The sequence below is a fragment of the Saccostrea cucullata genome, unplaced genomic scaffold, assembly GCF_032062105.1.
Source record: "Saccostrea cucullata isolate Sc308-1 unplaced genomic scaffold, CSIRO_AGI_Scuc_v1 ctg454, whole genome shotgun sequence".
NCBI classification, from domain to species: Eukaryota; Metazoa; Mollusca; class Bivalvia; order Ostreida; family Ostreidae; genus Saccostrea; species Saccostrea cuccullata.
Genome location: NW_026933264.1, coordinates 422063 through 481382, shown reverse-complemented (window position 1 = coordinate 481382; position 59320 = coordinate 422063). Strand labels below are relative to the sequence as shown.

The window sequence follows — 59320 nt, the reverse complement described above, 5'->3', positions numbered from 1 at the left end:
TGAAATTCATAATAAAGCTTTAAATTGCCAGAGTATACATTTAAATCAATAAAACAAATATATAAATTAACATCAACACAATATATAGCGCAATTAAATAAAATTTTAATTTCAACAAGGTTGTAGATTTTAACTCGAATTTCCTCCATACATACATGTCAGTGATTGATAGAGTTCACTGCATGCATGGCTATGAAATTGACATTACTTGTTTGGCGAAGATCTGACTGTTGCTTTCTTTTGTTTCTGTCTAAAAGCAATTCTTCTTGGTTTATGCATAATGAATCCGTTACTTTGTTTTCACTGTTTACAACACCGCATGTTTCATCTATTTTTAAAGCGTTTTAAAGGTCAGGGTCATATTATAGAGGTACCTACACTACTCGTTCCCTGAGCAAACCGGTCGACACAATGGAGGTTTATTTTTTTGTGTAGTACGTCATCAAAAAGTGGTGTAATGAGCCTCCTTAAATTCCTCTCATCTTAAGCTTAGTATATAGGAGATATAAGCAAATATACTTTGAATATTTTATCTAGTTATAAATCAGACAAAAATCCCTCCTTGATATAAAAAAACAGTCCGATTTGTACAAAACTATGAGAAGAATGTTTTAGTTGCTCACAGAAACCAATTACACGATCTACAACACGGTCATTTATGGCAAGTCTTTTTGACACTTAGATACACAGGTAATTTGATTTATTTCATATTTGATCTTGTGTCATTTTATAACTATAATGTAGAAGATTAATCAGATAAAAATAAAGATTTATGAATGTTTCAAAATCGAATCATGTGTCTATATGTATATACCCCCTTGTCGATTGGTCACATCTGCACTCATAAGTAAAACAGAGTAATCTGTTGTCAAAACCGGCATAGGAATGATATGGAAGCTGGATTCAACGGTATATGTAATATTTGCAACAAAAGATTATGATAACAGCCACAAAACTTGCAAAATAGTTATTTTACATAGACACGATTGAAAGTCTAGTAACAGACACCTAATCCCTACCTCTGAAGTAGAATTCGAGCGATAATTTAGATGTAAAGCTAAAATGAATACATTGAAGCAAGTACAAATGTACATCCAAATATCCAAACCTGCATGTAACTTTCATAGATCCATAAGACCCTTTTGTGTTTCAAATACTGCATTTGACCTTAATTGTGAGAATGAGGTTTTTTTTCGTTATAGGGTAAGTAGAAACAACTTTCAGTCCCAGTTTAAATCTGCACTATGAAAGAACCCATTAACAAGCAAAGAAATTTTGAATTATCAATCCTTGAGTCAAATAGTGGGGTGTGAATGCTATTAATTTTTCTTGCATTACCATCGAGTTGCTATGTATGCTAAACAATTCTATTCTAAATTAAAATCAGCATGTTAAATGAAATATCAATATGAAACGATATTAAGAATATTTGTCCTGGGAGCAGAATCAGAAATAAATAACCAAAGTAATTAATTGTCTATTATATGAAAGATACATTCGTTGGTCTCATAACGCGTTCTGGTCCACAGAATTTCATCATTCAATAAGGGAAGATAATATTCTGAAAACATTTTTTTAGTGTGAAAAAAAAAAACAATCGAGGAAAGAAGAGTGTCTTGACGATATACGTATGCATCTGTTCTATTCTTAATTGTTTCAAAATAATGTTTAATTAACATCTATATGTTTATTGACAAATATCGAAGAAAGCACACAATTTATTTCTTGTATCTCAATTGATAAGATACGCAAGAGCATGCTCTATGTATGAACAGTTTCCACAACGAGGTAAATTATTGACAAACAAGTTGAGGAAACAAGGATTTCAGCAGTCTCGTTTAAAGTAATCATTTCGTAATTTCTATGGTCGATACAATGACCTTTTCAGCAAATGTAATTTATCATTGAGTCAAATGCTTTCATACTAATTGTTATTGAATTATTTATACACTGAATTCACGACGGATTTTCCCGTTATTTCCCGATCATGACGAGGAGCACTCGGCAGATGTGACGGGTCAGCAGGGGATGCTCACTCCTCCATGGCACCTGATCCCACCTCTGATGATTTGAAGGTGCGTGTTTGCTCTGCTCCTATTTTGTATTGTTCTATGGAAATTTGATCTAGAATACTGTTCATTATTAGCTATCTAACAAGTCATTACTGAAATCCATGTCGCCCTGCGCTTGTATATGTTTTCATACTTTTCGTTGTAGTGTGAAGCCTGCTCTACTGCCATTTGAAAACCTTTGGAGAATCACTTAATAATGCAAGATCAACTAATAATGTAAAGTCATTTAATTTGATAAATTACATCCATAAGTGATATATCATATCTTTTTATCATTAGTGGGGTTGTTCGTCCTTTTTAAAGGACTTAAAATACTAATAGAAAGGTTAAAGATTTTTTTAACTATCTGTAGTACAGTTATCCCTAATAATATATTCCTTATGTTTGCACTCAAACCAAAATCATATTCCAGTGCTTTTAAGTGTTGAAATTCATTGCAAAATATATATTTAAAAAATGAACCCTCTCAAAATAGTGATATTAATTTGTGTTCACAGAGAGAGAGAGAGAGAGCGTATCATATTGATTGACGAATTGATTTTAACATTGATGACACCTCATTCCAGAGAATATCTTGCCTAATTTGCTGAAAGAATTCTGGTAGTGTTCGGACATGCAGGAATAAACATCAATGTTCAATAACAGCTAGGAATTGTAACTTAAGATTAGACACTACTTTCATCACTCACATTCTGTTATCCTTACAAAACTTCTCACGTTGTACTCGCAACCGATTATTCGTGTGGAACGAAACTAAATACACTGTAAATTTATACTTTTGAATATATGTCAGTAGTGAAATTGGTAAAACAAAATCAGATGGAAAATTCCATCCATTATAAATGACTTAAGTGTCCAAAAATGTCCTTCGTCCAACAGCGTATGTTTGTTCCTGCAACATCTGTCCTGATATATATTGATCACCATTCACTTCGTGTTTCAGTCGTCTAAAATGTATACAGGAGCATGTGAGGATTATGCTATTTCCGATTTCATAAGGTAATATTTTCACTTTTTTATATAAGTATATGGATATTTTTTTCTCGGTAAGGTCACATAATTTAATTTTAAGAAAAAAGACATTGTATTTTCAAGAATTTGAATGCATAAAAGTATGCACATAAATCATGATTTAAGTATTTCTAAACTCAAAATAAACAAATTATGTGATAGCCATGAAAAAGGGAACTTAGTGAAGCAAGTAAAAATGTTATTAGTTTTCCTTAGATCACATTAAGAATATTACGCAAATACAGAACCTGTAACAAGAAAAGTTAATGCACAGGAATTCTTCATTATGATTTTGTTAAAAAAAAGTAGACAAAAATTTAATATTTGTATTTCTTTATAAGGAAGTTCTTTATATAGTTTTAGCTGGGGTTTATTTTGTCCTTTCTCATTGGAAAAATCGATTAACAAAAATAAAGCGTAATTAAAATCGTCAAGGTTTACTGGTTTCTTCCTGGAACTCAAAAAGCTATAACTATCGATATAATCATCACTGCTAACCGGTCAAGTAAAATAAAATTGATATCATTCGGTCTTTATTTAAGTATATTTTTTCAAAGATCGAAAAAAAATCATATCTCAAGATTGAAGCATAGATAAAATGAGAGTTGTTTGTATTTATCCAACTCTGTAATACGATGCGAATGTAAGCTTACAAACTTTAAATTAATATCAAGCACATGTTAGCTAATTAACAATAGTTTTTCTTGTTTCTTCTTTGATATGTGCTTACCAACCGTGTAATGAATCTAATCATTCTAGAGATTGCGGCTTCATAACGATATTTTGAAAAGAGAAATAGTATTTTTCATTAGATACTTATTAGAATGGATCACTGAATTTCTTGTATGGTAAAATCAATAACTAGCTTATATCTTGTAAAAATAATGTAAACTGAATTATAAACATTGCTCTTTAAATATTGTCCGGGAGCAGATTAAAAGAAATAAAATTTGAGCACACATGACTCTCTATCAATGAAGCAAAAATTGTGTCCCGCTGATTCTAATGAAATACTTCTAAAAGACATTTAAAATACCCTATATTTTGGACTTAAAATTCGATTTTATCGATATTATTTTTAACTTGTCAAAAGCGGGTAATTTTGTTAATTTATAAATATGTTTTTACTATCAAGAAATAGTTCGAATATTATTATATCAAATGGTTCATTTGTGTGTTGCAAGAAAAAGTGTTATATATATTAGAAGGAAATTTAAATAATTAATAGAATTTTGATTCAGCAAAAAATATTTTAATTTATATTAAGGTTTCCAAATTTTTGCCGTAGATTTATATATCAAGTATATACATTTTTGATATAGTTACATGGATTTTTATAATTTAACAAGGTACTTGTCGCATGATTCACATAAATGGATATTTTTTTTAATATATTTATTTAACTTATTCATCATGTGTACAATAACAAAAAAATGTAAAATTTTCATATTATACGTTTTTACAATTTTTTATTTACAATTTTTATAATGATATGCCACTCCAGTCTGTTCGTTGTACCCCCTCTGGTATTATATAATTTTTTTGTTTTAACTTTAAATGTTTAATTAACACTGCAGGCCAAAGTCACTAATTTTTATATGGGGGGGGGGGGGGTGTATTTTTCAAACCAGAGGGGTTGAATGCAAAACAGTTAAAACGTTACATTGTACACATATATATAGTTAAATAACTCATAGAATACGTACAGGGTGGAGAATGGTTTTTGAAAGTGGGACGTTGATCAAGGAAAAAGTACTTGTATACATTACCAGAAAGTTTTTGAAAAAGAAAGGGAAATATATCTCCGAACCTGAAAATCCTATTTTGTAAAGGGGGGGGGGTTATTTTGTTTTTACAACCGAATTTCTTTATATAATACAACATTAGCCTTTCACCTTACATTTCCTATAGTAAAAACACAATCTTAATTCAAAATTTAAATTAAATGTAACTTTTGTGAAATAACAGTAAAATGAAATATTAAGAATTTAAAGGTGCATATACACAGAGTTGAAGTTAATATTTTCTGTATAATATTACGACTTATATATCTTAATAGCATTTCACACAAAGATATATTAAAAATCTAATTTCATTGTAAAGTTTTTAATAAATTGTGTTTTTTTTGTTTTGGTTTGGGTTTTTTTTTTTTGGTTGACATTATTCGTGCACTTTCAAACCAATTAATTAATTTTATTCTTAATAAATCCGCCAAGTACATTTCTTCTTTTGTATAAATAAAAAATATTAAAACATTGTAAAACGTGCATTATCCTCGTCTGCTAAGGGCCAAATCTTACATTCTGTAGCCTGCTAAGTCTTTTAATGAATTAACATTTAACCATATTTTTCAAAATGTTTATATATATACATATGTACACGTCATTTTAAAATAAATACGTACAACAAATCCCGTTTAAATAGAGAAAATAAAATTTAAGACTACGCCCAACACATGACTTAATTTTCCCGCACCTCAAACATGTCTAAGTTTCTAAATCAGTATTGGATGAAATATTTACTTCATTCTTCATAAGAATTTTTAATTTTATGTTTATGGTGCGTTCTTCTTTAACCTTCAGACGCTCTTTTTAATATACTACTATATTGATGTTAAATATGTTTTATATAAATTGTTTTAACTCCGCAAAAACACACAGCGACTTCAAACTTTCATATCATAGAGCCGACCGCCCCCTGGCCGGAAATTAGTTGATGATACAAAAATATATATTCTCCTGATATATGTAATATATATAATGTTTAAGAAACTATAATATAAATATATATTTTTTGCTGATCAAAAATCCATTAATTATTTAAATTTACGTCTAATATATATAACACTTTTTCTTGCATTGTAATTTAATCAAATGACCCATTTGATATAATTATATTGAACTATTTCTTATAAAAAACATAATAAAGGGGAGTAATCAAATGTTGAATCTTTGTTTTGTTTATATTGAATAATTGTAAATAATTTTGTATATATATTTCGAATTTTGAATAATTTCGAATCTGTATTTGGAAACTTTCCATAAAGCCTTCTGATTTCCTACACATATCTCTATCAATGAAGCAAAAATTGTGTCCCGCTGATTCTAATGAAATACTTCTAAAAGACATTTAGTACCCTATATTTTGGACTTAATTTAATTTAATTTTATCGATATTATTTTTAACTTGTCAAAAGATAATTTTGTTAATTTATAAATATTCCATTTTGATAACAAGCCAAATCGAACTCAAAATGCAGATCGTATTTGTGTGTTGTAAGAAAAGTTAGGTTTACAATTATTAGGAACATGATTTGGGTATGAATGGAGGTTCAGTTGAAGATATTTTGGCTTTAAAGGTTTCCAATGAGGTTTTTGCCGTAGTGTATATATAAAAGAGCTTTGATATAGTTACATGGATTTATCATAATTTAACAAGTTCATCGCATGAACATAAATGGATATTGTTTTTAATTCCTTTTAAGTTAAACAAAAAAGTAGCACGATTTTCTTATTATATGTTTTTACAATTATTTATTTACAATTTTTATAATATTCTATGGTTCTATTACTATTCTGTTGTTATATAATTTTTTGAAGTTTTTCTATGTTTAATAAACATACCAAAGTAACTATTATTATTTATATGCCCAGATGTATCAAACCGGAAAAAAGTCGCTGTTAGTTAACATGAATATTACGACAGTTGTTCACCTTGAATTCCTAGAAAAATTTCCTACTAGGGATTGTTTGTGGGTAGACTTGAATTGTTTTTATTTCAAAATAACATTCCTAATTACCAATGGCAAGGTATGTCAATTAAAGTGTTCCATTTTTATTGAAAACGCAACTGGTTATGCAATAAAATAGCCTTGGCTTTAGTTTAATTTTTAAAAGGGTTAAAAATCGTACGCTTTGATGTAATTGAAATTAAATAAAATTTAATTATGTGTTTGCATTGGAATTTTATACAAACCAACAAGGGTGAAACATATTTGGTAAAAAGTTAATAATATTCAGTATTTATATTTGACTAAAGTCTCTTCTCAATTCTGCGTGTAAGTACTTTTCTCTTCATTTGAACCCTTAGTAAGCTTTATAAAGAACAAAACACGAAGTCACTAAAACATTGTTTTGAACATATATAAGCAAATATTTATTTTATGTAATTAAAATATACAAATTTATGTTCTAAAAAATGAGTCTTTTTGAGATTAAATTAAAAAAAACACCTTCTACTGCAATTGCAGCAATGAATTACATGTATGCACAATACAGAAATATTTGACAATGCAAGACAAAAAAAATCAACAGAAACAATATGGATATCAAATAATATTGTAAAACAGGTCTTGTGTTGTCGATCCATTTTTTTTTTATTACAAAATAAAAAAAAGTTTCCAAGTACACTTTAAAAAAGAAATGCCAGGAAATATCAATCTTCAAAAATAAACAAAAATCATATATTCTATTCTATTATTTTTCTTTATTTCCTACTTTTCCTTTCTTTTTGCTGTGTGTTACTGCTTCTTTTTATGACCAAACAAAACAACACCAAACCGACTACTCAAAGACTGATAATAATTGGCTCTCTATCTTCAGTCCAATGTTCCTGACATTTGACACATATGTACACTACAAATCCTCTTTAAATTTACATCCTTCCATCCAATCTGCTTACTCCAGCTTACCATAGAGGCCATCTTCCAGCTATGGAGTCTAGACTAATGATTCTCCTGTCTTTCATCAATCACCCAAACATTCAATAACTATCATCTGTGTGGTGGTTACGAATAATCACAAAAGACGATCTTACAATCATTCTGTTACCTCTCACAATAAAACGATGCAGTTGACGGTAGTTAAAATAGGCATAAAAAATTTACACCATAGATAATCAAGGTGTCAGATTTATACCATAGTAAAGCAATAAAATAAAAATGTGTTTTAGTTATATGTATGGGGAATACATCTGCAACATGGTAGTATAATATTGTAATGATGAATATAACAAGATTTTACCAAAATCAACAGCTTAAAAACGTATGACTTTACAACTTTATACACAACCATTCCCCACGATAAATTAAAGTCCAGGCTTTTTGATATCATTGACAGCTGCTTTTTTAAATAAAAATGGAACTCGTCAATTTACTTATCTGATCATTGGTCATTTGCAAAATTATTTTGTTCAAACACATTCTGATTGCACTCAATTACTCTGAAGTTGACATCAAATATATGCTTGAGTTTCTGGTTGACAATATCTATGTGGTTTTTGGAAACCAGGTATTCCAACAATGGGAGAGGACTATCTAACTTTTTGGAACTTGTGTCCAATCCCTTTGATACTTTGTCTATAAAATATGTTCAAAACAAACAAAACACAATATAGTGGAATCCCCTTGGGTACCAATTGCGCTCCGTTATTAGCAGACCTATTTTTATATTCATATGAAGCAGAATTTGTGCAAAATCTTATGCGTGAAAAGAAGAAAACATTTGCTGTGGCCTTCAACTCGACTTTTAGATATATCGACGAACGTATTGTCAGTTAACAATCATTGTTATTTCTATTCCCACGTCGATACGATATATCCTAATGAGCTTGAGATTAAAGATACCACAGAGTCTGAAACATCTGTTTCATACTTGGATATTTTACTTGAAAAAGACGTTAATGGTAATCAAACAACCAAGCTATATGATAAACGTGATGTCTTTAACTTTTCTATCGTCAACTTCCCTTACTTATGCAGCAATATACCTTCATCACCTGCATACGGAGTATATATATATCTCAGTTGATTCGATTCGCAAGAGCATGATCTACGTGGACAATTTCTAAAACGATGTAAATTTTTGACAATAAATTGAGGAAACAAGAATATCAGCAGACTCGTTTAAAGTCATCATTTTGTAAGTTCTTTGGTCGATACAATGACCTTGTCAGCAAATACAATTTATCATTGAGTCAAATGCTGACTGACAATTTTCATACTAATTGTTAGTCCATCATTTACACACTGAATTGACGACGGATTTTTCCGTTATTACCTGACCAGACAAGGAGCACACGGCGGGTGTGACAAGTCAGCAGGGGATGCTCACTCCTCCATGGCACCTGATCCCACCTCTGATGTTTCGAAGGTCCGTGTTTGCTCTGCTCCTATTTTGTATTGTTTTATTGACTTCGAGATACTGTTCGTTATCTCCATATCCTTCCATCAACAATACAATCATAAAAATCAATTATGCTTAAAATCATTCTGATTCTTTACACAAGTACTCTAATGTTGATCATAACGGTATACAAAATTTGTGTATTCCATCGTGTGTGCTAACACGATTTTACATTTCTAAGACACTCTTCAAAACCTTCTACATAGTTGCCACATCTGATTTTATCATATTTGTCATTTCCATTATATATCTACTCGTTTTACCACATCTGGTTCATATTTGGATGCTTTACATACTAAAGACAGTGAGGGACAGCTAACAAATAAATTGTGTTACAAACGAGATGATCTCAGGTTTTTCCTTTTATTTGACTCCCAGATTAATAGAATTATTCCGCTATCACTTGTTTTAGTGTTAATTTTTCTCAACTTATTCTGTATTTGAGAGAATACTCAATTTTGAAATCAAAGTAGATAAATCAAAGATTAGTTCTTATCGCATTGCTTTCAACAACCGCATTTAAAATCAGCATACCCTTGATTCTTTGGTAAGAATAATGACCTTGTTTTTAATATACTCTATCAATGGAATGTAAACGATAGTTAAATATCATTTTTTAAAATATCATTTGTTCACAATTTTTTTGATAATGGATCAATACAGTCATCCCTTATTTTCTTAATTATAATTATCCTATGTATGCTGTGCCGAACTAAAATACATCTTGATCATACAAGAACATCTATACGGTATTCATTAAAAAGTGAATTTTTTTTAAAAACTGTTTATTGTTTGTACATGATTTTTTTTTTTTAAACACTAAATGTAAATTAAAAAAAATATTAAACATTGGGAAACTTTTTTTTTATTTTCCGGGTATTTTTAGTGAATACAAGGTACTCTAGGTAAAATTTGACAAGCAGTTTCAGTAAAATTAATTTCCATATATCTTGTAAATACAGCATCGACCATTTCTCACACAAGCATTTGTAATATAAAAAAAATTATAGGATCTTTATTGGTATTACTGTATCAAAGATTTAAGCATGTATAGATTTCATCAGTAAAATTGTTCTCACACATGTATCTGACATTATTAAGATATAAAGGACAGAATTTTTATCAATCCGATCCTATCTGGCAAATCAAATAACATGATAAAAATCTTCAAAAGTAGTTTCTTCTATAGAGCTGAAACATCAGTAAAGGTTTAAATCAATATTAAGCATGTCTTTTCAGATCTTCTCGATCTTTCTCTAATTAAGTTCATTTGCAAACTCTCACGTCTTTAACGTCAAAGAATTTATCAGAATGTGCCTCTCTTCTAAAAAAAAAGTCTCTAACGAAAAATGACAGCTTCAGAGAAAATGCTTCCCTTTTTCGTCTTTCTTGTTTCCTCAGTTTGCAGATATGCCATCCGGCTATATCAATTACACTGACGGTATTTACAGCAAAAATGATAAAAGATCGTATTTCACTGGTAATGTTTGATGACATGAGCCAGAAAAATGTAAATAATGGTAGGGTATGGAAATCGTTACAGTGTACCTTCATGATATCACTATGTAACATAAAATGACCACTTGGGTTAATAATATAAAAGATAATGATGATGATGATGATGAACAATGAACGATATAATAAAAATTGATTTAAAAAATGCAACTCATGCGTACAGCAAATCCCATGCACCTAGAATTACCAGAGATGAAATCAAGAAATTAGAAATAAGCACTCAACCGGACATGACTATAGTGAGCCCTCTTTTGTCAAGGAAACGGAAAAATCAAAAAGTTTACTAGTGACTGCTTACAAAATGGAATCAAAATGTGTATTAAAAAAAAAAAAAAGATAGGTTGTAAAGGTTTTCACATCAAAGATCATTATAACGACCATAGAATTTAAGAAATTTGACTTGGAACTGTTTTTTTTTTTTTTTTTTTTTTGAAAGCCTTGTAATAATTATTGTTGCATCAGTAGCTTGCCTTCGTCAGAAAGTGGTCAGAATGTCTTTTATATACTTTCTTTTTAACAAAAAAGGTCGTTTTCAAAATGTTAGAAACATCATTTCATGTAGAAATTGAACATTACTGCATGAATAAGTGAAGTTTATGACTGTTAATTTGAAACATCCGCCTTTTTGCTTGTTGCCCATAGACGTCTACAGAGAATGAAACAGTCATAAAAGAAACTTTGTCTCTTATTTTGAGTTCATGTGTTTATACTGACTCGAGATGTGAATAGAATATGTATTAGTAACTGAATAAACATATACATTTATATTTTACGTTAAAAGAAAAAGTTTTCTTCCAATTGATATGTTTAATTTTCATTCTGCTTCATAAAATTATAAAACAGTTGGAATAACAACGACGCGGAAATAGGGTCCATTGGAATTCCGAGAGATTGGTGTAAAATGTTGATGAAGAACAGCATTTTTTAAAAGCAATTTCAGAGTACTTGTGTAAAGAATCAATGATTTTAAACAACGTTATTTTTTGAACGATACTCGATACGAAACTTGTGTAAATCCAATTTAATTTTAAAACGTTGACTTCATATTATCTTAAACTTATCACTTCTAGAATATGTGACAATATTTCTGTGATTTATTTACTTATCTATTTTCTTTCAGACAGGAACATGAGGCTGTGTTAGGACTAAGAATATGAAGTGCACCAAATATTGGAATGATTCTTTTTCCACTCTAGTTGTTAATGCAAGCCAAACCTACCACTGCGACGAAGAAAGTACCGAAACTGCTAAAAGATGGACGCCGGAGTTGATCATTCGTGTAGCCTCAGTAATGGCGGTGATGATATTTACCCTCATTGGAAACTTTCTTTTGATTGCTTTGCTTACATATAAAAAATCTCGTCGAAGAAAACGAGTCAATATTTTTATCATCAATTTGGCCATTGGAGATTTAGCCGTTGCTTTTTTAACTATGTCTACCGAGATTATATTCCTAGCCTTCAATGAATGGGTTCTTGGACCTTTTTTGTGTAAATTTGCTGTGTATTTGCAGTGTGTTACCCTGTCCAGTGCCACTTTTTTATTGACAGGGATGAGTGTTGATCGATATCAGGTTATAGTCAGACCAATGCAGTCCCTTGCCAAAAGACCGAAAATATGGACAAAAGTCGTCAGTGCTTGGGTTTTTGCTTTTCTATTTGCTCTACCACAATTGGCCATTTTTGTCGAAGAGAAACTAATAAAAAATGGAAAATCAGTGAAAATGTGCTTGAGTCATGGCTACACTGCACAATGGCAGCGTAAAGTGTACTTTTCTTTTCTCATGACTTATGTTTTAATTGTTCCCTCGATGGTCATGCTATACTGCTACTACAAAATCGCAAAAGTCGTATGGGCACGAGCGAGTTCTCATCAGCACTCCATTGAGGGTCCTTATGAGGAGTTAAAGGCTTCTCCGAGAGTATCAGTGCGAACAAACCTTGTGTCTGCTTCCAAACAGAAAGTCATCAAGATGACGCTTACTGTGATCGTGGGATTTCTAGTGTGTCTAACTCCTTACTTCATCATATCGTTCCTAAGGATTTACAGTGATTATAAATTGAAACTGGAGTATGCATTGTCAGTATCGGAAATAATTTTTATGGTTCATAGTGCTCTTAATCCTGTTTTATACGGAATCTTTGCATTACGTTGGGAACACATTAAAAGCTTTCATTCTAGATTTAAGTACCGCAAATCAATCCGAGATGAAATTGCAAAACAACGAGCCACCGACAGAAGGAGATTCTATAAGCTACAATTTGGACTGACCATTTTTAAAAGGCGAGAGCTTTATCATGATACCAGTTTTATTATCACTAATCATCCTGCCACAAACGATAATAAATTACAGACCAAGACAGAAAGCCTTACTATTAAAAATAACTTCACGACATCTGACCATCGAACGGTAAATCATGAAGATGCAGGAAATCTAATCGAACAAGATGATTCCATTGATTTTACAATGCTTTCTATAAAAACTTCTAGAAACAGAGGATTCAAATTGGACGATGAAAGTCCTTTATGATACCATTATTTCGTCATTATATATATCCTTGACATTTAAATTGATGAATAAAAAATGATCGAATGCTTTTGTGAAAAAAAATGCTCAATAACTATATGGTCAAATATTTTTTTCAGGCAAAATAGACATGATTAAATGCATGACGTTATCATGTGGATTAGTGCTTGTAACATGAAGGTTATTTTATTTAAACCCGTGATTAATTATACTTGATATCCCAGTACTATATTTATAACTATAATTAGAACTTGCAAAAAACTATATCCTAAATTATGACTTATGAGGGCAATATACGCGGGTTCATCCAAAATTAATGTCACAACTGCGATAAAACCGATAATTGGCCTCAAATATCTGATTACATGAATATATAACGTACAATTATGGTAGTCGCCTCAGCTTAATAACGTCATTGGCGAATATTCAAATAATTATGTGAACGTTAATTTATTCAAACAACCTATCATTAAGTCAAATGCTGACTGAGGTTTTCATGTTGATTAAAAAACCTTTAATTACACATTGTTTTGTCTTCATTTTTCCGATGATCCCGAACATGATAAGGAACTCAAGGCGGGTGTGAACGGTCTACAGGGGATGCTCACTCCTCCATGGCAACTGATCTCATTTCTAAATTTTAGTGGTCCATGTTTGCTCTGCTCCTGATTAGGGAAATATATGGAGATAATGCACAGTAATCAAGCTCAAATTTCCTAACACAATATAGATTTGGAGCTACATGGACCTCCAAAACATCAGAGGTGGGATCGGGCGCCTTTTGCATCTTCTCGTGATCGAGAAGTAACGGAAAAATCATGTTTTGTTTGAATAAGAATAAAATTTTACATACATTTATATGCTACAAACAATTTAGTAGTTCTATTATTCGTTGTGAAGCACTGAACAAATATCTACCCAATTTAGACTTTTCTTTGACATTTTGAACACTTTTTGATACACAGGACATTTAAATATAAAATAATGTGACTATAATATACACTGAATATATATATATTTAGACAGTCTAAAGCTTGTGATACGTTTTAAGTATGCATGTTTAAGAGGTAAATAATTTTGTAAACAAAAATGGTCTATAATATATTGATGCAATTTCCCTTAGTAGACATCTTAATCTGTGAAGAATTTCTTGGCTATACACATAAAAGAATCTTTGCATAACTATAACAAATTCTCTAAGAGTATCAAAGCTCTCTCTTTTCGGAAATAATGCAGGAAAAATGCTGTCTATTGATAATTTAAACTTTCAAATCTACAAAGAAGGATATGGAGATAACGAACAGTATTCAATTTCAAAGTCAATAATACAATTACAAAATAGGAGCAGAGCAAATACGGACCTCCGAAACATCAGAGGTGGGATCTGGTGCAATGGAAGAGTGAGCATAGAAAAATAACGGAAAAATCTAGCAATAATGGACTAACAGTACAATTAGTATGAAAAACGAAGCTCTGTTCTAGGTAAGTTATTTGTACTTATTCTACCTACAAAAAAAACCTCCATTGCATCATATAATATTTCTTGTAATAATTTAATTTTTTTTGGACTATTTTACTTTCAAAAATGCTTTTATTGCTTACTTTTTAGGAATAATTGAAATAATTTACTTTGGCAATATTTGGTGATTCAATAATTGAATTATTGGTGACATTTAAACTTTACGTTAGCAAGACCATTGCTAATAATGCCAAAATTATCGCTAAATATTCGCATTGAACATCAGAATTCAAATGTTTAAAGTCTTGGCTTTTTGTTAAACGATAAGTTTGGTTTTATGAAGACAGAACTTGTTCCCTCTTTTCATTCAAGATTGAAACTGGCACACACGTCCCTTTGTAATTATATTACAATAAAATATGTTCAAACCAAGGAACTTTTAGTTGATAAATCACTTTTCGAGGCAATTTCCTATATCCGGAATACAAATGAAAAAAAAGTAAGGACCATCAATATTATACGTGTTTTATGAAAATGAATATAAATTTTGCACTGAAAGATGAATGTTGATAGATGGTTATGGTGCATGCAACTCATTGCAACATTCAATTTGATGCATCACGCAACCTTTAGGATTCAATTTGAATCCTAAAAATGTACTTTATGAGCAATAACTATTCTGTCGCTCATTCAAAGTTCCAATTCTTCTTCAAGAATAATGTTTTTAAAAGTTTTTAAAATCATTTTTACTTCTAATACATTTTTCTTATGATTTACTCTTGGAGTAAGAGATTTTAAAAATTGAATTTGTCATTATGATTCATTATCAATTCAAATTCAGGATTTTAAATTGCATTTTGCCATCTCTTCTAATAACTTGATTATTCAAAAAAGCAGAGATATTATCTAGTGACAATTGCCCAAAGTCTAGCTTCTTTAATGAAGAATTATTTGATAACCTGCCAAAGGACTTCATCATTGTTTCGACCAATTCCTAGAAATCCTTCTGCAACAGCGTATTAATAAAAAAAAAATCATCGGTGATTTTCTAATTAAAAGGAGATTGTTCCCTTTAATAAGGGTTATTTCTTTGATCATTTGGTTTTCAATTGATACGAATTCACAAAAGAGTATAGCATGCCAATTATTCTTTTAAGACGTTCTTAAAAAACTAGTACTGTTCTCTGTTAAGGAATGTCTTTTTAAAATTCAAGTACATTGCTTTGATTTCTTTCTTCTGACAAAATCAAAATTTCTGAAAAAGGAGAGTGAGAGATACAAAAAGGAAGACCTTCATTGAGGAATGCATAGAAATAGTACACTTTATCTAATTTAGAAAATAATAATAATTTCAGTCATAAAAAATTGTAACTGCCGCGTTTAACACTTGCACATTGCTTTAAAGGGGAATGGACACAGTTTCAACTGTTTTTTTAAAACCAATTATAATGAAAATAATAATTTCTAATGGTCATTTGTTTAATACAAATTGTAATGTTCTGCAAGGCCCGTGCCTTGTTTAACACACAATTAATTCAGTAAATCACATTTTAATCTTTAATTCTTCAAAATTATCTGAACGAACATATATTAATATATTAACCTATGTAAACAAAAACATTCAATTTAAGCGCCGCTGTTGGTTTCTTATGTTTTTGATATGTTATAAATATTTGTAAAAACTAAATTTGAAAATTTTGAGCTGTGAAATCACAAATTTTCAATTTACGCCGTTGATGTTTCTTATATGATATGTTACAACTACTATGAAATCACTAATTTTCATGGGGGTGATTTTCAAGGTATGAAAAGACCCATGAATTTATGTCCACCACGTTATGCAATTTTTCACATATATTTCTACTGAACAATTCTTCAACCACGAAATCAAATCCCCATGAACCAACATATTTTCCTCAAACCACGAAAATTTGACCCCTCGAAAATATGTGATTTTAAAGTACTTGAATATTTGATTTATCGTTTAATTAAGCAAAGTTGCTCTGTCAAGGCAAAAAAATTTATTCTTCAGATGTAGTAATAGAGTAACACACTGTTAATCATCTAGTAAAAAAATTTAAGGAAATAATTTAAATGCTTTCGGTATAATTAAGTGAAAAATGAAACATCACAAAATTAAAAAGAAATCGATGATTTAAGAAAATTACAATATCATGCAATATATGTCACTAATTTAGTGAAACTTTTCTTCTTACGTTAATCAGTCCTGATACAAAAAAATTGATCATTAAGGGCAAAACCTATAATTTGCTTGCTTTCACTTGTTCCATGAGCATATTCCCATCCCTTCACTTGTATATAATGACGATTCAATTTGATTGAAAAATTCTCCAATGGAAAGTAAAGTAATATTTAATCAATCAGTCGTAACTTTTTGTGTCTCTTGAATTTAAAAAATTAAAGTATCTATTATTTTTACGTAAAATTATTTATGCCCATCCCAGCTAGATAATTACAAAATGAATTGTTTTCTTACTTGTAGAGATTCTAATGTGAAAATGTTTGGGAAACTGACCTTTATGGTGCATTTCTAGAGGGAAAAACATAACACATGTTAAGTTGATGATTTGCATATTTTGAATTAAAGGAGCCATTTGTATTGCCCGAAGTTTAAAATGAGAGCATGTGTTTTCTTCTTCAATCGTTTGTTAGATAATATCAGTTACAGTTTTTAAAACGGCCAAGATTTAAATAAGATTTCTTAAAAAATGTATAAATTTGTGATTAAACACTACAGAAAAGAAAACATATTTTCAAGTAAATAGGATTGTCTGTGTTTTGTCCATAAAATTTCACAAAACCTATTCTTAGATATAACATCAGGATTAAAATTTATTGTAAGAAACAAACACTTCGTCAAAATGTGGTACGGTAAATTTTGGTGGACCCTCAGTGGTTTACGTAAGTATAATTATTCCATGTAATTAACGCGGTATACTTTTACAAACCAAGAAATATTGTATTTTTAGATGGAAAATCTATTTCATAATGTATTAAAACGAATTATTCATTTCTTATTTCATTTTCAACTGGATAAGCTCACATTCTAACAACATACGTGTAGTAATATTCAAATTTTATCAGCGTCAGTGAACGAAATTTTTAACTTAAATACAAGCATAGATATTAGATATGTGTCAAAATTTTGATTTGTGCGTTGGGGGGTGGGGGATGGGGGTGTTAAATTATATTCAAGAATAATTTAAAATTCATCTTTTGAAACAGGTCTTATTTTCCCAGATGTGTGTTATAAAAACGACAAAATAGGATGTTACGATAAAGAAGAACCGTTTGAACACTTTGATATCCTGCCGAATTCCCCTGGACCACATGGAATGGATGTCAAATTCAAATTGTACTCGCGATTCAATGACAAAATGCCGGAACTGTTGAACGACATTCTTTTGAATAAGGAAAAGACTTCCATTCGTTATGATCCTGGAAAGAAAGTTGTTTTCCTCATCCATGGGTTTAATGACAATGGAGAAAACCCATGGATTTTAAAGATGAAGGAAAGCATCTTGAGAAAGGTCAGTTTTAACACTATGCAATGGCTTACACATCTGCAGACTTAAACATCGAAAGCATTCTAACTTCTATTAATGAAAAACATGCTGTGCGAAGACTCTTTTTAGAACATTTGTTAGAAAATTATCACGCTCCATGCAGTTTATGATTTCTTCAAATCTATTTTTCTTTTCACACAGGATGACATAAATGTAGTGATCGTGGATTGGGGTAAAGGAGCCAAACATATGAACTACATGATAGCTGCCTCCAACACAAGAACCGTAGGGGCCTACTTAGGTCGCCTGATATCCACAATGGTGCCTGATCTATCACTGGTACACATCATAGGACACAGTCTGGGTGCACAGATAGCAGGATTTGCTGGAGCTTGGACAGAAGGAAAGATAGGACGCATAACAGGTTACGTAATTTTTCACTGCCCATGTTAGCAATTGTATTTTCTTACTAAAAGCGTATATGTTTGGTAAGAATATGAAACTGCATTTTCCCTCAATAATTAATATTTGTAAATTTGTGCGCTCTTTCAATTTAACGGACTTATAATTGGACACTTTTTTCACCTCTTGTCCCGATTTCTCTATGGTTTTTTCTAGTGCCTTAATAGCTTCATTGGGGACACGTAAAATGGTTTTCCTGCATATAACAAAATAATTCCAATAACTGGAATCTGTTATGGCAATATGGCAATTTTCAGTGATGTATACTAGAAGTATCACTTTAGTAATTCTATGGAATAATTTTTTTATTGAAGATTGTGTATCATCCGAGTATCTTAATGCTCAAAGATAAATTTAAACACTTTCCACATAATTTATCTAATATGGGTGGGTTTGTGCAAAAAAAGTAATAGATTATTGAATAATAAAACTTGATAAGATATAGATTTAAAAAATGTAGCTATTTTTTTAGGTGCAGGAAAACTTCTATTACATTCTCCATTTCTTTTTCATTAAACTACCAAGTCCCCCATTTACGCTCATAAAAAACATTGAAAGAAAATTGTATTAAATTTTCAAACTCTATTTCAAATAGAATTATCAATCAAGTTTAATAGAGCATATTTTTTTCTTTTCATTGGTATATGTTTTCTACAGGACTTGACCCAGCAGGACCTCTGTTTAATAAGTACCACCCTATGGCTCGTCTTGACGCCTCTGATGCTAGTTTTGTGGACGTCATTCATACCGATACGGAGGGAACGTTTAATTTCGGCAAGTATTGAAAGGAAAGCTCAGCCATTTCGCCATATGATTTTTTGTTGTAGTCTAACGGTCTTTGAGGTTGGCAATCATTTTTTTTTTAATTCAGACTTGGGATCAATAGTGTTCGTAAAATGAGAGTCACAACCGGTCATGATTATAGATAGACATATACTTTGATTTACTTTTCCAATACAAATTACTGAGATTGCGTGTTATCGAGGTATGGAGAATATAGTTTATCGTTTGGTTTTTCCAATCAGGCAACTGTCAGTTTTATGGGTTACTTTTATTAATATTTGTTTGCTCCTTTGGAAAAGTCAGACATTGCCCTAGAGGAATGATCTTTAATGTAGTCCACAAAAACTTTAAAAAATAGGCCTATATCCGTAAATCCACTTCTTTAGAAATATATTTCAAAGAACACAGAATGAAGTGATATAATTATTTAACAAATAGCTAAAATTTTAGTTATTTAGCTTTTGTCAGCTGAAGATCTACATAAAATTCCAGTCATTTTGCGGAATTTCTAAGTTTGAAGAGTTTTACAAAGCATTTTCAAACTATTTTCCAGATTAAAAGCTTGTATTTTTAAATTACAATTTCTCACTATTAAACACATAGGTCTTGGAATGAATAACATCTGTGGGGATATTGATTTTTTCCCAAATGGAGGAGAGATGCAACCCGGATGTAACAAGTCTGCCTTGAGAATCGCCGACACTTTGGTCAGGTTTAAAGTCGAAGGTATGTAGTAACTACCAAGGGAGCAATCTTAGATTTACATAATTATGAAATAAGAAGAATTCGAACTATTATTCAAGCTCATATTGGACAATAAAAACTTGAAGCAGAGCAAACACAAGCCTCTTAAATATCAGACATGAAATCAAGGGAGAAAGCATATATCCTGTCGACCAGTCACACTGGACGTGTGCTCTTTGTCATATGCAGGCAAACAGAAGGTTTGTTGGTATTTTAAAAAATACAAAACTTTAATTACGTTAATATTAAGTAGAACCTAACATTTTTTGTTTTCTATTTCGAGACAAATAGGCCTAGGATCTATCGAAACAGCGTCCTAATTAATATCGTTAATTGTCCAAAAGTCGTACACAGTTAATTCTCGATAAACCGCCACCTTTTGTAATTTAGAAATCATGGCGGTATAACGAATTTGGCGATGAATTGAATTTCCGAACTTCTGGAAAACAAAACTATATGGATATCGTTTTTCAGAAATACCATTTAGCGTTTTATTCTTTTATTACATGTATATAAAAACATATTTCTGATTGAATATACTTCAAGTAATCTTTTTAATGTACAAATTCGCTAAAAAGCAATCTGTTTTTATGAAATAGACAAGTATTATGGGTGTGCATTTAAATCTACAGTTCTGCTATTGATTTTGAAAAAAAAATATGCTGATCACCACAATTTGTCATATATTCCGTATATTATTCCTAAAATTTTCCCTTCATTCTTGATTAAATGTATTTTTATGGCAACATTGTAATTAAATAATCACAATTTATACCTTATAATTATTTTTTCAGCAAACCTTGCATTGTTTAAAGCAAAACATCTAAATAATATAGTTATCGTGTGTACTTTTCTCCTTCAAGGCATCTTTACTTGATAATTTAGCCGATTGATTACTGTAAATGAATCTTTATTTATATTAATGAAATTTTACAAATATATATTGATAACAAGCCATGTCCAAAAACCTTATTCTTTATTTGTAAGTTCTTGTTTAATATTCTTACCATTGCATCAGATACCTTGCCTGCCTTTGTTATGCCATTATTTACACACGGAGTTGTATATAGATATTTTTTTGTTTACCCAATCATGGCAAGCGCTTCACTGTGTGTCCTGTGGCGGTATTATCGACCCTGATAATCTGACACTTAAAAATGTTCGACGTTTGTTTTTTCAAAAAATGTTTCTGGCGGAAATTTCGGTATGCAAATTTGGCGTTATAAATTAGAATTTTATTTAGCAAATTTACTTGGAAAAACGTTCTTGGGAAATTTTGTTCATGGTATCGGTATTTCGTGTGTTGTCAAAATGGCGATGAATCGAATGGCGATAATTCGAGAATTGACTGTATACCTACCGCTACATATTGAATTTTGAATTGAAAGCCATAACAAGAGATTTTCTTTCATGTACAATTTTTTGTATAAAATCTTTCTCAAATACAAAAATAGATCTGCTTTTAATAGGGCGCAGTTAATTCTCATGGGAATTCTAACAAATTGTTGGAAGACCTGGTGAACTCCAAAACTATATGGATATCGTTTTTCAGAAAGCATCAATTTATTTTTTAAAATTCTTCTTGCTCCTGGGTATTAAATAAACTAACTAAGTACATAGTTATGATGAGCAATCAAAAATGTTATTTACGAAACAGTTTATAGTTTCGATGCTATTGATTTTGGTATATTAAGTTATAAATTTATATTTGATCACCACAATTTGTCAAATGCATTCCTGTATATTATTCCTGAAAATTTTCCCTTCATTGCTGTGATTATTGACTTTTTATACGTACTTTAAATTGAATTACTTAACAAATATTCTAGAGTTCCTTACTGACAATTTGTAACTGTTGGAAACCAGACATATGTCTGTCAACAAATTTTTACTCTGAGTGATTCACGCACGTGTGTAGGATGGTTTCTCCTTCAAGGCATCTAAATTACTTGATATATTTATTAGATTGATTACTGTAAATCGTTATCTTTCTCTTATATTAATGAAATTTTACAGTAATATATTAATTGATGGAACAAGCATACCAAAAACCTCTTTAATTCTTTCAATTTGTAAGACCTTCGTCAGCAAATATATCCACATGTACCATTGAATCAGATACTGATGGACTCTTTCCGTACTAATTGTTAGGCCATTATTTACACACGGAGTTGTATATAGATATTTTTTTGTTTACCCAATCATGGCAAGGAGTACATAACGTGTGTGTCCAATCGACAGGAGATATATACTCCTTCATGGAACCTGATCAAATCTCTGACTTTTTAAAATGTTCGTTACAAATATGTTTACTTTTTTCAAATAAATGTTTCTGGCTTAAATTTCGACTTAACAAATTTCCTGAGAATCATTCAATTACGCTATTTTTTTTTCAAGCTAAATTTACTTGGTAATAAACAGCGGCTGCTCATTTCTTCTTGACTCTTAATTTTGTTCTTTCATGGTATCCGTATTTCAGTGTGTTGTCATTTGTACATTATTTGTATGATTTATCGAATTGATAACGGTACGTTATTTATATAGAGGAAAATAAAACAAACATGATTTTATACACGTTTATTTTGATATTGGCGATTGTTGGTCGTGGTATATTTAAAAGCAGCAAGGGGTGCCAAGCAGGGCGACCCAAAATTACAACAAGCAGTAGCAGCAGCAGCAGCAGCAAACAACATGAAAGGATAATATTACATGTACATGTACTTATAATAAGCATAATAATGGCCGTTCCGGATATACCGCAAACGGTAATTAACCTTACAATTAAATTTTATGTACATGTATTTTTTTTAAATAAACTTTACAAGTTTACATGTATGTAGTTATCGTTCCGGGTTTTCAAACCGCGAACGTTACTCGAGATATTTTAGCAAGCAAAGCACTGTGCATGAAATTTGTTGAAAGCATTTCACATTTTGCACAGCATCTGAGTTTGTTTCAAGCAAGCAAACCAGACCAATTCATGAATTTGTTGAAAGCAGCACACATTTTCACAGTGAATGAGTTAGTTTTAAGCAGCAGCAGCACAATGAATTATAGCATCAGTTGAATGGCTCGGCGCAAACGCCACATGGCCGAAACCTTTGGAATCCACAGGTTTCGGTCACTCCATAAAATGGGGAAGCCGCAATCAACTGACCCACGACCAACCGCCCTAAATTTACCCTATTTACTGGGAAAACTGAAATAACCCCCCTGCAAATAAATCTAGACCGCCCTCCTCCTGAATTGAATACTTCCTTATAATAAGTAGACTGAAAATATGCAATTTGCTTCAGTTGATGTTTTAAATATGTAAAGTCATGAGAAATTCAGCAAAAGCTTTGATATTAGCTTACAAAGGATTATTTTTTAGCAAAATGATATTTATTAAACCTGAAGAATTCCATGTACCAAGATGGTAAGAAGCATTTATATGGAGACAAAATATTGTCCCACCATAAATATGGCTGATCCTGATGTACCCTTCTCATTTCAACAGCAGCATGTATTAATTTATTCTCTCTGGTTTCGAGCAACGCTGTTCTAGACAAAACCTATTTTACTTACCATGTAAAATTATCTTTGGGAATAAATCATGTTAATTGCATAATAATAGGTAAGCTTTTTAGAGAATTAACTCTTCAGGCTTATAGTGCTCACATGTATGTAACACAAGGTGTTACAGCATTCAAAGTTTTCCTACCAACTATGACTCCGAATGCTATCTTTGAAATTATACATGATAATAGTACTTGATATGCCATCTTTTTAATGTTAAAATAAAAACAAAAAACTAACCTTTTCATCATATTTTAATTCTATTTTCATGAATTCTCAACTCTATCCTAACTATTGCTTTTTCAACCAAACTAATCTGTAGAATTGAGCAGCCTACATGTATTTCCCATAAACTGAATCTTTCCAGCTAATTAATTATATGTACCAGGAATATAGCACTACTTTCAGTTGACTTCTTATGAAAATTACAGATCTATGCCTATTAAAATAATAGTGTAACTTCACTACCTAAATCTATGATAGGAGCAGGACAAATGTTACTAATAAATGGCTCATAAACAGAGCAAAACCCCTTTCCTCTATCAAACTGGCTTGCTAGAATACATGATTACATGTGTATTTTAATTATCCCCATAATTAAAAAGAATACGAAATATGGTGTTGACCTTGCCTGACAGTGTATTATTTCTTAATTACAAACATTATTGTACGCCACTTTCCTAAAGGTATGGAGAATAAAACAAATATTTTCTTAATTAACCAAAATTAAAAATGTGATCAGAAGGAAGCATTTTCTTCTTAATAAAGGTTTAATTCATACACTGAACAATAACCACCTAAAAGTACTGTTCGATTAATGTGAATCAGTTTAACTTTTGTCATACATTAAAGCCTCTGACTGACAAATAGAATTTTGCTTTTGATTGTGCATGAATGATATGTTTAAATGGCATGAATCTGATATAATTAGTGGAAAAATTTGACAAAAGCTTTAATTTCTAATCCATTGATAACAATAGTTTTGTATTTTCCTACAATTATTCCCTGACTGAGGCTGTTGGTGAAATTCCAATGGGTTGGATTTAAAAATGTTTCTACCCCTGGATCGTGGAGCTAGGGTTTTCCACTGTTTTGTTGAATATAGGAGAAGCAACAAAATTAAATTTACTCTATGAATTATGTATCTTCATTGAAATCCATTTGCTTATATGCATGCTTATTAAGTTTATAGATGTCTGCATGGTCACCAAACTTAAGACCAAAGAAAATTGCCCTTGTGAAATACATCACCTTAATTTTCCAGATCATTGTATATAAACAGGTGGAGCTAATGAAATCAATTCCAAAATTAAAATCCTTTAACTAATTGCCTTCTGGTTTATCAATGATTGCCTACTTCTAAAAATATTGAAACAAAAATTATGCCTCTAGTCATTAAAATACCCATACTACTTGTAAGATCAGTTTATATTTATGTGTACTTGACTAGATAATCTTCATACACTGGATCTTGTAAATAATAAATCTTACTGAATAGATACTCCCAGATATGTAATATTCCTATTTCATGATGGCCTTGTATGCAGCTCTCCCTAGTCAGTGCATAATACACTCTTCTACTGAAAACCCTATCCCATTTATACTTTTCCCAAAGAATTTACTATTTCCCCCTTAAGAGTCAGACACTAATTGTCTAACAATAAAATTCCCTTTTATTCCCCCAAAATGAATGAATTGCATGTTTCTCCCCTATTTATGTGTTATGAATTTGTATGTCCAAAGTTATTTCAGTAATATTTTCAATCCTGGTATTATAGTATTCCCATCTGATGTACATATTTCATTATCTTTAAGCTCGAACCAATAAAATAAAAGTGTCAAGAATAGCTTATAAGAATATGATTTATTTTAAGTAATATTGTAAAGAAATGTTTTAGCTGAGAACAGGTAATCCATTGATAAACTTAAAATTCACATATGTGTAAAAAGGCACACAAAATTTTGAGTAAACACAAGTATTAAGTCAGAATATTTTTAATCAGTATACTTTGTTCATTGTCATTAAATCCTTTTATTTAAAGCCTTATTTAGTTAACCTTTTCAGTAGTTGAGAATTAGAATAATCGTTATTACATGATTCAGTTACTATTTCTGGGTCACACAGAAAACCTACAAACTTTGAATACTTACCATAGCTAAAAGAAGAGAATATCTAATTTAAGCAACTGGTTACAGAATAAGGAAAGATTATGGTCTTTGACATGAATTGAGGAATGAGTCGTCATTTTCCTTAATGTACAAGTTTAATTCCCTAATTTCCCCAAACACCAGATAAATAAAATTATCAATACCTTAATTCCTAACAGTATATAGCCTTAGAATTGAAGAATGCATGAGCGAGAACAAAATGAGGTGAATCAATCACAGGGGATAAATATATGTCCCTAAAATGCTAAGGCGAATGCCCTTGAGTCAGATTGTACTGTCAAATTGATTGTATGACTAATTGCAATTGCCAAAAAGAACCATGGGGTGACATACTTGAGAAGCTCTGAATTTAATTTCAAGAGTACATTTGAAGTTTGAAATAAAGCATTGGCTTGTCCTAGCTGTTGTTTAACATGGAGGGCATTATTTCAGCCAAATATGAACAAAGCTCCTATTGCATGAAAACAACTTACAATATTTGAATTTTCCCTGTTATTGATACATGTAAATCATCAAAGCTGGAACTGGTATAACTCTGCTTCCGAGCCCCCCCCCCCTTTTTTTTTTTAAACGAATAAAAATTAATAGTCTATTGTAAAATGCATTTTTTAAAATGTCCTTGTTATATGAATTAAGAATGTTCAAAGGAATAAATGCTGCGAAAATTGATAGACACACAATTATAATGTTTTGATTAGTTTCACTGCTATTAAGCCCCTCCCCCTTTATCTCTCAATTAATGCAAGATTTATCAATTTTAAAAACACAATTACATAAGTATTCCTCAATCTAATATGTTTTTTGCTTGTAATACTAAAACGTAAACAAGTTTTATTACAAATTACGCCAATGTATGCCGACATGTCAAATTTCAATCCAAGCCAATCTCGTCTTTTTCCGAAAAAGAACAATCCATCCATGCATCTAATCATGAAATCAGATATTTGTCGATAACATTTTATGAAACTATTCAAAAACAATTGTGATTAAAAGCACATTTTTAAAAATTCTGTCTGCTACAAAATTCGTGTACCTTTCGTTTTAGGATCCAGGGCAAAGAGGGGGAATTTGAGATATCCCGATCCCGATCTAATTTATATTCTAGCTAACCCAACTCAAATAGTAACAACAAAGTTTTCCTCATAAAATAACTGCATCTATTCTTTAATTAATAGATGCTATTAAAAACTTATCTAAATTTTTTTAAAACAGTAGTCAATAGAAAATATGAAAGTCATTTCGACAGTATTTCCAAGAAGACTTTTTACTGTTTATAATTCTCACAAAATTATCAACTCATTGACAATTTGAAATAATCCTGATTCTAGGCAAACAAGCCCTTAAAATACATAGCATTAAAAGTCAAACATGGAAAGCTAAAACCAATCATTTTATATTTTTCAGCTGCACAGCGACTTTTCCCTTGCAGTCATGAGCGTTCCATCGAACTCTTTACAGAATCCATTTTATCCGATTGCAAATTTCTATTCTGTTCCTGCACAAAGGAAGCGTTCTTAAATGAACTTTGTATCCAAGAAAATTGTACACACATGGGATATGACGTCGACCAAAGGGCTCGAGGAGAGTTCTACGGATACACCCAGGCGCATGCTCCTTTCTGCATTACAACAACGACGGTACCAGCTAATACAGAAGATCAGGGATTCAATGCAACAGCAACACCAAATGAAGTGAAAACTCCAGAAGCACCTGTAAATAAGACGCTGTCCCTTAATGGAAATATCAATATGACTGAAAACTTTGAACCTGAACACGGCGGAACAATTCAAAGTACTCTGACCATTGTAGATGATTAAGTTGGGAAAATTATTGAAACCATTGTAATCATATTCATTAAAGTTATTCGTAAAAGATGCATCTAATTAATGCCTTTTTAAAAGTTGTCTTTCTTTGTATGCGCCACTACATCTCTGATAGATGATCTGTAACTTTACCAATATATCAAAAATACGCTTCCCTCTTTGTTGAAGTTATAAGGATTCTGATCAAGGTATTTCACTTTTCGGAATTCTTAAAAAGGTACATATTTTAGTTAATTAATTTTTTTTAATCTTTTGGTCTAAAATTTTCTTGTTATCTTATGCAAGGAGTCGTCAGTTATAAACTCGAAATTTAAATATAAAATTATGCTAAAGAGATACTTTACCAGACTTTGCCAATAATTTTTTGCAATAATATTAAAAAGGTCTCAAACTTAATTTTGAGTCAGAAATTTCTGTACCAAAAAATGAGCTCTTGTCCCAACGTTTTACTATTTCTAAATAACTCAAAATTTCTTACTTCTCAGCAGGTCATTAAAAATTTGATATAACAAAATATACTGAGTGTTTAGATTTTGAAAACTCAAAATAATATAATTTATACGTGTATTACCGATATTACATGCCAAATTTATGCACTTTCATTAAAAAATTTCCATATTTTCGGGGTTATTTCTTATTGTACTCTTTATTAATCTATTGTTTATTCTGCTCTCTTTGTCAAATTGTCTACATATAATTGTTTTTAATAAATTCATTTCCAAAAGAATCACTCTTCAAGTTCACTTTTTTGATCCAGCAGAATTCATATAAATTCTTTGATTTAGATATATCCATTATCAGTTAATGAGTGTTATTTCCATTCATATATCGACTCGAATGAACTTGAAATAAAAGCTACACCACAGTCTGACACAGGTTTCATATTTGGACATTGTACTGAAAAAGACTTTAAGGAAAGACGAGACGTTCCTAAATAATATATAATTTTTTCCAAGATTTTGTCATTGAAGAATTAATACTTTAACATGTTTACTCACAAAAAATTGAGGTACCTTACCAGGCATTTGTGCGAGATACCACAGGGTGGCATTTCTTATATAATCCTTTAGGGAAAAAACTTAGTTTGTTAAAATCAAATTTTAAGTGTTTCAAATTTTTAAAATCAATTAAAAACCGGTTTAGAAATCAGAAAGTAATGAAAATTTTGTATATTTTTCATATATCATGAAGATATACAAAACAGATATTTGGGGAACGTGTCGTCTGACCTTAATGGTAACCTAACAGTAAAGAATCATGATAAATTAACGTGAAGCCTTTAATCGTGAACTTCTCTTGCTTATGTACCCTTATCACATGCAGAGAAGGTTTATATGGGTTTATCTCTCAGCTGGGAATGCTCTATGTACAAATTTCAAAATGAGGTAATCTATAGACAACAAATACAATCAATCTTGAAGCCGATTGCTGAATTTTTAAATTTTAATTGTTAAGACTGTATTACTTAGTCACAATTTGCAATATTTCTTCAAATAACACTTTCACCTTCGTAAAATTAGCAATATCTACAAACTTAACAGATGGGCTAGAATTCTATGTCTGAAAATCTTTCAAACTGATTGTTTGTCTAAAATCTTTAACCTTGCCCTCATTTTTGAACGATAGGAACTAGGGCATTTATATTTTACTTAATATGCATTGCATGAGACAAACCTTCCTTTAAGTACCAAGTCAATATTTTTGAAATTTTTATCTAAATTTTGGAAATTGATCACTGTTAACCGTGGCTGCCATTGGGAAAATTAATATTTCACAGACATATCTTGCTTTTTTGGTATGCAAACATTTGTATTCATATGTTTTACTGAATAAAGAAAATGATCGCTAAAAACAATAAACTTGATGTTAAACATGACAACGCCAATTTCTTTATAATTTAAATACGCCCTCCTTTAAAGTCAACATTTCTATAATTCTTCAATTTCATTGCAAATTCGATCTGTCATTAGGAAGACTGTATTTGTATAATTATGTTAGTAAGTGTCTGTGAGTTACATTAAGTGATCATAATGTAAAAAAGAGCTCACAGGTTGTTTTATTTTTACACATATTGTGATATTGGGCAATGTAAATAAAAATAATTCAACCCTTAAAAATTTATAATTTTGGCTGACATTTTAAATACAAATAGTTTCCAACAGGCTATTGATATTTTCATACTGACTTGTCAATAGATGAGTTTGATCATTCGATGAGGACAAAGGTCTCAAAGTGGATGTGATCGATTCACAGGGAATGTTTTTACCTCGTTGACACCTGACTTCCTCTCTGATGTTTTCATGATCTGGTTTTTTTTCTGCTCTCAATTGTAATGTTTTAATTTGAAAAGCTTTATCATGAAACATATAGAGATAACGAACAAGCATGGTCATCCTTCGTCATCTTTGGTCATTCATTTCACAGCATTTCTACCAATTAGAAAATTCAAGGCTTAAACCTTCTGAATTCTTCAAAATTGATATAAACTTTTAAAAAGGATAAAATAAACAGTATGTGAGGACATTTATGCTAAAAGATCTCTTCTGATATTGTAAGCGCTCGTGTTTATGTTTAAAACATGTATCCTTATGAATATGAGTCGTATAATAAATAAAAAAAGGAAGCTTGAGATTTACTCACGGGAACTCGTAAAGATATTTGACCGAAAAAGACTTGTCATTGGAATATAAATGAGGGTTTTATGCGAGTTTATCAATGAAAAGTCTTTTAAATATTTTTTAAAACTAATTAATCATAATCAATATTTAATTTGAGTGTAGTCTTACCTTACCGTTAAGATAGGCCTGGGCTATCACAACTTTTATCAAAACTAATATTTTTTTCATTTAAATAATCAAAATAACTCTTAAGAAATGTCTTTGCATGCTTAGTTTCAAACAATCTCCCTATTAAAATATGAAATATATGGAGATAACGAACCGTATTCAAGTTCAAAAGTCAAAAAAAAAAAAAAAAGAAATAGGAGCAGAACAAACACGGATCTCCAAAACATCGGAGGTGAGAACAGGTGTCGTAAGGGAGTGGGCAACCCTTGCCGAGCGGTCATATCCGCCGTATGCTCCTTGTAATGATCGGGAAATAACGGAAAAATCCGTCGTCAATTCAGTATAAAATAATTGACTATCAATTAGTATGAAAAACGACAGTCAGCATTTGACTCAGTGGTAAATTTTATTTGCGGACAAGGTCATTGTAGCGACCATTAAACTTACGATATGATGAACTAAAACTTTGATACGTCTAAAAATTCAACAACCAAAACTTAACAAAGAGAAAAGTGAGTTCATATTTTATACCCCTAAGAATGACATATTTAGAATAAACTTTTAGAGAAGTTCTGAAAACTTTTGCTGAAAAGTACAACAAATTGATGTTCTATCTGCCCAAGTCCTTCAGGACAAAATCACAAAGTACCTAAATTTCAGTTGAAATCTTTACTGTTTACATGCCATTTATTCTCTAAAATTGTTTAAAATTTTATTTGATAAGATTCATAGAAATACACATTTATTATGATTGACTGCGTACTGTCCTTTCTGACATAATTTATTTTATCAAATAAACTCTGCAATATGACTATTTCATATTACAGCGCACCCAAACCTACATTGGACCTGGTGGCTGGAAAGCAAAACCATATCTTAGGGTCTTTCACTACGCCAGCGAGTTATTTAATTAAATTCCCAAATTAAGTGCGGTCACCCAAAAGGGCGACACGACAGTACATTTAACAAAAGAAAATGTTTCAACATGTATACATTTACTTGTTTTTTTTGGGGGGGGGGATATAAAGTATAACAATCATTCTTTGCATAATTTGGAAAATGTAATATATATATTTAAAGAATTAGAACACTTAAAATCAATAAATATGTATCTCGAGTTGCATTGATTTGTTAAATAATATCCATTATATCCAGAATGGTCCATACAAGCAATTAAAAACAGTGTGCCTTTGTGAGTATATAACCACTTTAAGATCTAACAGGCAGAGTGTTAATTTACAAAAAATACATTTCATATGTCTTGTGTGGACAATGACTTTATAAGAAACAGTTACATATTTGCTGTATAATTAATCATCATCTTAAAAATCATTCCCATAAAAAAGTTATGATAACCAGGATTTTAAGATTTGTGAATAAAAGTATAACTTATAAGCGGAGCCGTAAAACTGTGGACTTTCCCTAAAATATATTTTTAGTCCATAAATTGTGAGCATATTTGATTTTTAATCTTGGTTCCATTATGTACAATAATGATGAATTAAAATGTTAATAACCAACAAAACAAAGACATTATATAAATTTAAACATTAACACACGTCAGTCAAAATCAATACAGAAAAATATTTTCCTTGTTCTTTTTAAAAAACTGTCGAGGAAACTATTGAAATCTAAGGCATGAAAATATAATATAATTTATTTCCCTACCAGGAAAATGATTGTAACTTTAAATATTTCAAAACTATTTAGGACTCCTTAAACAGTGAAAGGAGTGACAAGTCATTTTCCTTCATTTCAATCTACTTTGGCGTGTAGGAAGTCCGTGATTTTCCCCTGACAAGCTGGGCATGTTATCAGAGCTGGAGCACAGTCAGAACAACAGACAAAGTGCCCACACGGTAGTAATACACAGGATATGCTGGCGTCCAGACAAACCTTACAAAGTGTAAGCTCCTGTAACCTCCTTCTCTCTTCCTGTAAGACTGCATATAAAAATTCATTCATTCAAATTGATACTTCAATGTATTTAAAAATTTACCTTTTTCTATTTGTTTAATAATTTAATATATCCTTTAGACGCATTTTGTGGGTAATGTCAAAATATAGAATTGATTTATTATTATCTTATTTTTATTTATTTTATTTTTTATTTATTATCATTTTAAAATTGTCAAAACCTTGTTAGGCTATATCTGACGGCATGGAAAAAAATATATCTGACCTAGTGAACAGTGTTGCAAAACCGAAACTAAAGATAAATTGAATAAGATTTAATATCTACCAGAGTTAAATTTATCTAATTCAAGTTACCTTCCATAACTAGTGTAGCCATCTTACTCGTGAAAATACAGAATTTATCCAGAAAAGCAGAAATGAAAATGTTTCAAATATGGAAACTATAAGCCTGAATCGGATTTTAAAGGGAATTCCAGCAATTATAAATAGCGACACATCACTCTATGCATCGTGACGTGTTTGTAGCTTTGTAGGAAGTTGAGGACTATTTAGCGTGTAGAGCTGAAGGTTTGGAAAATTAATGCTTTTAAATGTTTTTTTTTTAATCATTGCTTTATATCCCGCAATTAGAATAAAGTCCAGATGTAATTATCAGTTTGTTGATGTACTGGTTGTATTATTATTATAATAACAGGAAAAATATTTTACTTTCTTTTTGCAGACTACACATTTATCACTCACGGGATTCTCTTACTCAGCATAATAAATTATCGGTAAGGCAAAAAAAAATTCTTACATATTTTTTTTTCTATTCTTTAATGCGACATGTTTTTAGCAGCGGCATTTTTTAAAATTTTAAATATTTTTTCACACGATCTAATAAAATTGTGCATGATATTAGGTTACCAGTGTCATCCGAATGACTTATTACTTTCGTGTTACATTTCACTTAACTTAATCGGATATGTAAGCAAATATTCACTTCTTCATTTAGTTTTATTTTATTTTATTATATTACTTGAACTGATAGAAGATATGGCTGAACATTTGCAAAGTGAAGCTGCACAAGAGGTTCTCCAGGAGGGGTTCAAACCACGTATCATAGCAAAAGCGATTGAGAAAATTCTTCAAAAGACGGGTTAGTAACTTGAAGGAAAAGAATATTGTTTCCACTAAAGGTTTGTCCTTTATGACTGCTTATTTAGATTCTAAGAATTTATGCTTTGGAGATAGGAAGTCTAACGAGAGGGTAAGTGTTTTGATATTATGTTGGTTCCTTCTGTTTGTTTCTCGAACTTAATCTTTTAAGACTATAAGGGTACTGAAAGAGGGGCTTTTTTATTTTGTTGTTTATGCATGTACACTTTTAATAGAGATAATACAAAGGGCAAAATGTGCGAATGAGCCTTGGATATTTAACAATGTTATCATCATAGAGATTAAAATAACAACACAACAAGTAGGCAACTTGCGTTTTTTAAAATATTATTTCATATAACATTGATGCTTCCAAGCTAATTGTTGAAAAATATCTTTAATTTTGTAATCGAAGATTTTTTTTTTCGAGTAATTAATTTAAACGGTTTTCTTTTTTCCTTCAATACATATACATATATTTTTAAAATAACTTTTCGGAATGTACAATTAATATTGCAACGATACTGCAAAAAAATTCTTTTTTAAATCATTGGAATTATTTTTAATTATGTAGAATTATCAATGGTTTCAGGTTTAATTAGATTCTGTACCTTTATGAATTACATTTACATATGTGTTCTTATCTGATCCGTACATATATTCTGTTATATTCGTTATAAAATAGAATATGATTCTGAAATAATAGTAGAACTAAATCATTACAGGATAATTAAAAACAATTGTTTGAATGCACCAACAGGATTATTTATATACCACTATTGTTAACATGTTATAGTTTAAATATGTGCAATTTAATTCTTCATTTTAGGTGAGAAGAACATATTCAAAGATATCATTCTTCATGAAATTGAGCAAATGATCAAAAATGGAGAGATTAAAGAGGAATCGTGTAAAATACCCTCAACGTGCAATATTGATGATATCTTGAACAAAAATTCAACTTCAGGTATGTGGCAACGCACTTTGAAAAAATTACGCACTTTGAAAAAATTTTTCAAAGTGCGTAAGATTTTTCAAAGTGCGTTAAATTTTGGACACACTCAACGCACTTTGAAAAATTTTTACAAAGTGCGTTAAGAATGCACATAAAATTTTTTTACCATGGAGCCATTTAACGCACTTTGAAAAAAAGATAAGAATGAAAATAAAAATTCTAGACTTAGATTTTAGTAATAGAGGAAATCAAATTGTAATTATTATATCTTTCGAAAAACTTTTTAAAATTTACATGAACTCATTTAACATCATTGAGAACAAGGAGAAGGCGAGTAGAAGGTCTCTCATCCCAACTCTTTTTTTCTTAAACATTGTACATAGCCGTCGGTAGCAAATTGAAAGTTGACTCCACAGGTAAGCCCCAATTTTTAATGCATACATGTATATATTATGTATATCTTTGCAAAATATTTATGTGCCTACATGTAACCCCCCTTTCCGGTACTGATGCCTATGCTACACCCAAATATATGTGTTTACATGACTGGTATGACTTCGAAAACTTTCAATAAATTGAAGTTTACATAAAATGCCTGCAAACTTGAAAAAAAAAATTAGTACAGTAAAGCATTTAAGCGAGAAAGAATTTTCAAAGTATGGAAAAATCAAAATCGCTCAGTTTCACATCCTGATGTGACCTCTTCACAGAAGAATTATCAAACAGGTTCAATTATTTATCATACCTAAAATTTGCAAGAATATTGACAAATCCATACACAGTTTTTCAAAGTGCGTTAATATGGTCCATATCAACGCACTTTGAAAAGAAATTTTATTTTTTCAAAGTGCGTTGACTTGGTCCCAAAATTTAACGCACTTTGAAAATTTTTTTCAAAGTGCGTAATTTTTCAAAGTGCGTTGTAACACAGGTATTTCACTTTCATTATTTCATTTTTATTTTTTTTTTTCTAAACTGATGGTTTTAAAATTCTTTAAACACAATAATACTTAAACTTACATACCATAAAAAGTGCTTAAAAAGTTTCAATATTATTTTTTGTCCAAAGATGTACATACTCTACAGGAGGATGTTACCCAGTTAAAAAGGTGCTTGTATTGTTGTGTGTGCCTGACCAGGAAATCTGAGTATGTTTTAGAAGGATGCGGTCATCTTTTCTGCCAGAATTGCTTCCCAAGAAGTGTACGCCTATGTCCAGTGTGTGATCAACAGATTATAGAATGTCACGGAATCAAGCATACAAAGCTCTCAGATCTGAAACAAGATGAATGAGTTTAAAAGGGGACTGGATTTACAATCTGAAAGCATTTGTTTTTCCGACAATTTTTTTTTTGTGATTTTGATAAATTGATATTGAATATGTTCGAATGATAAATGTCAAATGAAAAAGGGCAGGAGGGAAATTTATCAAAAGGTGTGTTACTGTTTATTTTACTTTACAGAGTCATTTTTTTTACAATTGGTATTGTAGTTAATTTTATATACGGTTTTACAATTGTTTTTATTTTCAAATTTTATATTTTTAACATATTTTAAATGTTTACAATTGTTATTTTTATACACTTGTTCATTATTGTTGAGGTACTATAAACGCAACGTTTGTCACTTGTTTCACACGGATATATTTATAGACATCTTGAACATTCGCTGAAATATAAAAGGAGCTTACTTACTTAAGGGTACTGATTGCACACTTCAGAATACATACTTCCATGTACATGTATTACTAATGTTGGGTAAAATACTGTAATTTTCCCGTTCAAGACTATCATAAAATGGTCACAGAAATATTTGCAATTTTAAGACAGTAAAATACTCAACTTTTCCCTTAAGATTTCAGTTTGCAATTGGTTCAATGTCTTCATGTTTAATTGCACAATATGCAATCTCAACAGATGATGAACATTTAAAGGATATTATGTATGTATAAACGACAGGCACCTGACGTTACTTATTTTTCTTTTAATAAAAAAAATATACATATACCTAATAATTATTAGGTATGTGTATAATTTTTGTTATTAAAAGAAAAATAAGTAACGTCAAGTGCCTGTGGTATAAACCGTAAACATTCTAAAATATGTTAACGCTATAAGATAAACCAATTTTTTTGGAATCTGTCGTGATTTTGTTTATTATAAAATATGAAAATTCTTAATATGTAATGGATTTTCAGCTGTCCAGTAAACTGACAGTCATGAAAACATTTAACTTAAATTCCTCAAATGCTGAAGTTTTATGTAGCCATGTGTTAAATTTGTTTTACCTTATACAGGAATATTTAACTCTGTATAAGGTACTGTTATGAGGAATTGCATTCTTTTTATATAGCATATAACCGAAAATTCTTATAGGTATTTGATTAATGGATTTGCAAGAAGGCGTAAAAAGCTTTCTGGGGTTATTTTGAAGATGTTTTATAAGTATTTTAATTTGTACAAATATTATTACACACAAATGCTTTGAGCGTCGTGTGAAGGTTTATGTTTTTTTAATAAAGATTTGTATCATTAGTAGCAAAAACTGTTAATATGGTATGTGTTTTTTATTTGTATAAGTACTGAGTATTTGATATATAGATTTGTGCTCTATTAAATTAAGAAGGGAATCCTTGAAAGACTTAAACCTACTTACACTTATCATGTATCGAATTATTTTAAAAAAGAAACAGTGATCATGCTGAGTATAAAGAATGTTAAGATGTAAATATTTCTATCTTGTTGAAAATAAGAGTAAACCTTGTGTTTATATTGTACCATTAATAAAAAAAATTATTAAACTTTGGCTTTCTTTCTTCTTCTTTGTTTTTTGTTTTGTTTTGTTTTTTTTTTTTTTTGTTTTTTTGTTTTTTTTTTTTTGTTTTTTTTGTTTCTACACAATAGTGTATGAAAGAATTCACAAGTGGATATACTTTACATTCAGCCCCTGGGAGTTTCAATTTTAATTTTCATTGTTTTCATGTTTGGTGCTGACCATGAATAGATCAGTGAGCTACAGGGTTAACTTACGAAAGAATAAGAGAGGGAGTTTAGAAACAGATGGATTAAAAAGGATAACATGCCATTATTGTTTATCAAGATGCTGATAAACGGTTGAAGTATTGCAGAAAAAAGTATGCTATCCTTGATATTACTTTATTTATTTCTAATTAAAATTCCAACTGTGGGACGTGGGGACCGGTTCTTCGATTGGGTCCCGTGACGCAGTAGATGCTGGCATGAAAAAGGTCCCTCAATGCTCAACGGCCCTAAGTACCGAGCATAAGAAATAATTTGCAGCTCTCCACCGGGAAGTGGTGGTGTCTCCATATGAGTGAACAATTTTCGAAAGGTACGTTAAGGTACAATCAATCTAAATTAGTTCTTCTTCTAAGTAGGGGATAATATAAAAACTGTATTATTGATCCGTACATTTTATTTAGTCTAAATCCTGCTTCTTGAGAAATCTTAAGATATCCTTCAAGTGGGTGTCTTTAAAATCGATTAAAGCTATATTTTGTTTAATTATTGGTGGATTGATATCTGTAATAGGTTTTATAAGAAATTTTTTAAAAAAATTATTCAGTGGATGTGAAAATAATTTCTATCTAACTATTATGATGGTTTCATAATGAAATTTATGAAACTATCGTATATAAACTTCGTTAATACTACACTGTCGCTGACCTAAGCCTGCAAAATTTCTCATTGTTGATTGTGCAAATAATATATAACAGTGAAACTGATAAGACACTTGTACACGTAGTATAACTATATGGACCTTTCTCTTTTTACGAAGGGGATTTCCAATTTATTTAAAGAAACCGTTGTTCATAAAAATAAACGCAGACGCCATGTAAAAATAGGTTACTATTCATATATACATAAACATTCAGCATGCAAGACGGATTCAAAATTATTGGTAAGTCTTTCAAATATCATTTGTTTTAACACTTCCAATCTGTTATAAAATTAATATAATTAATATCAATTTTTTAAACAATGTGGTTTTATTTCATTTTTTTCCTTGTAGACATTGATAGGTTGAGGGCTGAAAATAGCAGACTACGGACCCAAGTCATTTGTAATGTTTGCTATGAGAAAAATGTATCGTCAATTTTTACACCGTGTGGACACTTGGTATGCTGCTCAGACTGTGCGCCCGCCATGATGAAATGTCCAACATGTGACAAGGCGGTTAAGAAATGGATTGTAGTAAATTTAAAGTGAAGAACTACCGAGGATCATTTGGTCAATGTGCAGAATTATGTACTCGTGCCATGGCCCTAGTGTCATGTGAAGAAGCAGTTTTTTAACTTCAATAATCTTTTGTATGTTGTAGTTGCATCAAGGAATTTGCTTATAAATACAAGTAAATGTATAGATATTGTACATACATGTATATATAACACTATGTAAAGAAAATATCAGAAATGAATTCATCTCTAATATGCACAAAATTTATGAATAAAAAGTTTTAATCAAATGCAGTATTATTGTTGAGAAGAAAATGAATCTTGCTTCTAAATTCTAAATATAAACTTACTATACGAGAGTACTGTATAAGTGGAATAAATATTGCTTTTTTTTTTATTTCACTAGGATGGCAATCAAAGAATTTTCTGCAAAACTTAAGTCATCGTGAATATTGTAACATATGAATGTAGCATTCATCTATTTATATATTTCATATAATCTTGTTATTCCTTTTTTCTGTAAAACAGTAAATGGTTAAAAAAAATTCCAGGAAACCTGAGTGCATGAAAAAAATGTTGGTTTAAAGTCAGTTTCTGTATCTTTTTTGAAAGAATAAATTCACAATTACAATATTGCAAATATAAACTGAAGAGAGATACGGTTACCGCGAAATTAAAACCACCGTGAAATGTTCAAGATAGGAAGTCGTGAAACATTAGACTCTTGAAATTAAAAACGTTTAGTTATTATCGCTATTTTTTTTCAATCTACCCTTGATATTGAAAAAAATGGAAAATTACTTGGTATCTCTAAGTTCTTTCCTAAGTCGATCCGCATCAGTTACAGTAACCTATAGTGTAAAGCATTTCCCTCATGATTGGAGGGTCTGAGTTCGATTCTCGGTGACCGTTTCTTCGCCAAGAGCCGCTCGGCATCAGAAGGGAAAGTCGCGAGTCTTTCAGTTGAGACAGTATAAACCGACGTCCCTTGTTACAGAAGGCACCGTGTAATTCATGGACTGGAGTCTTGGAGTGGAGTTATGGAGTGGAGTTTGGAGTCAATTTTTGGAGTCAAGCAAAATTGCGTTTGTTAATAGAAATAGAGTTCAGAATAAACTAGTTTTACCTAAAGCATAAACATTAATGGAACACATGTCCGTTTTCTGTTTATCCATACATAACACGTTATCTTGAACTGTGGGATGAATAGACATATTAATAAGTAGTCAAGACAATCAAAAACACACAGATTACCTCATGACATAACCTTTGATAGAATTTTTAATAAGAATTCTTACTTTCATATATGGTGATATTTGAATCATGAGGAATAAGTTTTTGATATTTAACATATTCATTTTTTTGTTAAAATAATTTTTTTACGTATTTCGTATCATTTACTTTTCCTTCCGCTTTAGATTTTTTAATTTATCGTCTTATCCCTCTGTGCCTTTTCTTTTCATGCCCTCGCAATAGAAGTTTCGAAGAGGGTATTTAGTTTTTGCCTTGTCTGTCTATATGTCTGTTAGTCTGTTATCAGCACAAAATTTAATCCTATCCAAAGCTTTTGAGTGGGTAGGGCTATGGCTTTCATATTTCATATGTGTATTTCTTGTGACAAAACTTCTCTTCTGGGATCACCAAATTTGACCTCTTGACCTTGAACTTAGGGTTTGCCCCACTTTTACCAATAATTTCTAAACTTTATCCATAGCCAGTATTTTTTTTTATTAGTTGATGCTAGGGCTTTCATACTTGACATGTGCATCCACTGTAACAAGACCTTTCATTAGGTATAAAATATTTGTACATTTGACTTTAGAATTTGACCAGCTTTTCAAAATATCTTTACCATAACGTCTGAACTGTTAGTAATAATGCTTTCATGCTTTTCAGGTATATTCCTAATGACAAGACTTCTATTGGGTATGACAATATTTGACCTTTTGACATTGACCTTAACGTTTGACCCACTTAAAAATACATTGACTAGATAATTTGAGAAATTTCAATCCTCGCCATAAGCTGCCATACAGGAGCATCAGTGTTTCACAAATACATCTTGTTGATAAATTATGATATAAAGAATATTTTTAAACATCTGCTACCTTGGAATAGTTCTGTGCTTTTCCTCAATGATAAAAGTCATTGAATTGTTCACCGAAAACAAACTATCAAATATCTAAATAACGGGACTGCTATAATACTTGTACGTTACTCTTTGGAGGAAATTAAACACTGGCTAATCCTCTATTCATTTTCAGTTTCCTAAAAAATGTTAGTACTTTATATGATGACTCGGCGCTCAAGGTGATTAAATGGCTCTGTTGTAATCACAATGCACTGCCGGCTCTTGTATAATTAACTCTTGACAGATACTGATAAACTGAGTTTGTGGGACATACAGTGGCAGTATTAAATTCATGAACAGTCTCTCATGCTATTTTGCCACAATAGAAATTATGGCAGGATCCCTGATAAAGGCGGGGCCGTAATTTAGATTTTTAATACACCAATACAATATAAAACCGCCGAAACACACTGCTGAAAAAACAATAATGTCAATAAGTAATAACTTATTCAAAACGATGTCAAAATCAAAGAGAGATAAGAAAAATCACAGCACTGTGTCGGGTCCTATAAATTTAGAATTGCGTGGCTGATGGGTGTTGCCTATATGCACTTAAATTAGAGGTTTATCTTGCCAATAATTTTTTTTTTAGAATATTGAAGACAATCATACAAATGCCATTTCTGAAAAAAAAATTCTGCATAATTATGTTTAAAGAAAATCTAAGACTCCAAAAATTGACTCCAAACTCCACTCCATAACTCCACTCCAAGACTCCAGTCCATGAATTACACGGTGCCGTTACAGAAAGCGTTGGGGGGGATAAAGAATCCTCAATTGCTATTCAATATAGTCCTCGGTGCAGATTGTAGGTCAAAATTTGTATTTCTTAACAGGTATATGGTTTCTACTCTAAATGCATGATTGAAAAAGTCTCTAATGGGACGCATCAACATCTACCCGTTTTAGTTCTAGGATAATACCTTTTTGTCTTTTGTCGTGCTAGTTTTATTTTTGATAATTTTATAAGGTTTATAGCTTTATATCTTGGTTTTGCACAAATTTTCAGTTTCAGGTCTAAATATATCCTCAATTTTCCTAGTTTATATTTAGTCTATGTGAGTTGGCTTTAAATATAGTACCCTGGCATTAAAAAAAAATATACAATATATTTGTGATCGCTTTCAGACTACTAGTATCCCACCGTGAGGACTGGTCCGAGAACCAGTCCTATATTGTAAATTGATCTACAAAGTAGCTCTTTAATTTAGTAAGTATAAAAATATTTAATTATTACTCATGAAAAACTGAAATGAAATTAAACAAGTGAATTCTTAGTTTTATTAATACGAGTAGTATTTTCTTCTCATTAATACATTTTTTACATCTGAAGATCTTTTTTACACTTCATAAAGGCATACTTGAAACCTGTGCGAAAATATTATTGTTTTTTCTTTTTTAATTTTTTTAAATTTTCTTTTTGTTTGTTTTTGACATTGTGTTTACTCAATTTATGTTAGGAACATGTAATATTTTGGGTGTTGCTAAAACGCGGAACGGAAAACGGAACGGAAAGCGGAACGGAACGGAAAACGGAAAACATATGTCAAACAAATAACATAGGTTCGATATAAATCAGATATAAAAGCAATATCCTTGATGCGAAAGTCATACCTAATAAAAATTTATTGTAAACTCTTATAATATAATGTGAATCATACACACCATCCGCTCAGAACTGTTGTACAAGCGATTATCTATAAAATACATACTAACTAGACTCAAAGTCCCGAGTATTTATCTGAGCGTTTCAAACAAATTATTTTTTTTAAGAAAGTTCATTGTTTCATAAAAAAAGATATGTTTTGAAATAGGGAGAAGGAAAAACAGTACTAGTATGTACATGCATATATTTGTCATAGGCATCGGAACCGGGAGGGGGGGGGGTTAGCCCCCCCTCCCCAGTCACAGACACTTTTATTTGTAAAGGTAGCAATGGTATAGGCAATGAATATTGGAGCGTACATGTATGTTTAGCCCCCACCCCCACTTCCAACAGGAATGTCGCAGATTAGGCCAAGGAAGGTTAAAAGGTACTGTTTGAAACAAAAAAATTGGTACTGAAAGAAGTTCGACCCCCCCCCCCCCACTCCCCCCTTCTCCACGAAATAGGACATATTTTCCTTTTTTGGCTTGTCAAGTTTTTTTGTGCGTTGTAATTTTTTTCTCTTCCGTTTAACCCCCCTTTCAGTTTGCTTCTGACGCCAATGTTTGTTAAGAAAAAAATAACTACACTTCTCTGTAGTTTTATCACTCAGATTATGCAAGCAGTAGCGAATCCAGGAATCTTGAAAGGGGAGGGGCAGTTTTGGGTATGGGTGGGGGAATACAGTCACTTAAAAAATCAATGTGTTAAAACTTGTATATATTTCGGACACAAAAAGGGGAGCGGACCTTTTGCAACTTCTCAGACCTTTCCGATGAGCGGGAAAAAATTGAAACTCACCCCCCCCCCCACCACACACACACACACACACACACACACGCACAAACATCACATACAAAGTTTAACTTCATTGAATGTAAAGATGCTTCATTAAATTTACCACAGAAAAGTTTTCGTTTATCCAGAATTTAAATATATAGAAAGCGACTCTATTTATGTCCCCCCTTTTTTTCAGTCATAACCTTTTACTATAGAAATGTTCATTGACAACCTTACGCGTTTTGTTGAATCAGATGTAATCAATATAATGTAGTAAGTTTAGTGTAAAAACATAGACTGAAAGATATTGGAGTTTGGACTTATCCCCTTTCCCGAAACAAATAAGTGTCTTTTTTTGTTTTTGGGGTGTTTTTTTTTCTTTGTTTGTTTGTTTGTTTTTGTTTTTTTTTTTGCTTGTCAAATACTTTTCAAGCAAGTTTACCCCCCCCCCCCTTTTTTCAAATTCCTGCTAGGTCACTGCTATATCAGCGATTTTCGTAAATAAGAGACTGGGCATGAATAACTCAACTTGTATTTAATAGTGGGGAATCTAATATGTATAAGATATATCGTTTATGATTAAATTTATGTATTTTTAGCGATTTAATCCGAAATAATATATTCCGTTTTCCGTTCCGTTCCGCTTTCCGTTCCGTTTTCCGTTCCGCGTTTTAGCAACACCCTAATATTTTTGCTTAAAGTGTTAAGAGACATGTGTTATTTTATAATTTAGAAGCAATATGAATAAAATCATATTATCATTCACACTTTAAATAAAGGATTTTTGAAGGATCTATTGATTGATTGTATGTTGTTTTACATCCACATTTGAGAAATATTTCACTCATGTAATGACATCAACATACACCGGTGAAGGACTCCAAATTTGGACGGTTTGTTCCCGTTTTGCACACATTTGAATTTCCGGCAGAGAAAAATTTGGGCAAAACGGGAATTTGACCAGGTGAGATAATTAGTTAATTGGTATAATCTATACCAAAGTTGGTAGATAGGGGAAAGGTGAACATATAGGAGAGAATTGGAAAATAAGATTAGAAATTTAACCAACAAAAATCATTATCATGTGTATTACAAGTTTTTATTTGTTTCTTTACTTTTAATAATTAATCATGAATGGTAATCGGTCTCAATTTCTGAATAATCAGCTTTAAAAATTATTTGTTTTTCAAGAAATGGCAGACTTTTTAAAAAATATAATGATTAATATTAAATAAAATATTCACTAAATGTTTATACTTTTTCCAATATTCATATATCTTAAATCAATATTTATTTTTCCAGTTCATGAGACATAGGTAAAATACAGATAAACCCTGGTAAATCCTAACCAGAGATCAGACTATAATTGTTATCAAAACACATTTCACACCTATTGTAATATACCTAATTATCAAATGTGTGCAAAACGGGAACACACCATTTGGACCTTTATTCGACACACAAGGCCATTGAGCAGTGAGGGATTTCTATCATGTCAACGCCTGCCGAAACACGGGACCTTGGATTTCAAGGTCTCATACAAAGGACCCGCAACTTTCACTTCAAGTGAAGAGCGCATGGCGAAGGAATAGTTGCTACCCCTTTCGACTTAGGTCAGTTGTGGCCGAGATTCGAGCTCATTTATCATTATTTGTAATCTACAAGACAGCAGATTTGGCCATTTTCAAAGAAAAATCATATTTATAATGTTTAAAGTGCATTACATAGGTTAAATCTTGTTAGTTAGACAATCGATTAATACCATATATACAAATTGATTTGGCGTTGGGGAAGCAGCATTTCCGTAACATAAGCCGGTAATTGCTGAACGAGCAATGAGTTCGCTAAAAATCTAATCATTTACATATTAATCAAAATCAATCACTATAGTTAGATAGGATGGCACAGATAAAAGTAGTTTCATTATATTTTAACAAACCCAAGTTCTCGACCTGAATGTAAAAGATGAGAATTTCACAGTTTTGGTATATCGAGTACCTATTATATAAAATCATCGTCTATTTTGCTTAATATGTCAGGGCATTAAAACAGTTGTAAACGTGGGATAATTAATTTTAAATAATGGGCGAAACCAATATTTTCTAACGTTTTAATTATTGTTCATGCTCAAGTTATGAGAGATAGATAAACATGTCCGTATGGTACAAGCATTTTATTTAAAAATGCTCATTTACATAACATTAATACAATAATATCCAATTAATTACTATGATGACGTCAGGAATGTACCCTGCACATTAGATGTCATAAGTTTATTGTTATAGTATTTAAAACAGCTTTGATATACTCAACACACAGTACAATAATCTTTGTCAACGTATTACACTTTATGTGAATGAAAATGAAAAATAAATAAAAACATTGTGTGATCTACAATATCTGTCAGTTGGCATATGTCGTGGAATTAGTCGTCGAATTGGTGGCAAAGTAATAAACTGTTACACAATGGTAATTATATTGAGTAAATCACATTTTATAGGCACATTTCAAAGTCTTTGCTGGACTTCCAAATGGCAACCCATCATATTGCGGTGAAAAATGGGGATGATGCATATGCTGACCCATGTTGTCATGGAAGTGACGAAGAAAGTTTGTCTGAGCGATCAAAAACAGAATTGGCTCAGGTATTTGATAAATGTATATATATGCTGAATCTATCATGTTTTTATAATTAGAAAAGGTTTGCTTTTACGAATCGCCGTGTATTGGTAAGACGATGTAAAGTCAGGACACCAATCCAGACTTTTTGACATCATTGATATCTGCTTTTTTTCGAGAAATGAAACTCGTAGATTTACTATCTTTCATATTTGTAATTTGCAAAAAGTATATTGTAACAAATATTCTAACTGTACACACAAGTACTACGAAGTTGATGGTAAAATGGAGCTTGGGTTTCTAATGGACAAAATGTGTATAGTATTTGATGATAATCTTCCAACAATTACTTGCAATTTTGATGGGTATTAATATACCTCGTATAGAGCAGATCTTTTTATGTATTCATATTAAACAGAGAAAAAATTCAAAAAAAAATTCCCTTAAAAATGATAGAAGGGGTTTTTCACCGTGGCCTTCAATTAAGAATTTAGATATATCATTAACACTTTGTCTATAAAACAATATTTCATTCATTCCTTCGATTAATTATTCGATATATCCCAGTAAACTAGAAGTACAAGATTCCACAGAGGACGATAAATGTAGATCTGTTTATTTTCGTACATTTTACAGAAAAAGACGTTAATGTTAACTTAACGACAAAACTTTATAATAAAAGTGATGACAACTTTTCTTTTTTCAACTTTCCTTCCTTATACATGTATGTACCACCATATTTTCGCCTGCACATGGAGTTTCGATACGCAAAAGAAAACCTACGCTAACAATTTCTACAACGAGGCAAGCTATTGACACATATTTCATGAAAAGAATATCAACAATTTCGTTTAATGTCCATATTTTTCAAAGTCTATGGTCAGTACAATGATCTTGTCGGCAAATACATTATCTCATCAGGTCGAGTGTCGATTGACGTTTTTCATACAAATTGTTAGGTCATTAATTTCTTGAATTGTCAACGAATTTTCCCGTTTGTCCGATCATGACGAGGAGCATACGGGGGTTGTGACAAGTCAACAGGAGACACCCCCCCCCCCACATGTATTCCAAACCAATTTCTGATGTTTTAAAGGAACGTGTTTGCTCTGCTCCCAAATCGTACAGTTTCAATTTTCAACTTGAATGCTTGTTTCAGAAAACGTGTTTCATATTTATATATCTCAGTTGATTCGTTACGCATGAGCATGCTCTACGTATGAACAATTTCTAAAACGAGGTAAATTATTCACAAACAAGAATATCAGCAGTCTCGTTTTAAGTCAATAATTCATAAGTTCTATGGTCGATACAATGACTTTGTCAGCAAATACAATTTATCATTGAGTTAAATGTCAACTGACGTTTTTCATACTATTTGTTTGTCCATTATTTATACACAACTGACGACAGATTTTTCCGTTATTTCCCGATCATGACAAGGAACACACGGCGGATGTGACAGGTCGTCAGGGAATGCTCACTCCTCCATGGCACCTGATCCCACCTCTGATGTTTTGGAGTCCCTGTTTGCTCTGCTCCTATTTTGTATTGTTTTATGGTTTTTTGATCTTGAATACTGTTCGTTATCTCCATATATTTCATTTATAACAATACACGAGAGATTTTTTTTTACTTACTCAATAATTTTTCTTCTTTAAACGATTTTAACTTTTTCCAGTTTCCGATCGGTTGCATAGCATGGCGTTACATACTAGAATACTTTTTTTACTGTTACCGTGTTCGAAGAATGATGCATTGAAAAAAGTACTTCAGCCTGTTGAAAATAGAGTATTTCATTCAATTTTTAAATAATTCATTTGCGAAATTCACCATGCAAAATATGTATTATTTATAAGATGAGATCAAAAAGCAAATGAAGCAGTTGAAGAGTAATGTTTTCATAAACGAATAAAACAATGCATTATACATGTCGTTTTATTTTTCAAACAAACTTACTGATTTTGTGTGTCCATGAAATGTTCTTGGAAAACTGGATAAAATAATACGAATACTTTCCTCCCTCTTGTGCACACCTGTTCAGAATGATCAAAAACCTTCTTTTTTAAAAAAAAAAAGATTTAAAAATTAATAAAAATTGGTTCAAAATAATGTTTAAAAAGCTTTGAAATCAGTGAAGATGTTTTTGCAACTTTTCTGTTCACTTTTTATCAGGAAAATACAGAAGGCTATGAGAATTCTGATTCAGGAGAAAATGTACTTTGGACTGAGGCAGCGCAAAGTGTTCTTGCCCTGAAATACCGTCCTGTGGTTGTGCAAACCGCAATCAATTCTATTTTACGTGATCATGGTAAGTAGTCTTACTCTTATGATACTAAAACATTTACAATTCAGATAATGGCTTTTAAATTGTAATTATAACAAATATGTTTTCTGTATTGTCGTGTTAAGCATACACTTGATCAGATGATGATTCTTTATACAATTACTTACATTTACAAATATTTTTCCTCAAGATTTTTTAAGCTTGAAATAGAGAAACCTCAGATGGGTTAATGTCTCTCAGTTAATTCTGAAAGCAAGAGCAATATCTATGTACGAATTATTTCTTAAACGAGGCTATCGACAAACAAGTGGATGAAACTAGAATATGATGCACCATTTCTTTTAAAAGGCATCATTTTGCAACTTCGAAAAATGGTCGATATAATGCCCTTGTCAGCAAATATAATCTATCATTACATCAAATACCGGTACTGATAGATTGTTTTCATACTAATTGCTTGGACATAAATTACAAACTGAATTGTCTACAAGTTTTTTCCATTATTTCCTGATAATGACAAGGAACATAGGTCGTGGCAGGTCGGCAGGGGAGGCTTACTCCTCCATGGCACCTGACTCCACCTCTTATATGCTTAGAGGTTCGTGTTTGCTCTGCTCTTGATTTGTATTGCTTGAATGAATCTCTGAGCTAGAAAATTCTTCCCTATCTTCGTATTCATTTGCAAATTAAAAGACTTTGCAATTGTCTTGAACTACCATAAATGAGCAAGTAGATCTCCATTATGACATCATAAAACCGTGCTAAATAAAACTCAAAATTATTGAGCATATACCACTTATACAAGCTGTCGAAAAATGAGATAATAATATGAGATGAATTTAATTTTACGCCTGTATTTTTGTCATAAAGTGCTAACGCGCTTCACAAAACATGCCGAAGTGTAGAGTTGTATTTCATGTCCTCTTGTCCAAATATTAGATTCATTTCTTAAATTAATGACGGTGCCTTTCAAAAAGGATAAATATAGCCTTTTAGTACAGAATGATAGAACCTAAAACTGCAAAATCGAACAAATTAAGTAAAGAAAAAATGTAATATACATGTATAGGTTAAGATATGTAATCGTCAGTGTCAATGGATTTACTTTACTTTTTACCTTTAACTAGGTGCAAATTCTGTGTTTTCTGCCCAAGATATCGTAGAAGAAATTGAGAAATTTAAAAGACGGGAAAATGTTTCAGACACAAGCCTGAAAGTACCTTCCTTTCCCGAGAATAAAATAAACGAGGCCATACCGAAAGGTATTCTTTTTACATAAATGTTTTATAATAGTAATTTATACGACAAAGAAAAATGGGAATGGGTAAGAATAAAGAATAATGGTCAATCTTAAATATCTATTAACAGTATTCAATAATTTATCTGAAAACAAGGTACAAATACTATCTCCGGATATTCCAGTGGTGAGATCAGGAGCCTAGAAAAGGTTGCATAATAACTTTTTCAGTACACCATTTTTAAGAGGATTGTTAATGAATTTAATTTATTTGAAAAATGTTTAATATCATTTTTGTACATATTGAATCAAAGCAGTACTACTGATTTGACCAAATCTGTTTTTTGAAACAAAAAGTTGAACAAAAATTAGAAAATTAGCTCGTTTTAGAATTCATTGGAGATCTTCCTGTAAACATATGCTTCAATCTGAATTATCTTGTTTTTATTTTGTCTCTGTATCTTCTATTTTTTTTTTGTTTACTAAAGAACCTGAGGAGTTAATCAAGCAGAATGATGAAATGAGGAGGAGGATGCTTTGTAAAAGTTGTGGAACACGGAATGGATCCAGTGTTGTTGTGGACTGTGGACACCTTATTTGCAACGAATGTGAAGAACAGAAAAATAAATGTTCGTTTTGTGAGCATGAAATAAAGAAAGTGATTCCAGTTCACTTTACAGAGGGTTCTCCATTCGAGTAATTGATTTGGAGACATTTCTAATGTTGAAATGAGAAGCAATAGCTGAAGTCAGCGCTCTCAAGTATAGGATCACCAAAGCAAAGCCGGGAAGGGTTAATGGGTTCAAATTGGATGTATGGTTAAGATTTTTCGTCTTTGGATTTTTTAATGCCTCGTTCTTTAACAAAATATTTTCACTCTCACCTAAATCTTTCGAGCAACATTTAATACATCCAGTGATGGGTTATAAAATAAGTTAATAATAGATTAAGAGGGCTGGGTGGTCATGCCTTTTTTGGGGGGGGGGGGGCTATTTAAAGCTCATAAAAATGAACGTTTAGTATGAAAACATATTAGGAAATTGCATCAAATTTTATAGTTTTCTTCTTTTTTTACAATATATAATGAATACAAAAATCGAATTTTTAATCTGAGGTTGATCTTGAAGAAAATTAACATGACCACTCAGTCTCCTTAAAATCTTAAAGTATTGTTTTTATTTTCTTAATTTACTTTTTTTCGAATTCTTTAAGGTATTTTTCATAAACACAAATATGGTTTCAAAAATTGAAATTAAATTTTTTTTTATAAATATTGAAATTAAAAAAAAATATGTAGCTTATAGGAAGAATGGATATTGATAAATATGCCTTGCAGAATAGGATTTTTGCAAAATGGGATAGTTAATATAACTGAAATATTTGTTGTATGAAGGCGGAAATACGTCCAAGAATTAGGGTGACGTTGTAAGTCCTTATAAATAACGTTATAGGTCCCCGATGACGGTGGGACATCTGGGTACATGTACTCTGAGTTGTTGAAAAGAAAATGAAAATGCTCAAAATAGTAAGCATAACAAAGAAAAAATTAGAAGATGAACAAGGAGATGACACTTACGTTTGTCGAGTCTTACTGTTAAGTAAGTTTGTAAGAAAATTAAAAATTAAAGGTGCAACTAGGTTCAGGATATTGAGAATTAAACAAAAATATTTTTTAAACAAGTATTCAATGAATTTTTAGATTTTACTTTGGCTGCACATTCAGTATTCTTCATCAAATTTGAAGTACGTAAATCAAATTCATAGTAATTTAAAAAAATATATATTGATGGTGAATTGTGAGGGGGCAGTCCTGCATAAGCATTTTTGGAATAATGGATGTATATAATTACTAAGTATATATGTATCCTAAAAAGAGCACTGTCCTAAATCTAGTTGCTGATATGTCAGAGAGACATACTCGATAAGTCATGAAGATATATAATAAAAGCTTGCTTAGAAGCGAAGCAAGAGAAAATAGTGACTATAATAAGTATTAGAGAGGATACTTATGTCGCAGTAGAGTCTGCCGTCATATGAGTATGATATGACAATTGAATATTTGAAGATTTAAACAAAAGTGGAGGTACAACTAGGTACAGGATAACCAAAAATAATTTTTTTCCAAATAATTTTCAATATTTTCTTCTTTTTTTTCATTTTTTTCTTAACTTGATATATGTATAGTTACATACAGTAAAGACCATTCTGAAAATTCTTGTAGTAAAAAAAATAATAGAAACTTTGTTTTCTCTCTAAAATTTTCAAAAAATAACGAATTTTATCATCTAAGAAGCGCTGCCCTAAATCTAGTTGTTAATACATGTACTGAGTATGTTGAAAAGACATTAAATTCAAGTACATGTATACATGTATTTTATTTATCGTAATTTTATATATTTATTGTTTTTGAACTATAATATCATTTTTGAACAAAGACCAGAGATGTTTATACATAAAAATAAACCATCATTGTAATTTTGTTTTTGCAAAAAATATTATAATTACCTCATCGAAAGGTAAACCCATTATTTTTTCCTTTACGGTTCACAGGTGTAAGCTGTTTATTTCGCATTGTGGGTTTTTCGACGAATGTAAAGGAGATAATAAATTATCATTTTCGTGGGTTTTACCTATGTTACAGTTTTTTAAATAATGTAAATCACAGCAGTTTACTTTCTTTCATTTGAAGATATGTTTCCGTTATTAATAAGCAACAATTTTAACTATGAAAGGAAGTTGCATAACTGCAAGTTATTGGAGAACGTTTACATCACAAAATTACTGGAATTAAAGTAAACTGGTATTATAAACTAGTATAAATGTAATTTATAGCAGTTACGAGGGGTGTTCAAAAAGTTCGCAAACACTTTTAAATACTTCTATAAAAGAATAAAATGTTAAAAAGACATTAAAATAATGTACATGTATACATTTATTTCATTTTTTATAAAAATTTACAAGATGAACAAAAAGATGACACTTACTTTTGTCAAGTCTTATTGTAAAGTAAGACTGTAAGAACACTGAAAACTAAAAGTGCAACTAGGTTTGGGACACTGAGAATTAAACAAAAATATTCCTGGGACAACTGAAGGTTTTCAATCAATTTTTGGTCTTTACACTTAATCAGTATTATTTTTATTCCAGTTTTGAAGTGGAAAACTTAATTTCATAGTAATTTAAAATGTTTTAATGGTAAATTATGAATGGTATTCCTGCATGACTATATTTTTGGGAAAAATGAATTTAGATAACTCTGTATCCTAAAAGAGTACTGTCCTAAACCTAATTGCTGATATGTCAGAAAGACACATGGAGATAAGCCATGAAGATATATTATATAACCTTGCTTAGAAGCGTAGCAAGAGAAAATAGTGACTAATATAAGTATTGGAGAGGATACTTATGTCGTAGCAGAGTCTGTAGTCATATGAGTAGATATGACGAATGCATATTTGAAGATTTAATCAAAAGTGGAGGTACAACTAGGTTCAGGATAACCAAATATAAGATGTTTTTAAAAAATCTCATTTTTTTTCAATTTTTTATAAGTACGTAACATACATACAGTAAGATTAAAATTCTTGTTTTAAAAATAGAAAATTTGTTTTCTCTTTCAAAATTTCCAAAGAAATAGCAATTTTTTTATGTAAAAAGCGCTGTCCTAAATCTAGTTGTAGATATGTTGAAAAGACATATATACACATATTAATGTATTTACTCCTTTCATTTTATCTAAATTCTACATATTATTGTTATCATATGTATTATTATTTATTTCCATCATTTTTGTGCAAAGAAAAGATATGTATATACATAAAAGAAATCATCATGACTTTCTTGCAAAAAATTCAAGAATGTCATCGAAAGGTATACCAATTAGATGTTTCTTTTACGGCTCATTTTCCTGTTTATTTTGCATAAGTTTTTCGAATATTGTAAAAGTGGTGTAATTTATAATTTTCGTAGATTTTACCTTGTCATATTTTTTATATTTTATTGCAGTTTTCTTTCTTTCATTTGAATTTTTTTCGTTTCGAAATAGTATATGACCAAGCTGAACAAGCAACCAATTTCATTTATGAAAGGAAGATAAATAACTGCGATTTATTTGATAATTTTTACTTTTGTCTGTATCCTTCATTATGTGATTATACATGTATACTTGAATGTAAATACCAGTTACGAGGTTGATCAGAACGTTTGCGAATACTTCTATAAAAGAATAAAATGAAATTTCGATGTTTATTTTTTTGTTTTGGAAGTTATCCCCTCCGGATTAAATAAATGCTCATTTACGAAATCACGTGGACCAGATTGTCATGTGACATGGTTTATATAGTGTACTGTTCACAGAAGCCAAACATGTTCTATATTTCGAACTATGCATGTTATTTTATATAACAGACATGGTCCAATTGTCACAAATGACCTAATTCTCGAGAAGGACGTTTCACAGCATACAATTAACCAATCAATCATTAACCTTGCACAAATAATTACATAATACATGTATTGCAGAGGAATTACTTGGATATATGTTAAACTTTACAGTCGTTTCTTGCTCGAGTACGATCGACTGAGCCAATCATTTTTTGTCAGAGTCATCTACATACTGACATCATTTTCACATTGTGACGTCCTAACCATGGAGCAAAACATTGCGTAAAATTAAATCTGTCATGTATAGAACATAATATGACTACATGTGTGCCACATTTTACCTGTATAGAGATAGTAGTTCGCGAACTTTTTGATCAACCCTCGTTTATATCATGAACAATAGTATGTTTAGCTTCCATTGCAATAATAAGTGAAAAATAAATACATTACATTTAATAATTATTTTTTATCTCGTCTCCTTTTACATTTTTCCTTTCATCTTGATCACAGATTTGTATGTCTTCCTTAAAAGTGAAATCAAAATAGAGAACATTGGAGAGCCCCGATTAAAAACCGTAAGCCCAAGGACTGTTAAGATACCAGGGGAGTTATTTTGAAAAAGATTTGAAATTCCGTAGTTGCAACAACTTACCATGAACTCAATGTCGTACACACACTTTTCAAAAAAAAATTACTAAATCGCAAAACTATGAGATCAAGTCAATAAAAAAGAAAATACATTCAAAATATTACTCAAATACAAAATCCATAGTACAAAATATTTAACACCGCAATTACAGTAATTTCTAAATGCCCAATAAACATTATAAAACATACAGTAGAACACAAGTAGAATATAATTGGTGTTTAGCAAATACATCAGATACTTAATTATTCATAACAATGCTGTTACTTATTTATAGCTATAATACAATGAAGCGCATTGAAGTGGTAAAATTTTCCTTTTGGATGAAGCTTTCTGAGTCATATTTTCAACGTCAATTATAACATAATGACACGCCCATTTCTTTAGAAACGAAAAAGAAATATTCGTCGTAATGTTTATAACGCACCACTCTTCGCGACAAGCAACATGAGTTACCCCAAAATTGAGATTTTTAAAGTTATAAGAAAGAGAGTTAGAGAGTACCGCTTCTGTAAAACACGTATTGCAACGAATTTGTCCATAATCATGAATTTATCATGTTTATTGGAGTTACCATAACACATGTATCGATCGAACACGTGCGTACTCTGTGTTTATGTAGACCGTCAATTTGATTGGCTATTTTATTTTTAGAATACCTGTTCTACGGGTATTCCAGTGAACCATTTGACCGATTTTTCTTTTCTAAAGAAATGGGCGTGTCATGTATGACAATCATCGTTCTAAAGATAGCTCAAAACGTTCCAGTCAAACGGAAAATTTTACCACTTCAATGCGCTTCATTGTATGTTTTCAGATATTAGATATTTGTCATAAAAGATAATATTTTACGAACCCTTTTGTAACTGGTTTTCATCAGTGATTTTACAAATTTTCATTTTTATGAATTATTTGGTTGAAATTGGGAAAAGCAAAAAATAATATTTTTCTCTGTGCTTCATATTTCGGACAGAGCAAAAATGAAATGTTTTTCATCTTCAATATCAAGATTTTAACCACTTTACACGACCTTTGTTTATTAATTTTAACATATCTACAATTTTTATTCTGCGCCCGGATCGATAGATCTGGAGCGTATATTGTTTTGGTCCTGTTTGTTTGTTTGTTTGTTTGTTTGTTTGTTTGTTTGTTTGTTTGCAAACTTTAACCTTCGCCATAACTTTTGAACCACGAAAGATAGAGACTCCATACTTTGTATGCATACTCCACTAATTAAGTTCTTTCAAGTGACACCAAGGTCAATGACCTTGTGACCTTGACTGTGGTCTATATGCTGAAAATAGTTTTTTCTGCAAACTTTAACCATCGCCATAAGTTTTGAACCATAAAAGATAGAGACGTCATATTTGGCATGCATACTCCGCCAATCATGTTTTTTTCAAATGACACCACAGTCAATGACCTAGTGACCTTGACTGTAACCTAGATGCTAAATATGGCTTTTTTCGAACAGGGCGCATAGTGTTTCACAAACACATCTTGTTAACTAGAGCCGAGCTCGTTGCAAAGCAACGAGTAGGTCTTCCGTCCTGTTTGACCGGAAGTAACTTTCGTTTAAAAAAAAAGAGTAATTAAGTCCAAAAATGGGTTAATCCTCCAAATCTGTGTTAAGAATTGCAAACTTAAGCCATTCTTTGGTACTTCCGGTTTGACCGGAAGTGACGACGACGGACGAAAAATTAATATTTAAGCTTCTAGTGACACATGTTACCCAAAAACCTGTCAAAAACGGCAAAAATATGCATTTTCAGGCTACTTCCGGTTCGACCGAAAGTGACGTCGCCGGACGTATTTTGACGACCCCATTAGATAAAGCTTGATATTTTGAACAACTTTGCTTCTTTGATGTAAAACAAATTCTCAATACTTTTTGAGATATCTGGAAAAAACTTTTGGCCCCTCTAGGTCCCTTAATTTAGGGGTCAGCCCTTTTTTCGACATATCATTTGAAAGATCTTCTAATTCTGCACAAATTATGTTCTATATATTTTAACAAAATATTTTTAGTTTAGAAGATAAAAAGAAAAATATGAGTAATTTTTGGTTCTTTTAAGCGTTCTAATTTTTGACCCTATATAGCGCCATTTTGAATAGAGAAATCGAAAAACAAAAACCAATGTGCACAACTTCAATCCTTCTATTATCTAAAATCAGTAGAATTTCTGCTCCAGATTTAGCCATCTCTGAGCCTTTGTCTGGAAACGAAAGCCTATAAATTTTCCTTTAAAGGTAAATAACTCAAAACCGGAAGTGGCTTCTTGAAATTTTAGACAAAATTCTGATAGAGTTTATTAACGTCTATAACGTCTGAAAATTTGAGCGAAATCCGTTGAGAAATGAGTGAGATATGAGGCCTCAAAGTTACGGTCTAGGAAGCAGAAGAAAAAAAAGAATAATAATCTTTACCAACAGAATCATTAGAAGGTCTTCCGTTGGAAACGGAAGACCTTAATTAATTTCTAAATTACGAGGGTTGTCCAAAAAGTTCGTGGACAATGACGTTTTTGTGAAAATGAATGGTTCTATATACATTTTTTGTATGTATCAAAATATTTCTTACGAAAAATGGAGTCAGATAGATATCATTTTTATTGATGTAAATTCATCTTTTTGTGAAAATCAGGGTCTTTCAATGTCACAGATAGTGCACACGGACCAGTCTGACGTTAAGCTAATTTCATTATAACGTCAAACTTGGAATTTTAATTTTTAATACATGTTCATGGACACAAACTACATTTTCTTTATCATATCACACTGCAAAGTGCTAGCAATAATCTTAAAGTATAGATTATAATTCATTTAATTTTTAAACTTTAAAACAATACACAATAATTTACGAGCGTCACCAATATAAATAATTCCTATACATAGGCTGCACAGTCCAGTCTGATGTTGCGCTAGATTTATAACAACGTCATGAATAGAAATATCCATTTTCATTAAATATAATGTGTTTTCTAATCCTTGTAGTGTCTTTGAATTTGTACACACCGTTGAAAAATCGTATACAGTGTATACCGATCTCAAATCATTAAACAAAAATATATTCTGATAACTTTGAGTTGTTTGAACAAATATTTTGTCTCTGATGTCATTTCAAGCGTATTAAAATTTTTTTTTGATCGGACGCTGCCCCGTTCGGACGGCCGACGTCGCTTTTTCTGTCGAGTTTTGACAAATATTTGTAAGGGTTCTTGTTTAATATTTTCACTGTCTATATATAGTAACCGATACTTTAGATATCAAAAAAAAAATGATAATAGCTTCTTTATTTGTGTTACATATAATTTTTACTAAGCTTTGACTTGCTTTATATAAAAAAAAATAATCATTTTATTCCAAACACTTTATTTCAAACTTCATGGCATTTTAACCTTGGTCCGTGCGCACTATCTGCGACATTGAAAGACCCCGATTTTTACAAAAATATAAAGTTACATCAATAAAAATGAAATCTTTCTGACTTGGTTTTTCATAAGAAATATTTTGATATACAAATGATATTTATAGAACCATTTATTTTAACAAAAACGTCATTGTCCACGAACTTTTTGGACAACCCTCGTATGTGCACTTAACCTTATTTTCGATAAAGTTGATCAATCATATAGTGACTTTATTTTTTCAACAAAATGTGCAAGTTTATTATTAAAACAAAAGTTCCGATAAAATGGTACTTTTGAGGAGTTCATGGTACGTGCATTCTGTTCTTGTAATATTTTTTCATGAAAACGTACGTTGTTTAACAATGCGAAGCACTGGTTTCAAAGACATATTGAAATTGATTAAATAGGAAAACCCCAAGTTATTAAGACAAGTCTTTAAAATGAAGCGTATTTATTGTTTAAAAGCATTTTTTTCACTTAATTGAATTTTTTACAAAAATAAAGAAAATACAGGTTAAACAAGATGTGTTTGTGAAACACGTACTATGCGCCCGGTGGCGACAAAATTCGAAAAAGCAATTTTAGCACATAGATTATCAAGGTCACAAGGTCATTGACCTTGGTGTCGTTTGAAAGCATTAATTACTGAAGTATGCATACCAAAAATAAAGTCTCTATCTCCAATGGTTTAAAAGTTATAGCGAAAGTTCGAAAAATCTATTTTTAGCATATAGGTCACAACTAAGGTCAAAAGGTCATTGACCTTGGTGTCAGTTGAAAGTGCTTAATTAGTTGAGTATGCATATCAAATATGAAGTCTCTATCTCTCATGGTTCAAAAGTTATGGCGAAGGTTAAAGTTGACAACAGACAGACAAACAGATAAACAGACAAACAGACAGACAGGACAAAAACAATATGCGCCCTGAAAAAATTCGGGCGCATAAAAATTTAATTGCAATTTATATAACTGATTTTTAAAAGGATGTTTCAACTGATAAGTAGATTGACGTCGTAATAACTTGTGTTTTTTGACGTTATGATAACTTGAAGATCTTGAAGAATTAATGAGCAGTAATTAAATGTTTTAGAAGAAAAAGTAATATATGCTATTGAAATTTAAAACATAAAAATTTGAGAATCTATCCATCGTTATACTAATTATTTGTATAAATTCTTTGTATCCGTCATATTTTTAGTACTCTATAAAAAGATCTATAATTTTTGGTATTTTGAGATGCCCCTCTGGAAACAAAACGGTAGAATTTTGTGTTTCTTATAATTATAATGTACATTGTAGTATTACTCATCATATATTATAGTTTGAGCAGAAAGTCTATTGTAGTCAGTATTTGAATAAT

At 30.9% G+C, this 59320-nt stretch overlaps 4 protein-coding genes and 2 long non-coding RNA genes across 8 annotated transcripts; 5 read left to right on the top strand and 1 right to left on the bottom strand.

Annotated features, from left to right (window-relative positions):
- Positions 1-11908: 11908 nt before the first annotated feature.
- LOC134237830 (neuropeptide S receptor-like) lies at positions 11909-13331 on the top strand. Its single transcript, XM_062719975.1, has one exon. It carries the CDS (start codon positions 11934-11936, stop codon positions 13308-13310), a length of 1377 nt encoding a protein of 458 aa, XP_062575959.1. The 5' UTR covers positions 11909-11933; the 3' UTR covers positions 13311-13331.
- Positions 13332-17310: 3979 nt separating this feature from the next.
- LOC134237829 (pancreatic triacylglycerol lipase-like) lies at positions 17311-28429 on the top strand. The gene is made up of 6 exons (XM_062719974.1): positions 17311-17688; positions 18013-18317; positions 18495-18717; positions 19413-19529; positions 20142-20264; positions 27414-28429. The coding sequence occupies exons 1-6, from the start codon at positions 17649-17651 to the stop codon at positions 27824-27826; spliced, it is 1221 nt and encodes a 406-aa protein (XP_062575958.1). The 5' UTR covers positions 17311-17648; the 3' UTR covers positions 27827-28429.
- A 2572-nt stretch (positions 28430-31001) lies between these two features.
- On the bottom strand, positions 31002-33030 carry LOC134237812 (uncharacterized). Its single transcript, XR_009985879.1, has 2 exons — positions 32890-33030; positions 31002-32561 (listed from the first exon to the last, which is right to left on the bottom strand). It is a non-coding gene; the product is annotated as an uncharacterized LOC134237812 (long non-coding RNA).
- Positions 33031-33039: 9 nt separating this feature from the next.
- On the top strand, positions 33040-37409 carry LOC134237811 (baculoviral IAP repeat-containing protein 7-A-like). 2 transcript variants are annotated; one of them, XM_062719958.1, is made up of 5 exons: positions 33040-33102; positions 33257-33308; positions 33566-33673; positions 34502-34639; positions 35697-37409. In XM_062719958.1, the coding sequence occupies exons 3-5, from the start codon at positions 33571-33573 to the stop codon at positions 35918-35920; spliced, it is 465 nt and encodes a 154-aa protein (XP_062575942.1). In that variant the 5' UTR covers positions 33040-33102; positions 33257-33308; positions 33566-33570; the 3' UTR covers positions 35921-37409. The 2 variants fall into 2 exon arrangements, with proteins under 2 accessions (XP_062575942.1, XP_062575941.1); XM_062719957.1 differs by lacking the exons at positions 33040-33102; positions 33257-33308 and having other exon boundaries at positions 33378-33673.
- A 976-nt stretch (positions 37410-38385) lies between these two features.
- LOC134237828 (uncharacterized) lies at positions 38386-39112 on the top strand. The gene is made up of 2 exons (XR_009985882.1): positions 38386-38548; positions 38660-39112. It is a non-coding gene; the product is annotated as an uncharacterized LOC134237828 (long non-coding RNA).
- A 2934-nt stretch (positions 39113-42046) lies between these two features.
- Positions 42047-54364, top strand: LOC134237810 (baculoviral IAP repeat-containing protein 7-A-like). Of its 2 annotated transcripts, XR_009985878.1 has the most exons (6): positions 42047-42163; positions 45879-46023; positions 48173-48308; positions 49412-49546; positions 50010-53710; positions 54124-54364. XR_009985878.1 is itself a non-coding variant. In XM_062719956.1 (5 exons), the coding sequence occupies exons 2-5, from the start codon at positions 45910-45912 to the stop codon at positions 50219-50221; spliced, it is 597 nt and encodes a 198-aa protein (XP_062575940.1). In that variant the 5' UTR covers positions 42047-42163; positions 45879-45909; the 3' UTR covers positions 50222-53763. The 2 variants fall into 2 exon arrangements, 1 of the variants encoding a protein (XP_062575940.1); XM_062719956.1 differs by lacking the exon at positions 54124-54364 and having other exon boundaries at positions 50010-53763.
- The last annotated feature ends 4956 nt before the right edge of the window (positions 54365-59320 follow it).

What these genes read in the sequence shown, in the direction of transcription:
- LOC134237830 (XM_062719975.1), top strand. Translation starts at nt 11,934, where the DNA reads ATGAAGTGCACCAAATATTGGAATGATTCTTTTTCCACTCTAGTTGTT.
- LOC134237829 (XM_062719974.1), top strand. Translation starts at nt 17,649, where the DNA reads ATGTGGTACGGTAAATTTTGGTGGACCCTCAGTGGTTTAC. An exon ending in AAAGATAGGACGCATAACAG is followed by an intron (nt 18,718 to 19,412) that starts GTTACGTAATTT and finishes TGTTTTCTACAG; the next exon opens with GACTTGACCCAGCAGGACCT. An exon ending in GGTCAGGTTTAAAGTCGAAG is followed by an intron (nt 20,265 to 27,413) that starts GTATGTAGTAAC and finishes TATATTTTTCAG; the next exon opens with CTGCACAGCGACTTTTCCCT.
- LOC134237811 (XM_062719957.1), top strand. Translation starts at nt 33,427, where the DNA reads ATGATATTAGGTTACCAGTGTCATCCGAATGACTTATTACTTTCGTGT. An exon ending in GAAAATTCTTCAAAAGACGG is followed by an intron (nt 33,674 to 34,501) that starts GTTAGTAACTTG and finishes TCTTCATTTTAG; the next exon opens with GTGAGAAGAACATATTCAAA. An exon ending in GAACAAAAATTCAACTTCAG is followed by an intron (nt 34,640 to 35,696) that starts GTATGTGGCAAC and finishes TTTTGTCCAAAG; the next exon opens with ATGTACATACTCTACAGGAG.
- LOC134237810 (XM_062719956.1), top strand. Translation starts at nt 45,910, where the DNA reads ATGGCAACCCATCATATTGCGGTGAAAAATGGGGATGATGCATATGCT. An exon ending in CAAAAACAGAATTGGCTCAG is followed by an intron (nt 46,024 to 48,172) that starts GTATTTGATAAA and finishes ACTTTTTATCAG; the next exon opens with GAAAATACAGAAGGCTATGA. An exon ending in AAACGAGGCCATACCGAAAG is followed by an intron (nt 49,547 to 50,009) that starts GTATTCTTTTTA and finishes TGTTTACTAAAG; the next exon opens with AACCTGAGGAGTTAATCAAG.